The sequence below is a fragment of the Macrobrachium rosenbergii genome, chromosome 5 (assembly GCF_040412425.1).
Source record: "Macrobrachium rosenbergii isolate ZJJX-2024 chromosome 5, ASM4041242v1, whole genome shotgun sequence".
NCBI classification, from domain to species: domain Eukaryota; kingdom Metazoa; phylum Arthropoda; class Malacostraca; order Decapoda; family Palaemonidae; genus Macrobrachium; species Macrobrachium rosenbergii.
In genome coordinates, this window is record NC_089745.1 from 9930849 (window position 1) to 10002937 (window position 72089).

Genomic DNA, 72089 nt, shown 5'->3' on the forward strand with positions numbered 1-72089 from the left:
ATTGATAGAATCATAGCTTTAACTTTAAGAGGCTTTTTTGTACAAAAGAGTTGTATGTAGTATATCATAAATCTTATAAATTGCGTTAGTATCTAGTATTTTTTTCATTCCCATCCTTCTTTATACCAATTGGAATTGAGAGCCCCTTGCATTCCCCATTAGTTAAAAGGGCTGGCTGGAAAGGCTTCCAGAAATTCCCCATTTGTGAAAAGGACTGGCTGGAAAGGCTTCCATAAATTCCCCATTTGTCAAAAGGACTGGCTGGAAAGGCTTCCAGAAATTCCCCAATTATGAAAAGGACTGGCTGGAAACGCTTCCAGAAATTCTCCATTCGTCAAAAGGACTGGCTGGAAACGCTTCCAGAAATTCCTCATTTGTGTAAAGGACTGGCTGGAAAGGCTTCCAGAAATTCCCTATTTGTGAAAAGGACTGGCTGGAAAGGCTCCCAGAAATTCCCCGTTTGTGAAAAGGCCTGGCTGGAAAGTCTTCCAGAAGTTCCCCATTTGTGAAAAGGACTGGCCGGAAAGTCTTCCAGAAATTCCCCATTTGTCAAAAGGACTGGCTGGAAGGGCTTCCTGAAATTCGCCATTTGTGAAAAGAACTGGCTGGAAAGGCTTTCAGAAATTCTCCAATTGTGAAGCGGACTGGCTGGAAAGCTTTCCAGAAAATAAAACATTATACTACTGAATCCTACGACCGCTTATCACAGATCAGTAAGCTTAAAGTTATATGTAATTCTTCTACAGTTTGGTCTCCTAAAGTCTTCAAGATTATTTATAGAGAGCTCAGATAACGTGCACAGGAAATTATCTAAATTATGTGCGTCTTTTCTCTCTCTCTCTCTCTCTCTCTCTCTCTCTCTCTCTCTCTTAAAAGACTGAAAGATTATAAAAGCTCTGTCATCACACTACACTCTCTGACAGGTCCCTCTATTCCAATACGATGGGGATTCTATTCAAATATTCCTCACAAACCACGGACACGGAAGTTGATCAGTGTACTAAATTTAGGCAAATGGGCATCGCATATCATAATGGCCATCGATGCCGAGGGGCTGAAATTACAAAGCCTAACCTATCAAAAGAAATATCCTACCTAGTACATCAGATTGGCAAGGATTAAATAAATCTCACTGCAATCGGTTAAAAATTATCATTATGGAGAATGCCTCTTCTCATTTTTCCACAGGACCTGGTTGACATCCAGGAATTTGCCAATACTGAATCCTGTCATTCTGACCAGTACCAAAGATACCGCATTAAAACAGCCCTCACGCTGCGAGATAATCCGACCACATATCAGTAAGGAAAATTCGTCAAAGATCAACAAAAGATAAACACCGGTACCAAAAAAAAGATGATTAAAAAAATGCGCCTAAGTTTCTTCGGCGCAATCGAGTCTTCTGTACAGCGTATAATCAAGGCCACCGAAAACAGAGCTATCTTTCGGTGGTCTCGGTATAATTCTGTATGAGCCGCGGCCCATTAAGCTTTAACCACGGCCCGGGGGTGGCATATCCTGTATCGTTGCCAGAAGCACGATTATCGCTAACTTTAACCTTAAATAAAATAAAAACTACTGAGGCTACAGGGCTGCAATTTGGCATGTTTGATGATTGGAGGGTGGATGATCAACATACCAATTTGCAGCCCTCTAGCCTCAGTAGTTTTTAAGATCTGAGGGAACAGAAAAATTGCGAATAGAATAAAGAGCGGACGGACAGACAAAGCCGCCACGTCCAGAAAACTAAAAACGCAATCCATAAGGAAGGCGGTTATTGTTAGCATCTATTTACAGGCGATAGTACCTACTTTGATATATGATACAGCATGTGTCTGCTTTTATATGCTATGATGTTACATAATTTACACCATTCTTATTATTATTATTATTATTATTATTATTATTATTATTATTATTATTATTATTATTATTATTATTATTCAGTAGATGAAACCTATTCATATGAAACAAGTCCACAGGGGCCATTGACTTGAAATTCAAGCTTCCAAAGAATATTAAGGTGTTCATCAGGAAGAAGGGGAAGTAAAAGGAAATACCACTTATTAAAAAAAATTATAGTATTAGGGCAGCAATGCATTGCATTTTCGCTTGAAACCTTCCTTACCCCGTAGGCCCCACAGTTGTTGCAAACAAACAGCCAAACATTCATACCATTGCCAGACACCCACTCACTGTGTCAGAAGTAAAGCTTTCCAAGTTCTAGTAAGACCTGCATTCATGAGGTACTTCGAGGGTTGCCAGATCCACTGGCCTTGCGTCAAGTAAGCTGGTTCCAGTATTTTCAAAGTCCCAAGGTATAAATGCACGAACTACGTCTACCATGTCACGGCAGTCATCGCTAGTCACTCCCACAGAAAAAATGCATAGTCAGTCCAAGTTTGGAGGAAGAAGAGTCACTGTACTTACGATGAACCCCCTGATACTGAAAGCTCTCAACCACCACATTTCAGTCCCACATCCTACAAACTGTATGGATAATGCACATTTCACTATAATAAGCAATAATTATCAGTGCACATCTGAGGATTTCTTGAACTAATAACATGAATCCTCCGCCCTCTGTATCTCTCTTCCTCTGAAATATTACAAGGTACAGTGGCAAAGCGATCAAAGGAACAACCTGCAGGCCACAGTGAGTCAAGAGCAAAAATGTACCTATAGAGCACAGGCTTGCACTATGATGAAAAACCATATTCCTGAAGAGTAGCAACCACATCTATACAGCTATATAGCAAAGTTACGTATCAGCAGCACAGCCTTAGGAAAAGTAGCAACCTCGTAAAACTATTACAGCAGCAAATGTAACATTTAGAAACAAAGCAGAAAAGTAGCAACCTCGTAAAACTATTACAGCAGCAAATGTAACATTTAGAAACAAAGCAGAAAAGTAGCAACCTCGTAAAACTATTACAGCAGCAAATGTAACATTTAGAAACAAAGTAGAAATGAATGGAAGCAGAGTTCCGACAAATGAAGAGAAAAGAACATGAATAAATGTAGACAGACAACTACAGGAACTCCATATTTCACATTAACCGCCACATCCATCAGATAGTCCACCCACTGCTGCATCATCATGAACCAGTCCAATCTTTGCAAGATTTTAAAACACTCGAAGAAGCTAACTCTATTCCAGAGGAGAAAGGAGTTCAAGTATACTTAAGCAATCAATCAGGGATGACATATTCACCCCTGACTAATCTGAACAAGCAGTGACCACCACTCACAAATAAAAACAATCACCAAGCAAATCATCGATTCCAAGACAGATAAGTGTTAGCCCACATGCCTCGCAGTACAAGAATTTCTTTAAATTCTGGTTAAACAATGAACTGAGGAACTAAAGAAACAATTTAAGAATTAGTACCAAGAATTCCCCATAACACAGCAAATGATTTTTTTAGCTCAGCCAATAATGAAGTGATAAGCCTTCTCAAAAACTTTAAGGTTACAGTTGGCAAATTTGGCTTCAGCTAATTGGCTCTGGTAGTGAAAGAAGTAGGACACACGGCCTGTGTTGCCAGAGATAATGCTCTGTGGAAAATTCGATTTCACACAACGTTATTTGTCTACACAAGAACTTTATGATGACCATAGCTAGACACTGCTAGCTATCATCTAGACAGCACCCAGATATCAGACAAGTGGCAAAGAAAATAGGACTGCACCCAGTGACTAACATAATATAAGCTCACTCAGTACAGGTTATTGACCAGTGATTCTCAACCTTTTTTGGCCCATGCACCCTTTCACCATATGTTTCAGAATGTCATTCCCCCACGCCCCTTTCCAAAATTGTCTACTTCAGAAGGTGCATTCCAGTAATATGCAACAAAATACTAACAAAAACACACAAGCTGGCAGTTTGTACTGTACTGTATTGTGTGTAGATTTAGACCAAAGACCAAGCACTGGGGCCTATGAGGTCATTCAGCACAGAAACGTAAATAGACAGTAAAAGGTTTGAAAGTTGTAACAGGAGGAAAACCTCGCAGTTGCACTATGAACCAATTCCTAGGAGAGGGTTGAGGAAAGTAAGATGTAAAATAGAGAATATGAAAGGAGGTACAGTAAAAGAAATGAAAGGGCTCGCAGGTAAGAGAGAGGAGCGAGTAATGAATAGAAGCAAGTGGGCCTTAGAAATACGAGATGCACCAGCACTCTGAACCGATGACCGAAAAACAGTTGAGGTCAGAGCCAAAGAGCTACAATAAGAGTGCTCCAGCGGAAACAACGATTTGTTTTTCAATAGCTTAGAATATGACTTGACAAAACGAGATGCAAAATAGTGCAGTAAGTCCTCCCCTCAAGGATATAATCCATTAGTGTGTATATAGCTCTTCCTTGGGCGAGTCGGTAGAGTTGTGGCCTTGCACTCGTTAGGCCCGAGTTCAACTCCCCGGCCGGGTAATGAAGAGTTAGAGGAATTTATTTCTGGTGATAGAAATTCATTTCTCTCTATAATGTGGTTCGGATTCACAATAGCTGTAGGTCCCGTTGCTAAGTAAACCAACTGGTTCTTAGCCACGTTAAATAAATCTAATCCTTCGGGCCAGCCCTAGGAGAGCTGTTAATCAGCTCAGTGGTCTGGTAAAACTAAGGTATACTTAACTTAGTGTATATATATATACATATATATATATATATACAATTTATATTTATATGTATATATTTAAATGTGTGTATATACATACATATATATACATATATATATATATATATATATATATATATATATATATATTTATATATATATATATATATATATATATATATATATATGTATATATATATACTATATATACTATATACATAATTAACCGACATTTGCGGCTTAACCAGGAGGGTGGTATTTTAGCCTAACCAGGAGGCAAATACCAAAGTTTTTACCGTCGTATAAATCAACTTGGATATCAAATATCAGATGAAAGTATATTTGCAAATTGCGAAAACTTCCAGTGCACAATCACAACACTACATTACAACAGTAGTGTTGTAGTAATCTACAACATCATATCAAAGACCAGTGAATAGGAATGAAACGCGACCTTCAGTTAGGAATAAAATAAATTATAAATGATTTTTTTTTTATCTTTATAGTGTAATTTCCATAGTGCTGAGAGAGAGAGAGAGAGAGAGAGAGAGAGAGCGCATTCTTGAATTTTAAGAGAAACAGTTTAATGCAATTCCCAACCTGATTATGCGAGAGATTCTGAATAGTACAAGTAATTTTACACCAATAACCCCTTACCTCACACAAGTGGGTGCACGAAAGCAAGAACGCAATAGGAACAGAGAGAGAGAGAGAGAGAGAGAGAGAGAGAGAGAGAGAGAGAGAGAGAGAGAGAGAGAGAGAGAGAGAGAGAAATTCTTTAATTTTAATGCTATTCCCAATTTAATGATACCAGAGATTCTATTCTGAATAGTACAACTGTACACCAAAAACTCCTTACCTCATACGTGTGGGTGTCAGAAAGCAAGAATGCAACAGAAACCAAAAGAGAGAGAGAGAGAGAGAGAGAGAGAGAGAGAGAGAGACCAAGAGAAAGCTCATTCTTGAATTTTAAGAAAAACATTTCAGTGCCATTCCCAATTTAATTATTTAAATGCTATTCCCAATTTAATTATTGCAATGCTATTCCCAATGTAATTATTTCAATGCTATTCCCAATTTAATTATTTAAATGCTATTCCCAATTTAACGATGCCAGAGATCCTGAATGGAACAAGCAATTGTACGCCAATAACTCCTTACCTCATACACGTGGGCGTCAGAAAGCAAGCATGCAATAGAAACCGAGAGAGAGAGAGAGAGAGAGAGAGCGAGAAAAAATATCCGGTACCGGTTACCGCTGAATAAAACGATGAGGCAAACGCGGTTTAACATTACACTGCGGCGTCTTAAAGGCAAGCTTCACTATCTCCTTTACATGCAGTGCACAATATAGTGACTTCATACAAAAACAATGGCACCCTATAACCTTACGTGCGAGCCCACGCGAGCGAGGAGGAGCGGCTAGACTTGGCAAAAACAAAAACAACAAAAAAACATAATTTTATGCTCGACAGTTGAGTAACCGGAGGATGGACAAGTAGTAAAAGGTGGGGAGATAAGGTTTAAATGAACACCTTTATTTTTATTCTTATTTCTTCTTTGTCTCCAGCCATAACATCGCCGAGACAGGGCTGCTGAATACAGATGAGATGGGATCTTTTTTTTTTTTTACGCGAGTTATCCCTTCGACCAGTTAACGGAGGTTACGTCGGAGAACTCCAGAGGAGGTCCTAGGATCCTTAGGCAGTGTCCCTAGGCGGAAATCCTGTTGGGAAAGGAATCCCGTAGACCAAGAATGTTGCCCTCATTCCGTGGCCGCCCTAAGGAATCTAAGGATGGGAAGCCCTTGGCTACTGACGTCATCTTATTGCGTGTGTGTGGGCGTCCTCGTAGACAAAACTCAGACTAGTTCCGGATAGAAAACGGGACGTGGCTCGTAGACCAAAGGTTATCATCTTATTCCCTCGTCAACATCAGGTTCGAAAGTGAGAGAAAATGTACGCTACTGGATATTTTACATGATCAGAAATCTAGCTGATATCACACACCGTTATATGAAAATATGCGAATATACACTATTATATATATATATATATATATATATATATATATATATATATATATATATATATATATATATATATATATATATATATGTGTGTGTGTGTGTGTGTGTGTGTGTGTGTAGAATCTACTGGTCACTTTTTACCAGACACATATGTAATTCTAATAGCCACAATTCGAGAAGTTAAGAGGGCATTGTGGCTATTAGAATTACATATATATATATATATATATATATATATATATATATATATATATATATATATATATATATATATATATATATATATATATATATATATATATATATATATATATATATATATATATATATATATATATATATATATATATGTACATAGTGTGTGTGTTGTGTGCCTTAATGGACGTTATACAAACCCATTCCATTAGCTTTAAAATGTTATCTGAGAGAACAACGCCTATATTAAAAAATCTAGCCTTTCCTCATAAAACACTGCCATAATTACCGGAGGCATTACGTAAACACCGATGTCCACATCTACTGAGTTACAACTAAAAATACATCAAATATTAGTCGTTAGCCGTTTATAAAGTAAGTCGTATGATAAAACAAGTGCTACAGATTGCTCATTTTCTAATTTGTGCCTCCCAGCAATTAGAAAATAATCAACGAAACAATAAACAAAGACCATATTTAATACTGTTGCCTCTACACTGTCATATTTTCATTACTTCTGTTGTTAATCAAACTTTGACCTTGCACAACTTGTACAGCTTCGAAGACGGAGTTCCCGAATTAAAACACAGGAGGACCACGACTGGGTAACGAAAGATACGAATTGCCAAGTGGTCCAGGAAAAGCCGTTGAGTAGATTGTTTTGTTTTTTGCATGTGTCAATATATCTCATGTTGAGTTCTTCAGTATTTCAGCAAAGAAATTTCCTTGTCTCGGTTTAATTTGTAATTAGTAATATTTCAGGGAAAACATTAATATTCTACAATTTTCATGAGTATTTTCCTCTTTAAAACCACTCCCTTGACGGGATAGCCTTCTAGTTTTCGAAAGGTGCTTTCCCAAGTGACTGGAAACCACCACATTCAGCTAACAGCCATACAAATAATGCACTACTGGGCTCCAAAAGACACAATGAATTGTCTATGAAACAGACATAAACAAATATCTCAAACCAGAGACTAAAAACATAAGTAAACAAGACGAAGAAAAAATCGGCAAGCGAACAAGCAGCAACCAACCGAGAACCAAAAACGAGAAGGATCAAAGCAAAGCAGCGGACAAAAACGTACATTTACACGGGTGAAACCCAGCCGAGAAACAAGTGTATGTCTATCGAGAGGGTCGCCTTTTATTATTCTGGCGGCTCGCGGGTTATCTATCGCAGCGTGTCAACACTATCTTCTTCTCGGCACTGACTCGGCAGAATTCAGGGCTCCGCTTAACGACTCGATTTTCGAATGTGACCCGAACGGTTTCACCGACTCACGGTGTCGGGTTCGGCCGGCATGAAATTGCGCGGGGGAAGAGGCCGAGGCGATAATGACGCCTATAAACTGAGCATGAGACGTCTGTCTCGCTGTTTTATAAAGGTGCTAATTAAAATGGATGGACTGCGCCATAAATTCTAGAGCTGTTAATTGTTGGCGATGAGTATACTGTGGAAAATGCCATGAAAATTGAGACAAGTAATACACACACACATAATATATATATATATATATATATATATATATATATATATATATATATATATATATATATATATATATATATATATATATATATATATATATATATATATATATATATATATACATAGCCTGTGTGTGTGTATTATGTGCCTTAATGGACGTTGTACAAACGCATTCCATTAGCTTTAAAATGTTATCTGAGAAAACAACGACTGTATTAAGGGATCTAACCTTTTCTCATAAAACACTGCATTAATTAATGGAGGCATTGCATAACACAACGATGTCGACATTTTGTGATTTATAACAACTAAAAATAACAACAAATAATAGCAAATCGAAAAAGCCTGATGTTACAAGAACAACTTCCGTTTTGAGGAACACGTACTCAATTTCATTAACGTTACCTCCAGAGAAAAGTTCTAAAATATTTGCTAATTTATGAGCAATCAAGGGCTGAATAATAATTAGTCCGGAATCCTTAATAAAGACATGAATAAATTTATTTTGGAACAAAGCAAAGCATTAGAGGTGTACACCTGAGGGCTACTGTAGGTTGTTCATTCAGAAACTGCAACAAGCCTATATTTAATTTCTCACATTTCTTTTTTAAATAGATTACAGTTGCAGCATTACCTGACATGACGCCCATTATGTGGACATAATATGACCACATAAAGGGCATCATGCCAGGTAATGCTCATTTCCCAGAAGAGTGACACAACTCAAAAAATGTGTTTTTTGAGTCACTGATACCAGCAGATGGCCCATTCTTTGTTCCATATTGTGGTAAAAACGTCTTATTTGTATTTGTAATACTAACCGCTAGAGGGCATGACATGTCACTATTACAATAGAGAGAGTACAGAGAGTTTTAAACTTTAATAAATTGCTTCTCCTGAAAAACAGCAGTTTTTGAGTTATGTCTCTCTTCTGGCAAGTGAGCGAGATTATATTTCATTCTGGAATGCTGTCAAAGTTAAGTATATCTTAGTTTAACCAGACCACTGAGCTGATTAACAGCTCTCCTAGGGCTGGCCCGAAGGATTAGATTTATTTTACGTGGCTAAGAACCAACTGGTTACCTAGCAACGGGACCTACAGCTTATTGTGGAATCCGAACCACATTATGAAGAGAAATGAATTTCTATCACCAGAAATAAATTCCTCTAATTCTTCATTGGCCGGTCGGAGATTCGAACTCGCGGCCAGCAGAGTGCTAGCCGAGAACGGAACCCACTCTCCCAACGAGGAACTCTGGAATGCTGTCGGTCACAAATACTGCACTTATACAATATGCTTGTAAGCCAATAATCTCAGGCTGTCCAGGATTGACTGATTGATTTATAGGAATGGAATATAGAGTTTAGGACAAAGGGCAAGCGCTGGGATCTATGAGGTCATTCAACGCTGGTAAGGACATTGAAAGCAGGTAGGTCTGAAAGGTGTAACAGCAGATAAGTTGTTAGGAGAGGGTGGTTAGCAAGATGGAGAAGAGAGTGGTCAGCAAGAAGGAAGAAAGCGGATATGAATGAAGGTACAGCGAAAGGAATGAAAGGGGTTGCAGCTAGGGGCCGAAGGGACACTGCAAAGAAGATTTTTGGCAAATATGCCAAGCACTGGGGCAACTAAGGCCATTCAGCGCTTAGAATCTAATATCATCAGTCAAGCCAAAATTCACCAAAACTATAATTTAAGATGAAAATTTTTTTAAAATATAGTCTTTAAGTCCTGACTAGAAACCGAGTTTCTTAACCACTTGATGAGGGGTTGCTCATAGGTCCAAAAGAAGTTCTGGGGCTCTATCAACCAAAGGGATTGATCTGTTGCTCCCAAATGCGCTATTATCAACGATGACTTCAAGGGGCAATATATGGCCTACAAAATTGGTGAATGAACTTCAGACTGAAAACTTCAAATGGATATTTTAACTGGAATGCTGGGTTTTGGTGCCAAACCTATTTTGGCGACAGCCATTTAACAACGGTCGTTTAGGGGTCAAGACCATTTTTAGTTTTCTGCAAAGAAAACTTTTTTTTGTGCCGGCTTTGCCTGTCCGTCCGCACTTTATTCTGTCGGCAGTTTTTCTGTCCGCCCTCAAATCTTAAAAACTATTGAGGCTAGTGGGCTGCAAACTGGTATGTCGATCATCCACCCTCCAATTATCAAACATACCAAATTGCAGCCCACTCGCCTCAGCAGTTTTTATTTTATTTAAGGTTCAAGTTAGCCATAATCGTACTTCTGGCACTGCTACAGGTACCAACAACACGGGCCACCACCGGACCGTGGTTGAGTTTCATGGGCGTGGCTGAGGCCACCATCGGACTGTGGCCGAGTTTCATGGGCCGTGTCTGAGAGTTTCATACAACATTATACGCTGTACAGAAAATTCGATTGCGCCGAAGAAACTTGGGGCATTTTTACTTGTTTAAAGTTATATACAATGTACCGCATTAAAAATCCCCATGACAGCAGGCAGTCTGCTGCCACTGCTTGTCAGCTGCTATTTGGAGAAGCATAAAGGTTTCTTCAACGCATAACTTAAAAACACAAAATGCAAATTCGTCAAATTAAATAACCATGCAAATGAAGAGACAGTGAGGGCTTGAAAAGAAAAACAATATTTAATAACAAAAAAACAAGTAAAAAATGTGCCGAAGTTTCTTTGGCGCAATCGAGTTTTCTGTACAGCCGCTACAATCAAAGCCACCGAAAAAGATCTATCTTTTGGTGGTCTCGGTAAAATGCTGTATGAGCTGCGTCCCATGAGACTTTAACCACGGCCCGGTGGTGACCTATCCTGTATCGTTGCCAGAAGCATGATTATGGCTAACTTTTTCCTTAAATCAAGTAAAAACTACTAAGGCTAGAGGGCTGCAATTTGGTATGTTTGATGATTGGAGGGTGGATGATCAACATACTAATTTGCAGCTCTCTAGCCTGAGTAGTTTTTAAGATCTGAGGGCGGCCAGTAAAAGTTCGGACGGACAGGCAAAGCCGGCACAATAATTTAGTTTTCTGTTACAGAAAACTAAAAATTAAATATCTATACGAACGTTATTGGCATGTACGAGTATTATTTTTCAAATAAATACCAAATCATTCTTCCCTGACATTTTATTTTAGCAGATGAAGGGATCTAAGTAAAGTGGTAAATACTGAATAAGTACTGTATAATATACGCACTAAAAACCTTTCATGTATTATAAATTTTAGGTACAAAATATTCCTTGAATACTGTAGAACGTACCTATTCCTCCCGAGCCATCGGAATGTAAAGTGATAGTAGAAATAGCTGAGTCAACCAATAAATTCTAGAAATATTCAATGTTTCTTTCATTGCAAAAATTATTTTCAATTCCCTTTTGGACTACTCTGTTCATTCTTCCCCCTAACCCCCTAGGCAGCCCCCTCTCACCCACCCCCTTCCTCTGTTTATGAAGAACTTCACGGAGAGAGATTTAGTGAGGACTTTAAGACTCTTCTGACTTTCATTGAAATTTCAAGCGACCTCCATTTAAGAGAGAGAGAGAGAGAGAGAGAGAGAGAGAGAGAGAGAGAGAGAGAGAGAGAGAGAGAGAGAGGAATGTAATTTTTTCTGATGTGAAAAAAAATTGCGTCTCGTATCAACAGAGAAAAATTTTCAAATAAAAATTTTTTTTAGACATTTGACCTGAAGGTATGTGAAAAATATCCGTGATTAACACTGAATGATGCAACTTGCTGTGTGTGTGTGTGTGTGTGTGTGTGTGTGTGTGTGTGTGTGTGTGTGTGTGTGTCCACTTATGCCTCCATTTACGAGAAATGAAGCTGCCCTCAGCCTCAATCGGGACTTGGACTGGATCAGTGAATGGTGTAGTCGATGGGGTATGAGGCTAAACTACAGTAAAATGAAAGCACTAATAATTAACAGATCTCGTGCAGATTTTCCACCCCATCCTCCCCTTCAGGAGAATGGAACTTCGCTGAAAGAGTCTGAAGCTTTCCATTTTAGGTGTAACTTTTGACTCACATCTTACTTTTGAGAAACACCTGATGAAAGTTTCAGCACATGCAGTACGAAAGTTAGGCATTGTTCGTAAGGCTTCATATATTTATTATATAACAGTGATAAAATCAATGCAACCTGTTTTAGGTCACCTGTCTTCCTTTACTGGAATACTGTTCTGCGGTGTAGATGTCTGCTTCTGCCAGAGATTTATCTCTTTTATAGATAGAGTGGTTCGTGGTGTAGGTTCCTGTTTCCTGCTACTAGCAGTTGTGACTTGACCATCGACGGATAGTCTACTGTTTGTCACTTTTTCAAAAGTTGTATTTTAATTGAGATATTTCACATTCACAATTGATCCCTGGCCCCTTTTCCTGCCGAGAGCAAACCAGATTCACCGAACAGCAGCACCAAAATGCAGTAAATGTGCCTAGCTGTCGAACTTCTCAGTTCCAGAGAGCCTTTATTCCTCACATTGTTGGACCGTGGAACAGTTTCCCTGAGGATGCCGTGCAATTGGAACTTCAAAAGTTCAAGCGAAGATGCAATGCATGACTACCTTAATGCTGTTCTCCTTGCATTTTCATATATTTTATCTGTTTATTAATTTATTTCTCTTTTTTAATATGTGAGATCTCTTCTTTCTCTATTTCCCTTTACCTTCTCTTACTTCCAATGGGCATCATATTCTTTGGAAGCTTGAATTTCAAGTCAGTGGCCCAGCTGGGCTTGTTCCATATGAATAGGATTCATCTTCTGAATAATAATAATTTCTGTTCGGAAGAATTCTACCTAAACGGAAATATCATTATCAACTTATTACGTTTAACTGTGAACGTTACAAGCAGATGAATGAATGAGCCTAGGGCTCGACTTGAAAAAAACTATATTATAAAAAAGCATTTGTGCTATTGGCCTAACTCGTGACACTTCTCTATGCATTCGAAGGCCATGGCTTACCTATATGCTTAAGATATAATAACATTAAAAAACGAAAGAATGTGACCTACCAAGAGCTGCAAACTAAAAACAATTAAAGAGCCGAGGTAAAATAAGTGAACTGAACATAGGCCTAACTCAAAGCTAACCTAAGGGTTGGTCTTGACTCTTGGGCTTAAACCGTCACACTTGAATGATAACGACGACCTTTCAAAAAGTAATTGAGATTCCTATTGTTCCCTGTAAAGTCATCAAGCTTACATCAATATGAACACTTTAGAACAATGCTGACCTTTTACCAAAAATAACCTTTCATTTGAAATATGAAAAGTGACAGAAAAATTAAAACATAAATGAATGACTACAACTTACAGATGAATCCTGCATGAGGTAGGCTATGCCGTGCGCCACGCACAAAATTTACAGAACACAAATATAATTATCACCATCTACACAATGTCAAGTAAACTATAAACGACGAAAGTTTATGTATGTTGGCTAAAATTCCCGCTGAAAAAAAGAAAGTAAATTTAATTGTTTACACAGGTACTTGTCGCAGTTAGCGCTCTGACTTCAATTGTCATTCTGGTTTATACTTTCTTCTTCTTTACGATGAGGATGTCAAGGCGGAAGCAGTGTTATCTTATTCAACCACTCAAAACAAGAAAAATAAAAATATAATGGCGTTATTTCAAAGATGTTCTATATTCATCGTCAATTTTTCTTTATTACTCCTATTCAGTATTCATTACGTGTCTACCCAGTTATGGACATTCTTTCCCCCATGCACTCTCGAGGTGCAGACTCCCTTGCTCCATACCAGTACCACTAACCTTAATAAGTATTATTTCGGTGTAAAATTTGGATAGAATAAATAACGACATGTATTTTCCATTAATTTGAGTTGGTTATGAATGGTCTGAGTACTGGCAGTAGAGCAGCTAGGTTATTCATTATTCATTAGCCTAACGTGAGTGTTGGTTTGTGGTTGGGGGAGGTGCCTGCACTGTCACGCCAATTTTTGCTCTGAAGCGTTCACATGATCATTCTTGAATGTCATTCACAGGAATGACAGTTTTTGAAGATTTCAATTCCTGAGAACACGATCATTGTGGAATGTCATTCCTCATCCTTCAACTGTAGTTGTGGCAGCGAACGGTTTTCTTGCATGAAATGTATTTCTACCCTAAATTCTAGACCTAGCTAGCCCATCAATGAGATGGTTGGTTGTGCACGAAACTCTCATTTGCGGATCACCGGTTTGACCACGGGCAATGCTGTTAAGCTGGTGAAATAAATTTAATCTTGGGCAGTAGTTGTAGAGCGTTGGATAACTGAAAATTCAAAGTGCTTGTACTGATGGTCTTAATTCCATAAAAAGAAAAAAAATCTAGACCTAGTAAATTGCTTGAGTGACAATGCAAAGGCTGTGTGTGATCCAACCTCCATAGAATAAATATCTAAACACAGTAAATCACTTACAGAGGTAAGTGATAAAGGTAAAGTTTCATACAAATTAATGACCTGGGCTTTTGTTTTCCTACAATTTTGCCTCTTAAGAGTGACGACTGTTGTCGTCCGGTATGGACCGTAAGGTGGAAATGTCTCTGATACTTCTAGGTGCTAGGCCCTTGAATGAATTATGAAATTTAGACTATTAAGCCAAGCACCGGAGTATTTTCAGCCATTCAGTGCTTAACACAGTGAAAAGTAGGAGTTAGTAATTGGACAGTAAGTGAAAGAGATCCAGAAAATAAATGAGAGAAGTACAAGACTAAGGGTGAAACTGGAAGAAAACTCCACAACTAGAGCAATGAAGAAGTTACACAGCAAGATGAAAGAAAGGAAGCGGGAATGGGGGTTAAGTGTTAGGTGCCCTGGCAGCTCTATCCCCTAATGGGGATTTTTTACTTTTAACCTCAAGTTCAATGCTTAACGATAAACATTCACAATCTATCATCTGCCTATTCAGTTACCTAATACAGTATGATGTAACTGAATAGGATTCTCAAAACCTGTGAAGTTTTTTGCATCATTAAAAGCGCCAGTATATTGTGTTTAGCTCTCAGGAGTCTCTTACTATCATTTGCTCAGCATCTCCTCATGGGTTATTGCCTGCAGAATATCCTCTGGCACAGAGTAGACAGTACTCAAGTCCTTTGCAGCACTCCTTCAGCAAGTTACACCGCTTGCATATTTTACTCTTCACCCATTCACTTTGGTCTATTACCACATAGCTGCATATTTCCTGTAAATTTGCCTTTCTCCAGTTTTCATAATCATATTTAAAGAAAAAAGCCTTTGGGAGTGCTCTAAGAATCTAATACAGACCCAGTGGTCTCATCACATTATTCTACAACATTAACATGCCAAAAAAGTCTTCCTGGTATCCTCTGCCTTCATAATACTTTGGTTATTACTTGTCACCACATTTTGCTAAATGCCTTCTCAGATTTATCATACTTTTTGCATGGTACTTTTCCTGTGCTTTTCTTGGCATGGATATGTGATAAGAAGCAGCAAAGAACACTTGGTCATAAAAGTATAGTAGATATGGAATTAAAAGAGCAAAAGACTTGTATGAATTCAGGTCCAGGAAATCATGGAAAAGCAGATAGACAAATACCTAGACATGACGAGAGTTCAGGCAGAGAGGCAAGCAGAGAGAACTCTTATCACAGAAGGAATGGAAGACATAAAAAGGTTGATGGTAGTGGCCTCTCCTCTAGCTGCCTAGCCATAAAGACTGCTTCTGTCTCACTACTAAACAGACTGAATACTGTCTCCAAAAACTTCCTCCAAATGACACAAGGGATCTTCGTACATGAAAATACTGTAACTTACATGCAGTTTACACAACTTGCCCAATTTTATTAAAGTGAAATATGGGGAAAAAAATTTGCATTATAAAATTAATTACAGTTTTTGGTGGTAAATAAAAATCAGATACACTGTCCCTTTTTATTCTAGCTTTACACTAAGTTCAATCAGCACTAAGATGATTTGCAGATATCAAGTTACATGAAACAGATCATAAAATATTTTCTTGTAGAATTTAAGCTTCTGGACCCTAACAAATCATGCAGCCAAAACTAACCCTACTAAAAGTATATACAATGGGATGAAAAAATAACCAGAATAAGTTTTTCTTAATATATTAAAAATAAAATAAATTCCATAATATTCCAACCACTTGAGAATCATACTTATGAGCCTGAATACACAAGTAATTCATGTTGGTTCAACAACACAATTCAAATCTTCATTCCCAATTATCAAGTTAGAGCAAAATAAACTTGTCTGGATGAAAATATACGAAATGGCTTCAGGAGAAGCTTGCGACTAATTTATCCTAGCTGGAAGAAAAAAGCTCATCACATCCATAAAGGTTCTTAGAGTGGAGCTGAGAATCTATGGATGAAACTACATTTAGCATATACAATGTATGTTTCCCACCTTATACAATACTTTCAAACTACCCTGTACACTGTTGGCAAATGAATCTACCAGGGCCCACAACCACTGAAGTAACTAATACTGCACTTGTAGCTCCCCCATGACAACCTTCTGAAACTACAAGTTTACTAATCTTCAAACACCTTGAGAATATAACTGATGTTCCCTCCTGACAACACACTAGTCTTCAAGCATCTTGGGAAGAAACAACAAAATACTACTGAAACCTACATCATCAAGCAATCTAATTATCACCCGTTACCAGGCTGTATATATTTATGGAAAGAATGTTTGTGTAATAACTGTACTAAAGTTTCAAGGTTTGGGATTGGTTTTATTTCATGGTGAAAAAATCTGTTCCTTTCTTGACAAAGAACAGTAATTGTGAATTAACATGGAAGCATTAGTAATCCTACATGTGTAACAGTTAATTTTGTGGCAAAGCTTCAATCCCTCTCATCAGAGAACACTTCAAACTGCTATAATGTCAATGCTTTTAAGACTTAATGAACAATCTGCCTTTGCCAAGGAATCTGAAATTGGGTACTAAACTAATTCAAAATTCAAAACTAATAGATCCAGTCGAACTGGCTCTGGGTAAATCTGAGAACCTGTAGAGCATACGTATAAATGACTGCTAATTAGGAAGAAAAAAAAAGTGACCACTAAAGAATAAATAAGCAATAAAGATAAATATAACTGTGCCATAACTAGTGCAGCATTCCAAACTCAGCAGTAACTATACATTTCACCCCTTGGCACGAAGCTATATATACAGCACATCTGACCAATTACAGCACAGACTGTCATTTCCTGAAAAGGAACATCTATCCTAGTTCAGTGGAATGGAGGCCCTCTGAAGCCTTCTGTAAAGCAGTCTCCCCAGTCTGACTTCCCATTTCTCTATAACCATAAGAACTGCAGTTAATAATTCACATAGACTTCTGTTTATAAAGTCTAGAAGACAAAAAATACATATACTGAAAATAATAAGACTATCACGAGACATAAATAACAGTGCATAATATCACTAAATATCAGCAGGAGTTATAATGTAGCACACGAGCACGCATAAGAAAAGAGGCCTACAAAATTTTAAGCCTATTTTCTTATTAAGTTATATGACCAACTACAAAGAGCAATTGTGCCCTATTATAACTTCCACAACAGATGGCATTGACAGTTGGATGTTTTCTTTTTTGCATAAGAAGGGAGGCTATGTCAAGTTTGTACATCCTTTGCTTTCCTAATTTGACTTCAAAGAAAATTTTTGCCAACACCTGACAAAACCTCCATTCTACAAATACTGTATACTGCAGTATGGTAAATATTCAGGATATCAGCCACCAATAAAGTGGCAAAATCAGCTTGCTTCCCACCAGTGTTACTCACATGCCAATGAAATTTATACCAAATTGCTCACCAAATATACACGGTTTGCTGACATCACCCTTTCTTGGTAATCATTCTTCTAGTGAAGTACCAGGTGGCTCCCAATAACATACCATACCTTAAGGTATGTTCTTTACTCACAAAAATTTTCGTTCCTATACATTACACCAGATTATTGGTACATTTTACACAATATGGTATACACAACACACAGAATTCCCTAAGATGAATTATGATTTTTATGAAGCACTCTCTGGCACTAAAATTACACGAAAACTGATGTTATGGTAAGCTTATATACAGCCCCAGAAGATTAACAAGTCATACGACTCAATGCCACTCAAGTTACACGAGTTGAGAAGTGACATCATGCCTCACAGTCCATTCCAACCTGAGTCATTCAAAAAGAAAAGTGACATCAAGCAATGAATGAAGGTAACTTACCTGGAATGACAAGCACGTTTACTAGTTATTGAACAGTGTGTGAAATACTTTCTCATCGTATCTGTTCAAAAATATCACACTATTTTCAGTGACCAATATGCAAGTTACTAAGATATACTGTATATATGGTTTAAGACTGAAGCTTGAGAAGCTGTGCTCTTCGCTGACCAACTATGTAATGAAAAATGAGCTATCAAACAGAACATGGAGTTTCACATAAGCCTTGTAATAATTGTACAACACATAAATCTTTACTATCTAAATATGTTCACAATAAATAAGAGTTGAAAATGTAGTGAAACATTATCTTGGGTACATTCAGTTGATTTGACAGAGGAGGGCCTTACAACCAGCATCTACCTGATTTGCAAACTCAAATTCCTGACACTTTGTTGTTACTTAATAATAATAATAATAATAATAATAATAATAATAATAATAATAATAATAATAATAATATATAATAATAATAATCTTCTGCCCTCACTTAAAAATTACGATGGCTACAAACATAAAGAGCATAATTTTTCACTAGGGCTCAAGTGAATGAATACCATACCTTGCAAGCAAGTGCAACCATATAGTTGTAATGGCCCAGGATTATTTTTGCTGGAATCACTGCAGTAATACAGTGGCAACTTGAAAATCATAGGTCATCAGGTGGGGAAGATTCTAAAAGAATGGTAGCGAAGGCAAGCAGTTGGAAGGTGTATCTCACTGTTAATAACTGATATACTTTAACTCAAAACTGACTTCTTTAGATTTCATTCTTTCAGAGCCTCATACTCCATTCAACTTGTCTGACACAAATGAAAACTGACTCTGCAGTACATTTACAGTTTCATGATCAAGTCAGCTCATAATCTGAAATTCTCACAGTGTAAAATATGTCAGATTTAAATACCTCAATAAACAGAATGAGACCGAACCCAAACTGAGAAAGCCAAGATAAAAAGTCATACTATCATAAAAAGCTATTGTACCTGACATCATATAATTTCCTTTGTCCTATCATTGATGATGCAGTGAACCAAAACCTACATTCACTCCATGATCAGATTTCACTATGACAGCTTCTCAAAAAACAATTAAGAGTAACTGCAAAACAAAATCCTCTCATGCAAAACCATGAAGAAATCTGTTAAAGTCACAAAAACTCAGCCCTTGGGCAACAGCTCCATGTAAATAAAGCTAATGTAATGACTTGTGTTAAAGCTGAGGATTAGAAAGGGTTCCTATACATAGGGAAACGTTGAACCCGAAGCTGTTCAACACGCCCAAGGTATTTTATTCATCTGGATCCTGAAATCCTACTTATATATCATCACACATTTAAAGAGCATACATATTTTACCAGCAATCAACACTATGTACAGCACAGATCCACTTAATCTGTAATTCACAGCAGAAAAGATATCTCAAGATAATCTCACTTAAAAAATATTCTTCCTTTTCTTAAAATCTAATTAAACCTTAAAAACATTACAAAGTGAAGACCATATTATGTCAGAATTTGCCCTCAATCAAAATCATGCGATGACTCTTTTGTGTTCAGGAGATTCACTTCTTCATCATCTTCATAGATCTCAACTTCAAGACTTTCCTTGGTTGGTTCCCTGCCCTTCTGGTTGACGCGAGTGACGCTCTCAGTGAGGCCAGTTGTTGTCAGCCTGAAAATCAAGTAGAAAAGACAATATCAAGCATGGAAATGATTGAGATAGAGGGACAGAAAAATTGTTTCCAAGAATCAAATACAATATAAAAAAAATAGTACAAAATTTATTTAAGAAGCAATACACATTAACTCATGCTGCCTCCAGTACATTCTACGGGCTAAAGGGAAATGCAAGATATCGAAACTTTAAAGCAGTAGATGAAAAGGTAAACACAACCACAAACAAATTAGTGTTCCTTAAAAAAACCACAGCAGAAAAATGCAAAAATTACACTTAAATACACTGTCAGCCCTCAACTTACAAGTGACTGACTTCAAAAATTTGAAAAAATGGTTGAAATTATTAAATAACAAAAACCCCAGGAAGTTCAGGATGCAAAATCAGAATTTGCTGCATATGGCAAAAACACCGAAAGTGTAAAAAATATGCAAAAAAACTACCACCTCATATATGCAGTTATACTTGCAAAACTTGAAACCAGAATTAAGACACATCTTTACATCTACTGTAGTTATATCATCTCATAGTATAATGAAAGCAAATGTCAGGCTTGTTTAGTTGGAATCGCTATTAAATAATTGATAATACAGTCTTCCCAATTTACAACCAATTTGAGCTTACTCAGGTCAAATGTCAGACGATGACATTTAAGCTAGGCTGCATTAACATCATGGCCAATTACCATCAGAACATTACATTGGGCAACAATTCCCAAATAAAAGTACAGATGATGTTAAGTATCAGGTTTCAACATATGAAATACAATGATAACATACTGCATATGCAACTGAATATCATTAACAAAAGATAAAACAAATTATGAATAATAAACTTAAGAAATTGTGTACCTTCTTATCAACACATGAACCTCATTATAATATTAGGCTACGAGTCAGAAGCTCTTCAAAGCGATGGTAAAAAAGAGAGAATTTATATTTCCTCTGTCCTTTATAGTATGCTCTCAATTTAATTCTTTCTTTCTTTCAAGTCATTAACTTACTTAAATGAAAGCAATTTTCAAGTCCAAACAAAAGAATGTACGGACTTTTTTTTCATTAGCACTTAACATTTGTATTTTTATAGCATTTACAATGATTTATGTACTAAATGTAAAAGTACTCTATAAATTATTTGCAGTACATACTGTACACAGCAGGATATGTGTATGCAAACAGCCTATAGTAGTAAATGACCCCGTTCTATATGAGGTATTTGACAACACAAGTTTTGATTTTCGTGACAAATCTTGGAAACAAAGCCTATTGTAAGCTGAGGGCATACTGTACCATTAACCTACTGGAAACTTAGAGTAACTATGAAAATTAGCTATGAAAGAGAGTAAGGTTTTCTTGGTGACTTTCCTCGGAAAACTTATGCACAGAAATAATAACAAACTTACACTTCTTCCATTTCCTCCTCCTCTTCAGAAACCCTGAAGTATGGATTGTTGGTGGCTGGACGGAACTTGTAGCCAGTCATGACAAAGAAGACGTACGTAGCCATTTCACGAAACATTACATTCAGCCACTCGTACTGGAATGGCACTGTGATCTAAATCAAATAAAAGATTTTGTAAATTTACAAGAAATTGCTATATACACTGCATGATGTACTCTACGTTTACTACCTTAATTATCATCATCATCACTGATATTTTTAAGTTACATGGACCCACGAAGCACTGGGCCCTTTAGCTGGTCTTAGTCAAATATTTGAATATCTATTACTTTCCTGACTAACTGCTACTCTCGCCTTTTCAAAACATGTTTGGTCCACCTCATCCCTAAGATGTCAATCTGTTTTCCAGGACCCCACATCTCTTAACTTCATCATAGGCAACGTACTTCTGTCCATTTCATCCTGGTTGTTGCTACCTTACTGACCCATCAATCGTAACCTCATAACCCAGTAAGTCAAAAAGGCAACAAAAATATTTTCCCTCCTACAATATCTACCCTTCCACAACATGATCTTACTTCTACCTTTCTTCATTATTTGCTCTTCTTACACATTTCAGTAACTGAAAATCCCTACTCTAGATATATACATTTAGCAATCTTGATTATTTCCTGTGACACCAACAGTTTCACTGGATGCATAACAATGCAATCACCCTTAACATCTGTAATATCTCCAAGGTAATATGTAATAGGACTTTGATAAATGGCAATAAGGTGTGGCCCTGTATTCTTTGAATTACAAGGGTATACCTTGCAACATCAATGTCAAAACTGTAAAACAACTTTGAACAGATTTATGCGTATATCCATTCAAACCATCTGCAGAAGACACATAAAAGATAACTCAATGACAAAACTACAACACAAAGAAGAGAAATATCAATATAAATTACAATACAGTACATGAATGAGAATAACTCACATTGAAAAATATACGACAAAACTTAAAATATCTAGAGTTGAAGGTTAAAAGATGCTGAAAAAGATCAAATGAAGGTATATCAGAGAGAGACTACAGTACATACATGTAAGTACCTTGGGTAGCCAGCAATGAAAAAACAAAACCTTCATACTGCAACAGCAAAAATATTAAGAATATTAATTTTCCTAACATTCATATATTATTTTTTGTTATCTCAGGCAAGATATTGGACCAGGTCTTCCTTAACTGCTATTTTTGTTATGCAGTATCTGCTTACATAATCAACCATATCAAAGCCAGTACATTACCTTCAGCAGATAAACAATGATTCGTGTGAAGTAAATATAGCAGACAACCATGATGTAGAAGTGGCGGAAAAGTTTCAACTTCCTTAGGTTAACTGCAGCTTTCCCATCAGTTTGTGAAGCTTCTTGCAAATGACGAATGGACCTGCAATGAAACACAGAAAGTTATACAATCCATATATTAAGGACAATATGCTACATGGAATAAGTGGAGGAATGGTCACACAAACCCCATGTGCTAAGATAAAAAATGTAATCAAAAGTTGGCCAAATGATTATATGTATGTATCTACAAGAACAACAGAAAATTGAGAAAGTCGCTTATTCAATAAGAAAGGAATTTCTGGTTCTAACTTTTGATCCTATTATGCCTTAAAAAACAGGAGTGCTGCATCAGCAAAATTGCACATTTGTTTGATGGAAACTCAATGGTAAACAGTAATATCCAAAATCCCAACAATCTCACATGAGCTTTCAAAAATTTTATATGCAATTATTAACACCAAGAAAAGTAGATCAAATCCATGCAGTCAAAGAAAAACAAACTAAAAATCAAACTTACCCTTTATCCAATTACAGTAATTATGTCAAAGAAAACTTTCAAAACAGTACAGCAAATCAAATTTTGCAAACAAGTCTTTATATATGACAAAACTTTGTAAACCAAACTCACTGATAACTGAAATCTGCTAACATTCAAAGGTCTGCTTTCCTTCTGGGTAAATCACAAAGAGCATTACAATAGAGAAAGTATCAAAGTGAATAACTCTTGAAAATTCCTCACAATGAAAGAGATTTCTTCCATAGAGATGAAGGGTCATTTGTGGTTAAGAACTTACAATTATGAAAAGGACAAAATGCCAAGAGAGTAAACTCTGAGGAGAAAACTAGTACACCAGTCATTCTAAATCAAACCCTACAAAAATTATCCCTTGCAGCCACAGCAAATAAACTCTCTGTAAAAAGTAAATAAGAAATGCAATAAAAAGTGAAAACATTATATGAGGATGTGCTAATTAATATCATGCTTAATATTGTACCAGCTTAAGATACCCAGTGATTTCCTCGCTGTGAAATGATTATTGATGCAAAATTAAATACTGAATTCAGTAAACCCTACAAATATCCATCTCTACCTAGACTATTCTGGAACTGGCCAGTGGTGGTACTATTTATAACTTCAACTGGTAGTCTCTTCCAGGAAGTTATGCTACAGGTAATTGTGAGAAAACTCCCATATTGCCTGGTAGTGAACCTAAAGCTCAAGTGCATGGCTAGACACAAGGATGTGAGGGAAGAATACTACAGTAAGAAATTTGGATGGCCAAGAGGAAAGAAACCACAATGGATGGGGTGACAAGTGAAAAACAGAAGGCAGTACAGCAAAGGATGAAGGGATATAACAGAAAACATTTGGTACTACTCGCAGTGGGCCACACATAACACACAATAGGCAGTACATCAATGGGAGATACCTATGTTTGTTAACAAAATGTCAGTATGAAACACCAGTTTGTGGATTTATTTGAACATACTATACCAAATATCAATTCTTGGTTTTGATACCAGTCATGGAAATAATTTAACCACAGAAACTACTTTTTTAAGTCTTTATAGCCTTAGAAAAGCATGCATGAAAAAGACAAATCATCCCTTTCCATAATAGTGAACATACTACAGGTACATTCTGATGTGAATTAAAATTCTTGTAGAAGGGAAAAGACCAAGATTCTAACTTACCACACAACAGGTAACAGAATAGCTGCACAACACAGGAAGTCAAGCAATACAAGAAGATCCACAGACATGGCATGCTCCTGGCTTGCTTCTTCAGTTTCTTCAACAATGATGGTAGCAACATTAGCAATAATCTGAAATTAAACAGCAAAATATTTTCCATTTCAGTACACAAACAAAGAACAGGAATTTATACCATAATATCAAGTAAACCCTTACTGGATTGTCCAAAGTATGTTCAGTTTCTATCTGGCTGGTTTTCAAGTTGTAGCTGCATGTGATATGTGAAGTTTTTGAGTGGTAACTATTCTTCTTTAGTTCTCAATAGCAAATTTTATTGCAGAGTATTAATGCATATTGCTGAGCTTTTTTGTATATTTCATTACATCTTTTGTCATGCATTTTTAACCCTTTGAGATTACAATGATGTCAAGTGATGTCAAGCAAATTTCACCACTTAAAATTCTGATGTTATCTACCAATAATAAAAAATACCCATAAATATTGTGTCAAAAACTTTACAAGATAGTTGACCTCTACCTCTTGCCCAAGTAGAGGTTACTTATTCAAACAACATCAGCCTTTTACCTGAAGAGGGATGATAATCATGAAGATCTTTCTTTCTTTACTGGAGAGGACATGCTTTATGAATGCCCATCCAGAACCGATCAAAGCAAGGATGGTGAAAAGCAGGGCTCCTTTCAACCTGAGGAAGAAAAAAGTTATTAATTCAGTATTACCGTATATTTTTCATGGATCACTGAAAATGAATAGAATTAGAGGATATTTTGTATTCATATATCAGAAGCATAAATTCTGCATACTGTATTCTGTATTCATATGTAAGAAGCATAAATTCTGCAAAGTACTTGGTAACAGTCTCAAATACTTTTGTCTCAGGATAAAAAATAGCAGTAACTCTGTCTCAGAATAGAAATTATTTCACTGACTGTAAGCACTTTCAGGTCCTAAGTACTTGTACATAACTGTACTACTATTCTACACTCAATGGTCACAGAAAGTCATTTTCTGCAGGATGATACATTTTTCACAGTTGTCAAATAAATTAGACTAAATTATATCAAGTAAAAATTAACCAAAGTTAATGACCAGCAGCGTAAAAACAATTAAAATGAGTACTGCACACTGAAAAAGACTGCAAGTATTACAATACTGTATGAGTATATATGGTTTGGTCTAAATAACCTTCCCATGCCTAGAAAATCAACAAATTATAATACCAACATTATTCTGGAATGCTAGCATGACTGAGGGACCAACAGAGAAAGTAACATCTCAGAAGGTCAGTCAAGAGGGCCTTTGGGAAGAGAAAATGTGGAAATGCTCAAGGATCATCAGAAATACAACAGCTAGTAATTTGCTAGATGATGCTGGAGAGTGGTCATCGATAGCTTGCCAGAATACAGCATATGAAAACCCAATACCAGAAAGGATAGGACCAAGAGAGGAGGAAAGTTACAACAATAATAATATACAGAAAATCAGGAAATTATATAAATAAAACTACCTGAGAATGCAATAAAAATACTGAAGGGTCCAGAAGAAATGGAAGAAAAAATTAAAATCAGTTTGCCTTGACATCAGAAAAATCAACAAAAGGAACAGACTTTATAATTAAGGAGAAATTATATACGATATTTCTGGATCTTAAGAAAAAATTCAACTGGTAACCAGTCAAGAAATTACAAGGGAATTACAAGAGCAGCTTTTGTATTATGTTATAGTAACTTCACAAGCTCAGTGAGTTAAAGTTACTAGACCACAATACAAAATCTAGAGTGAAGACAGTCACAGGTGTATCAGAAAATTTGAGATAAATGTTGGTGTCCATCAAGGATCACCCTAGAGTACTTTGCTCTTTATCATAGTAAAGGAAGAAACAACAAAGGAGTGCAGAAAGGGAGACCCTTGGAAGTCGTTATATACAGGTGACCCAATAATAACAGCAGTAGGTATGTTTAAAAAATATGAATGAAACAGGAGATAGGCTGTAAAATTACCATACACAAGAAAAAACTTCTGGTGACTGGAAAGGAAGCAAAGCAATTGCACAGAAAAAAACTGGCAATGTGGATGCTGTATGGTATATTGTAACAACAAATGGTCAAGACTGCAAAATATTGGAATAGGAGGTCAAACAAGCATTTCAAAAGTCATATTCATTTTTTCTTACATGACGCAAAAATTATTACTAGTGATTTACAAAAAATACACATGAAAGATCAAACTTTTTCTCTGTACATTTGCAAAAATCAATGAATCTTCTTAACAAAACAAACACATCTTCCATACTTACAAATGCATGATGTAATACATGACAGCCCAAGCTTCCATGTGGACGCCATTGGTCTGGATGAAGTGGTAATTTACACCGTGGAAAAACAAGCTGAATGACTTGATCACTACCAACACACCCATCAAGTAATGAATCTTGAAAACCGGGTCCCTGGAAAATTTGGATACAGGTCGTAAAGCAGATAAATAGAATGAAGTATGAATTTAATTAATAGATTACTATACTATACTAGTATACTGTATTTTTGGTTCTAGAAAGCCAAATTTATTGTCTAATATTTATAGTACTGTAATTGCATTCAAGGCTTCAGAAATAAAAAATGCCATAGATTTTTCTATACTTTTTCCAAAATAATTTGCTTACACTAGCCTAACCCAAGCTTGGGCAAATCTATAAAACTACCCTAGGACCAGCTTACCCACCGATCATAGTGTTACAAAAAGCTTTACATTAAGTAAGTTAAAAATACTTTAGGAATAAAAATGAGAATGTATTTTTGTTCTTTATACTAACCAGAGAAATATTTCAAAATTCTGACTAACCTTTTTTTTTACCTTTTTATTCGATCAGACTACATGCAATGAAGTACTGTGATTACTTCAACACAAATTTTGTTTTAAAACATATCTGAGTTTCTATTCTCAGTAACACTACAAGTACATATTGCAATTGGTTCTTTTTCCCAAAATTTTGTAGTTATTATGTAAATATTTCTATTTTTACAAAATGGTTTCAAAAGACCACTGAGTCACATTTCTACACTCTCATACGGCTCCCAGTGAAGGATCTGTTCTGAACTGAAAAGTGAAGCAATATAAAGTTAAAGATGCTGAACATCCAGGTGGGAACATACTAATGTGAACAGATGGAAAGAGGAATGCAAACTATTAATGCAGCTGGGACCTAAGAAGGGACACCCCATTGAACTTTTACTGCTGTGGTAACACCTTTCGAACTGTCTCTGCATATTCAAATTCTGTACAAATTACCTGTGATTCCAGATTAACATCTTGATTGACAAGGTTTTATCATATCGGAAAAAGGATTTTTTCACTTAATTTAACCCCTTTGAAGCTAAAAGATGACACCCTACAAATCTTGAATGTCCAGTTTCCCAATATTATTTATCAGATGGTTTCACGTTGTAAATTTATATACACTCAAAGTAACTTTAAATTCTAAAACAGAAACAACAAAATTATTGCATTTTCTTTTATAACTCTGGCCTACAGAATACCTTAGCTTTTCATCAAACCAGTACAGAAATCTACTATTACAATGACATAAAAATTAACCAGAACAGTAATTCAGAATCTATTCATCAGTGAGAAATATACAGTAGAAAAGCCACAAAAATAATGTGTGTTTGGTTTTGCAAACTTACTTGCTCTTTTTCAAGAGGAAGAACCAAAAGCAAGCAGACAAGAAGAACAACAGAGCCATCATAAAGTGAAGAGCAGGCAAAGGCATCTGTCCAGCTGATAGGTAGTTTTCACCAGAATTCATCTCTTCAATCTAGGAAGATATTAGGGAATAAATCACATAAAATTAGCTGTTATGTAACAGACAATAGATTACTGTACCATCATTATAATGATGTTTAAACAGGCATCTGGATTATGACATTTAAACAAAAAACTGGATTTCATCTATATATAAAATGGGGAGAAAAGTCAATTCCCACTAAAAAAATTACCATTCTTACCTGAAGTGTCATATCAATGGTCGACTCAGTGCCTTCTAGGTGGTAATTCATGCAATTGTGGAAGTTCAGAGTGTAAAGACCCTCCTCCTCTTCTCGCATTACATCAACTTGAAACTGAACAAAATTGATGAAAAAATAACATTGTAATCCTTCTGTACATATACTGTAATTAAAATCTTGAATTAATGTTACTATAAAAGAAGTTTTAATTTGCATAGCTTACACTACAATAGTCAAATAAATTCATGTTAAATTGCAAACACCAATATAAATACTGCTGGTACATGAGACACTGTAATTACTGGATACATGATCCATCATTATGCAACCATTCAACCCTCATGCTGTAAGACTGTGCATGTCACTTTCTTTAAATGTTTTATTCAGAAAACAAACTGACTTTACATGCATCCCTGATATGTAAACTGAACTGCTTTCTCGTAAAAAAAAAAAAAAAAGTACTTCTGTTATTCAAAGGTTAGAAAGCTTTAGGAATATAACCTTCTCCATGAGTGATTGTAAAAACATTAATACTTTTCTCATTTAATGATTTCATTTGAATTTCAAAAACATTTACAAACTAATTGTTATAATTACCCAAGTGCACAAATTCCCAAACTTATAACAGTTCTGTAATATTCTGAAATGGTAAAACCAATAGAGTAAGCTGAACAAATTGGGAAGCAGCATCTTGTAAAAGTTTTTTCACAGTGCCCAAGCAGTAGTGACATCTTGTAGTTTTAACAGTTTAACAATGAAACCAGTTACAGGATAAGAATGCTACTACTACTACTATTAGTAGTAACAGTATAACGATATCTACAATAATTTGACAACTGTTCAAAATTTACTACACAGCGATTTAAAACACTTCCTAAATAACAGAAGATTTTAACACTAATACATTGTACTATACCTTGAAACTATAGAAGCCATTGTGAAAGGTCATGTTGATTTTAACATCATTGCACTTTGGGTAGGACACATCTCCAAACAATGATGTTTTAGATGAGCTTGTAGATATATTTCCGCCGCCTACAAATAACAAAAGAAAATAGGCACCTTAATAATACAAATTCATTATCATCTTACCCAGAACCATTCACTGAAAAATTATTAGATCAGAATTGACTTATCTATTTACTAAAAAATGTTTAACAAGACCATTGCATCACATTTATAATTCACAGGCTGCTCTGGCAACGGTGAAATAATATTCATATTATTTACAATCATCCAACCTTGGCTCTAAATTTGACAATCAGTTAAACAACAATGAATAGTTAGGAATACTATTTGTAATAGGTGAATCATTCCATGTTCCACAGTACCGCAGTTGGTTCATGTCAGCTGGTGAACATACAACCAAGCTGTTGAATCCTTGGTTAAGCCGAAGCCAGAGCCTCAGCTTTCCATAGTCTCTAATAATAATAACAATCATAATATAGTAACAGCTAGAAAATTATATACAATCAGCAGTAAGGGTCATAATAATTGTGCAGTGTGACATGTTTCTGTTTGCTTTATCTTCTTGCCCAAAGTAATAACCACTCATTTACATGGCCCGTTTCTTACTGATTTGGCAGTAAACTAGAATAAAAGTAGTATACTCTCGATTATCTGGATTTGGACATCTCGCTCATTATAGTTCCATAATGCTACTGCAGGAGGAATTTTATTGAACTGTATTTAAGGAGTCTATACAATGTTTGCCTCTTTGTTTACAAGTGACATTGACTCACAGCATACAAAAGACTAGGCACGGACAGGGAAAGGGCATGGTTCCATGGTAGACTAGCTTAGGCTATTGGTTGACATACTGAATGCTTATGATATTGCTTGTAGCTGACTATGAAGAATTTAAGTATCTTACTGGTATATTTTAGATTATAAGTGTTTATTCGATTGTATATGCATATTAGTACTATGTTGTATCAGTTCTTACTTCTAAGGATTTATTAGTTTTATAGACAAAGTGCATATTTACAAAGGGTATATCAAGAGGCTATGCGTAGGTATGAAGTAGAACAGCATGGGGTTTGGGTGGGAATGTAAAAGTACACATTTTTTTCCAATGTTCAACATAAACTGACTATATATAATAGATGGGATAAGCACAGTCAAACCATATTGGCAAAAACAATAATCTTCATCATTTGGAATACAGTACTGTATAGTGGTAATTAATAATACATACTTCCTTGAGCTGCCAAAATACTTAAAACTACATATTAACCCTATAAAATAAATTAAAAGGTTAAGTTCACCAGATGGGAAAATTTAACCAACTAATCTGACTGAAGTGGTCAACTATCCAACCACTTTTAGCAACACTATTTAACTGAAGAGTTAAAAAATCCAACAAATTCAAATGAATAATTAACCAAAAAGTTCAAACATCCAACAAATTCAACTCAAGAGTTTAAATGTATTACAAATAGAGCAAAACATCTAGAGAGCAAATATCCTACAAGCATAAGAAACAAATTGACTGAAGAGCTCAAATATTTTTAAAACTTAAGCTACAAAATCTTCCTGAGAAGTTCCAACATCTTAAAAGCTTTCAAGAACCGAATACTACATTCAATCTAAAATCATCCACTATACACTGCAGTGGAAAAACTTACCTTCATAACCTCCAGCAGTCTGCCGCTTGCTTCTGACCACACTCCTCTGAAAATAAAAAGTATGGTACCTCAGTAACAATTAAATGTTTTCCTTTTTCCTTTCAGATCTAATATATCCCTGACTAATTGCACTACATAACCTCTCATTACATGTCCACCTCATCTAACTCTTTCAGATCTCAAGTCAAATTTCAAGCCTCTGGACACCTCTTATCTCCACCATTTCCTCATTTATAATATAAACTTCTTACTGTACTATGTTCATGAATTTTAGAATTTCAAGTAAAACCATTCTTAATCTCCTTGATTTTCTTTAGTCAGTGCCCATGTCTCTGTTGCATAGAGTTATGCAGATCTTAAGCATGCATCGTAAGTCTTTGTTCTGTCTACTAGTGGGATATTCTGATTTACCAATAAGTCTAACAATCTCTTTTTGCATCCCTCAGACTGATGCAATTCTTTTTCTTACTACCTTCTCAAAAACTGCTTTCAGTCCTAAAACCACTACCTAATCCCAAGTCCAAGTTTGCCTGTGGTAATCTATTTCCAGTAACTGAGATAATACATTTTTTTTCTTAATTTTTCAAGTCGAAGAAATTTCTCAATACCTTCAAGTCTGCTACACTTGTATGTGAATTTGAGCACTCCTTCTTTATCCAATGCTTACTAATTTACTACCATAACCTGTAACTTCTGGTGGCCTTTAGTTTTATTTCTTTGGTAGTCTGTATTTATCTTACACACCCACAGCAATTAAAAAAGGAAGCACTTCATTACATAAAAATTACCATACTTTTGGAAAAACTACAGCCAAAGTCTTAATAAATTTACTGGGGTTACACTATACTCTCCAAGAACAAACCGTCTTTCTACGAGCGAAGAGGTTACTGTCTTTATATTTCCCATGTTCAGATTGCTCTAATTTTGTAGCTTCTTCAGGGTCTCCTTCAACAACATGAAGATTCTTCATGTCTTCACTGCAGTTGAGATTAATTCTGAAAGGAATAAGTTTGTGAGAAAACTAATACAAATAAATGTGGAATGCAATGCTTATAACATCTTTTCTCAGTGGTCAAAAATATCTAAAACCTAAAAAATCCCTGCAACAGTTCTACAACTAATAAAAATGGTGATTTTCTGTTACATCTATAACATTACAGTATATCTAAGAACACTTCATTATATAACCTCAAAAATGCAATTATTAAAAAAACAATCACTCTACAAAAAACAACAGCACGTAAACAACATATAAATGTTACAATAAATGCTAGTTATATGCATTATTACCCTGATATGAAAGCAAGTAGATTATTTTATGTTTCATGCTTCCAGCTACCAATCAAATGGGACTTTCAACCCCGTTACATTTGTTAACTAGTCGGAATTTTGCTACCTTTACTGACATGAGGTATTTTCATGAACATTCAAGTGTTAGGAAATTTGACTGACCGGAATCACTTTGAAAATAGACTTGCTATCTTACAGTGCACGCGTGAGGAGCATGAACTGGGATAGATAAGGGGACCGTAGATTAGTCCATTCTGTCCAGAGTTTGGGTCGGTCTTCACTACAAAGCCACCTTTGAAAAGAGACCCACTGAATCCAAATTCAGAGACAAGAGAGAGTGTGGGATTCTCTGTCTCACCTTGAAGAAGAAAAAGGCAAAAGAAAGATCATCTTTGGCATTAGGACAGAGAACAACACTTGACCATCAAAGGAACCTATGTTAACTCCATAGTGCTTGATTATTTGAGCAAGAAAACACAGAATTTTGTTAGATGTATGTACAGATGCATGACAAGAAAATACATGACGAAACTAGCAGAACTCAAAGAAGCTAACTAGGTAACAGCTGACAGCTTAGAATAAGGACACCACAAGACAATGAAATAACCAACACTGTAACTTAAAGTATAAATTAGTGCCAATTAAACAGGTAATTTTGCAGACAAAAAATAAATGGCAGTGCAGTACTACTACCACTGTCCTGTTAGCTGTTAGCTACCTCCGTTAAAGAGCCAGAAATCCCTTGCTGGCATGAATAACAAACCCGCTATGGTCTGTCAAATGACTACTGCAAAAGTAAGAAGGAATACTGAAGAATACAATAATGAAAAAGGATGATTCAGTGTAAAAGGAATGGAAATATAAGTAAATGAGACATCCTTTCAAAATATTTCAAAAGTCACACCAAAAGTGAGACAGCTAGCCAACAAGTACCTGGATATCTTTATGCGCTATACTGCATTATAAATAACAGGTTTGTGGTGAAACTAACACTAGATTATGTAACAAGTGATGGAAAAAATGCTAGAGATCAATATAGTTCCCAACCAATTGAAGCCTCTTGAAGGAAGGGGGAAATTTCATATACTCACAATTTTATTCCTTTCATTCCTGAAAATACAGCTATGATTACTATGGTCTCACCTTTTATGTGCAAAGTCAAAGATAAAGAACACATGTTGCACAAGAGTATCATTAGGCTGAAACTTGTTGAGGAGACACACATCAGGACGCTTATCTGTATAAGGGTTGGTGGTCTTCTCCAGGCTGAATCCGATCTGGTTAAAAAATGAAAGTCAATAACAAATTCAAATTGTTAAACAGGCAAGTAATAAACAAATATAAAAGTACAGTATAAAGTATGACAGAAACTTTGCATTAAAATTAAATAATAAAAATTAATCTTAAAAACTGTCATGGGCAAAGCAGGAAAACAGTAAGAAAAATGAATAGACCAAACATATGATAATGTAGCTGTGTTGACACCCTATTGAGAAAAGATACCAAGCATTCAACAAAACACATATATGACTCTTAATACTAATTGTTGTAATGCATGATCAAAAGAAATAATTATAGAATACATGTATAACATTTTATCAACAATACTTGAGGTCATACAAAGTATATGACAAATTTCAATTATACTGTACTGTAATACTGTATCTACAACTTACTATACAGGCACAGCAATACAAAAAAAATATCCCATGTTCATATTCAAAGAACATCAACAAAATAGGAAATCTAACTTCCAAATAGAACTTACCTTTTTATTAGGATTATCAGGCGTTATCTTCAGCTTATCCGCAGTAACAACAAGTCGTCCATATCTATAAAATCCAAAAGTACTGATCGAAAAGTATCGTCGAGGGTCATTCTGAAATGTAGGCAATCGGATACTGTCAGGCAATGGAAGCTACATGATTATCCGAAACAAAAACAATACAGAAACCTGTTTCCAACAAAGAAAATAGAAAAAAGTTCAGCCCTTCAAAAGTTCACAAACTATAGTTTTCCATGTGCCTTTATTGTGATGCTTACTAGGAATGAAAAATAAACTACTATACAGTAATAGTTATGCTTTCAGCTGTTACACTGACTAAACATTAAGTTGCAAGGAGCAGAGAGGGTATGCAAGAGCACAGGTAAAGTATATTGTTAATTATCCCAAAAGTAACAAGCACTTAACCTAAAGGATAACAGGGATTCCAAAGTAAAATAATGATTTTTACTGTATATTGTAAAGTATTACTTTTATTTCATATACTCTATGTTCCATTTCAATATCAAACAACAGTTTTACAAATGCCAAAAAAAGACTACAATCAACCAAAAAAATATGTTAGCTGATATCTATATTCATCACAGCATTACAGTACCAGATACTTCCGAAAGCCTGAATACCTAAATATTTCACCTTTCACTCAACTTCACCAAGTTAAGAATAGCAATAACACACTTATTTCATATCATTCCAAATTCATATGTAACAGGGAGATGTCACTACCGTTTAAAAGTCCTAACTTCTTCAGGTTGAAAACAGCGAAAGAAAAAAAAAATTCTACATTGCTGAGTTTTAACTGTTGTCGAAATTTCCATCAAATTCACAAAAAAAGCACATGAAAAATTGGCTTGTATTTCCGTAATTTAAAAAGTTGAATGTATCATGAGTGTATTCTTTTCTAACAAAACTGACATCATTAAATAATACTACAAGAAAGATGAAGTACATAAACAAAGGTAAACTGAAGCAAATTAAATGGCAGAACTTGAAACTTTTAAACAATTTACTTGCACAGCCTATACCTCAAATTCAACCTGCAAGTTGTATATACCTCTTAAAAACCACAACTGTTCTAGTAGTGTAACCATCTGGTACCATGTGACAGCACGTATAAAATTACTGAACCAACCAATAGGTAAGGACTAGTATATGCTTCCCTTCTACTATGCCAAAGGAAATGGGAGATGGAATTAGAAGTGAAACAATACCAAACTTTTAAGATAATTTGTATTTTTCTTCGATACATAAACCAAATTCTTTTATACAAAATTATTCCTGGCACCAGTTGGAAATAGTGACAGAAACTTGGTAATAAGATGGTTAACCCCATCAGGACAACAAGTAGGTTAGCTTTTTCATTACAGTGTCACACAAATGTACAAATACCTTCCCAAGGTCACAGTTTTTCATGTAAATTGAACTTCTTTCTTTCTATGTGGTTTTTAGATATAACAGCAACAACAACAAACAATAACAATGATATACAGTACCCCACTGGCACCAGAAAAGGAGTTTTCTGCCCCGAAAATTCATCAAAACAAACCTTAGAGTTAGGCCTATGGCCTTGAAAACAATCAGGCACTACTGCCCAACCACTCTGTCTTCCAATTCTTCATCACTTCTCACTAAATTTTTTGTCAAATGATACATCCACTTTTTAATCATCTGCCCTGGGCAAATTTTCATTACTTGAAGGCCCATCACCATTCATGGGGCAGTCTATAAAAAAAAAAAAAATTAAAAATGAGGGAAAATAAAACAAAAACATTCAGGTTTACATGCTCACTTTATGAAAGATGTGTAAAATGGATTCAAAACAAAAAACACTACAAATGGGCTCCAAAAGTACTGTGGTAAGCCACATTCCCTTTTCTGAAAACACTGACTGGGTATCCTTGCTTTTAACCAACTCCGTGAGTTTTAACTAGAACGTGATGTTTGAGAAATGTAACCAGATAGCTTTTCAAAAACATCACATTCACAGAGAGGTTAATTGGTGGTGGGTAGGTAAGTGGCAGGGTACTACTGTTTACTCAGCTGCCAGAAACCCAAACATTTTCCTTTGGTACCTGGGACTAAGCAGGGATGTTTGAGGTGGATTATGATACAAATTCTGGTTTGTATACCTAAGAAGTTTTAAGTATGAAGTCTTGAATGAGAATGTATCACATCCCTTACATATAACGAATTAATTGTATATGGAGACTTATGTGGGCATAATTCAGTAGTGTAGGCTGTACTGTAACTGAAGGAGACTCTTACAAGGAACAAAGAAGCTGAAACACCAAGAAAATCACAGAGGGACTAAAAAGCAATGTTATAAACTGAATGAAGAAAAGAATACTTTGAATGAACCAAAAAACTGAAAGAATACAAGCACCATAATCTGTCCTTTTTTTGGAACTGGGCTTCCTTGTAATGTATCACCTCACCCAAACAATTTGATATTTCCACCATCTCAAAAATAGCTGACCCTGACTGCAAATAGCCTTGGATCTAGTACCAGTCTGGTTTCTCAGTCATCCCAGTAGTAATCCATATCACTGGAAATTGTGAAATAAATGTGATAAGCTCACAGAAATGCATTATTTTCAATGCAACTGAAAGCTCTTTAATGAATACAAAGTCATCTTGGAGGGTACATATAAATACACCGCAATGTTGATCCTCTGTACTTGATGCCTCCTTAACCTAAACAAGCTGGTTCAAAGGATCAAAGTCACATCTTGAAAAGATAACTGAATCAGTTTTCAGTTTAAAGCTTTTGACCCCCAGACAGGTGCTGATACTCATTTACAGCCAGATCAAAGATGAATGGTACCTCACAAATGCCAGCTTTATGTCTGTATCAAAACCACAGGAAAACAAAGACGAATCTGTACTGCAGTGATACTACCTTTAATGAAAAAGCTAACAGAATTATGAAAATTGTCCCAAGACACAGAATGGATTATGGGCATACAACCAGAGTAAGAACTTTAACCAGAGTACCTATGGTTGGATGATCACACCTGACAAAAGATGGTTACATCATTAACAGAGCAATTGTAATTCTTCTTAAGTAGCCTGTTCAACTTGCAGTCAGAAGTTTAAGATATGCATCTGTGCAGAAAACATAACAGTATGATAATCTTTCCATACACAACCATAAATATAATGCAAAAATCCAGTAACAGGAACAAAATACCACAAAACAATAGCACTAAAAAGGACAATAATCTTCTATAACTAAATAACTTTGAATTTTGTATATAATGTTGTCAACTCTCAAGCTTCAATCATGCATAAAATTTCAACAGTAAATTGATTTAAGCACTTTAAAACTATAATTACATGCAATTTTTTTATAGAACAAAGAGATAAACTACGGAAATTTAGAGCAAAACCTGTTCCCCAAAATCCATTTTTTTAAATATTTGTGTCTGACAAATTACTAATAGCTTAAATGATGACCCAGCATACTGCTCTTTCAAAAACTGTACAGTACCACATATTGCTTATTAAACACATAGCTTTATGTGCAATTTTATTGCTGTTCATTACTGTTCAACATTGTGTTCCTCTTAAAATTGTCATTTATTTTGATCAGCTATTTATATCCAAGCACATTATGAATCAAATATTATCATGGACCAGGGCTTTTCACCTGGAATGAAAAAGATGAAAATTGACTTTCACCAATTCCTAAAATTTCCCTGCTTCCTGGTCTGTCTTCTGACAAGGAGAGCAGGAACTATGTAAATCACTATTACCATACACTTGTATTGTATACATCTCTTTACCTCCCTTCCCAGAAAAACATAGCAATTACCACATGAATAAGAAGCTTCTGTTTCCTCACCAGTCTCAATGCTTGAGTTCCTGAGATGCATACATCAAGGTACTAAACACTTATGACAACGTAGGTCATAGGTTAACTGAGAGGAGAACTGACTCAGATATAGTAAACAGATGAATTTCAAGATGAGGAACAACAAAAGAAAATGTTTAATTCTTTATTTTGATACCATTTTGACATTTCCAAAGTCTACCCCAGTTATGACAACTCAGATTTAAGTTCATGGGTGATCGGCCACCTAATTATCAACTAGATCCTACACTAAATTATTCTAAGATTTGATGAGACAACTCAGATTTAAGTTCATAGTTGATCAACCACCCAATTATCAACCAGATCCTATATTAAATTATTATAAGATTTGATGAGAAGCAAGATACTCTACATTGAACATGTATTAGCAATGCTGGTAGTGCAAGTTATACCTTCTGTTGGAAAAATGTTACTACTGATTCTATGTTGTCTCTAGTCAAGAGCCAGAATGTCATCAGAGAACTGGCTCTCACCTCCATCACTTCAATGGCATTCCCACTGTTCTAAGCACAAGCAGATCCAGTGAGTTTAAGCTTGTCTCTTTTCTGCTAGTATCCTCCTGCACCTTGAAACATCCTTTAAAATCTAAAACTAGTCAAATGACAATCACCGACTAATTAATGAGAGCAATTCAATGGATATGCTATTTAAGTCATTCTCAAGTGCCAGTTACCATGTCGTTTGCTCAAAGTCCTTATTTATACCATTATCACTTGACAGGTCAATGCCAAACATCATCACACCTCCCTGATCATCGGCATTGTCAGTTCAAGTGATGCTGGTAGCAATGATACTTGCCATAACCTTCAAGGGTTCCTCTGAGTAATATAGCACATCTCTTGTATAGAGCACACTTGCAGTAGTAAGATGTTTTAACTGTTTTAACTGCCATGTGCAATAACAAACAGCAATAAAATCCCCCATAAAACTACAGTATGTGTTGCATCTAAATTTAACAACAATGATTTTCACAAATGTTTCATATATAGGCTATATATATAAAAGATCACAAACATATTTTCTAGATGGTTGACTGAAACTCTAAGGTCGAATACTGTAAAACCAATAAGCTTCTTAAAATGAATAAAAATATTCTTTCATCCACTTCAATAATGTAAAATCTAATAAGTTCCAGGATAATTTCTGACTAAGCATTAAATCATTTACCTGAAGAATCTAAGACAAGAACATTTTGCAAAGGAAATTTACAAAAATACTGTCAGAGAATGGGACATAATAAATATAAAAATAACATGACAATGCCATGCAGGTACACAAAAAAGAAGTAATTTTGTAACAAAGAGATGGAATTCTAAAGAAAGGGTAAAGATCTGGCCAAATATTTTCAATCTAATGCTGCTGTAGTTATTATCAACATGTACATGTTCTGTACTGTACTGTTCAGCTGACAGCCCTTTCCCTACATCTAACCATAAGCTATTATCATTACGATGACAAAGAAGCCTCCACAGTATATACGTCTCTTATCTGGACAAAAAAAATACACCCGAGCATATAATGAACAGAAAACTTCACTATGAAACATACAAAATCATAAAGTTACACATAAATGAAGGGGGCAGTAATTAAGAAGCACAGAACTTTAAAGTCTTCCTCATGTGATATCTATTTAAACATCGACACCCATCAAACTACAGTATTTCGTCCACCTTTTACAGTAAAGGAAATGAGGGACTGCTGGTGCAGAGCAGTATGATGCTGTGGCATCTCAACAGAAGTGGATGCAAAAGGCTGACGAACCTTGATTTATTGAGGGCTATCTGGCATGTCTCAAAAAAATAAGGCTTATGGAAGAGGGCTAAAGATGGTCTAAATCCTAGTTATAATACTGTAGTGTATTACTTTTTCTTCAGAAAAAGCAAACTATCACTCTGAATAATTTTGCCTAAAAGATAAAGGTCCACGTACCAAGGGACATCCACACAAGAAAATAGTGTTCCAACAATAGTAACACATATGATCTGATATAAGTACAGTACTGTGGTACTGTACTGCACCCGTTCTCACTCTAGAATTAGCAGCAGAACAAAATATATGTACAATATATCAGTAATTAATATACAGTCGAGTGTTTTACAAGGTATAGCCAATTTAGACAATCCAAATGATACACAAGAATGAATTTGAACATCTTCATATTATCTTGCCTGACACTCTAATGACCAAGAAAAAATGCTGTACCTTACAATTAACATCTTTCTCCTAAATTATCATAAGTCATGATAGTCTTATACTGTATCCTGAAAAGGCTGCCAGCTTTGTTCGTGTATCTGCATGTCACTGTAAACCTGTTGCTGGGTAAAATGACAACATGTATTTACCATTCGCTAACACTGCACAATACAGGTAAATGGTCAACATTCCCTACACCAGTAATTGTCCTAAATGTCCTAATGTAAATTTTAATTTTTTCTATCATAAACTCATCCAGCTTCTGTGGTTAATAATAATAATGTAAAACTTCTCAACAATTACAGTTCTGTGTGATGCTTTTACCATGATACCTTCGTATGATTACTCATAATTAAGAAAAGTCAACTGCCATTCTCTTAAAATCCCTACACACCATCATCATTGACATTTTTACTTCAGACTTTCCCTTTGTGGGATGTCAAGTTCATTCTTTTTCCTAAATTGTTCCTCCAAATCAAATTTGACATTGGCCATATCTTGGTAAGTGTTGACAAGCATGCAAGGTATACTTGGCTTTGGAATGGTATACCATAACATTTCATCCCCTTTTATTATAGACTCTCTTTACATGAAAGTCATAACCATCTTACCACACTTAGGCTTTCGTGTTTCAGTGGTTACCATTCATTCCCATAATTTTATAATCAAATAAATAAATTAAATTATAACTAACTACTATTCCCCTAAACACCCATGAAAGCTTAAAATATAAAATTTGGTCAGACTGCAGTAAACTAAGAAAATAACCCTGTTTATACTACACTGTAATAGTGTTCTTCCCCCAATTAAGTTAGCTTAAACACCATTATTTAAGCCTGCCAAAGCATTCTAGATGCCATACCCTTCTTTATACTACAGACTATGGCTTAAAACATATTAAATCTATTTTGCTTCTGCTACCCAGGACTTCATACTTGACAGACATTTTCTTGCCATTAGTTGCCAAAAAAATTTAGTTTTAAAACAATCTTCAAATTTCATACTATAAGCTCATATTTCACTTCTGTATGTCATGCACTGGGCATTATGCATGAATACTGCTCCAGAACCAGGCTACTGAGGTGCAGTCTTATACAGACTGTCATGCAATTACGGTACACTGTGTTATACATGCCTGTAGTGTATTTACTAAGGAATGCACAAAGTCAGGCCCAAAAGCTTTTTCATACAATTTACCTGGCATGTATTAAGTTACATCTTTGTATTATGTAGGGTCAATGACCATATTTTCACTGAGGTTGTAGCTTAATATGTCTAAAGATACAACAGGGTCTATAAGCTGTATCCTAGCACGAGCATACCATAAAGAATTGATATTTACCAGTAATGTGTCTAAAATTAGCATTACATTAATCAATGGTTTCATATCCTCAAGCATATTCTCAAGCTGAAGCCTACCCCAGATCAACCTTTAATCTACTAGGACCACTTACTTTCCATTTGGGTTTAGCCTTTACCAAAGTCAGCCTAACTGGTAAAAGTGACTAATTAATTTCGTGCCCACACCAAATCAAATAACACCAATGGTTGAATAATATCAGCAGCATTTTTTCCTTATAGGGTGGGAAAGGCAATCTGACCCAGTAATACAGTAACAACAATACTTAATAATTTGCTCATGTACGAAGGCATTTTTAAATCTTATTCAAGTTCCAAGCTTATGCTTTAAATGGCTTAACTTCATCGTGGTCCTTAAGCAAATATGGTGCAGGCACAAGAAAACAGCCCTTGAATAACATTTTCATCTCTGATGCTTTAGTTTAGTAACTTTTTAGCCAATGAAATTTCAGAAGTTCTCATGGTTACATTTCCAGATATTTTCAGTCCTCCAACATTTCAGAAACTTAAAATTCACTTCCAATTATGTTTCAGTTGTGCAGACTGTCTTGAATATTATCAACATATTCAAGAACAATGATGCACAACCCAAGCAATTAATCCCTTTATTAAAAATGTCTGACAAGCCAAAAGCCATGTGTCTAGAGACATATGGGGATTTCACTGTTTGCATATTCCTAAGACACTTAAGTGTCTTGCATGAGGTTGTTCTGTGACTGTATTTAATAAAGTATTTTGGAAAAGACTTATTTTTATCATGACAATCATGTGACTGTTATATTCACCAATATCAAACAATAACATCCACACCCAAACTATTCCAAGGACAGCAGACCCTCCAGCTACTGAGGAATAACTCTTTTAAACTTTCAAGCTTAAGTTCAGCAATAAACTAAATGTAGGGTAAAATGTGGTAAATACAGCAAGAAGTTACAAAATGTTATCCTAATCTAACCTCCTGTAACCTAGGGTACTGGTCCCTTACCTGGACAGGGGCTTCAATCCCCTAAAACCACCCACCACTTACCCCCGCCCTATACAATCATCCAGATCATAGAATACAATACAGGACTGCATCCTAACCTATCTTAATCTAACCTAAGGTGCCTGGTCCTTGCATGACTAGGTCCCAATGCGACCCCAAGTACCATAGGCTAAACCATACGATGACTCATTCTCATTCCTAGTAGGCTAACTGACTCTCTCAGTCAAGCTCTCTTTTGAATAGATGCTTTTATCAGTGGAAATAATTCTTATTACTTTCCAGAGGACAAAGTCATTTACATCTTCAATACGGCTGTCCACATTAAGATCTCAGTCAACATTTCTTACACATAAAACACTGTGAAAAATGTCTCATTAAAAAGAAGGTAAATTAATGCCCATTACCTCACAATGTTCAAGAACTAGGAATGGAACTCCTTGTATAACAAAAACACTGAACTTCATAGATAATGCAAGCCTTCACATCTTTATTAGAAAATACAAAACCTAAGCCTACTATCTACCTGCAACCTATATTCCCAATGGAAAAAAATGCAAAAAGACCATCATTCAACCATATTTGACAACTGGGCTAAACATATCACATTATTACCAATTAATTTTTCAGCATATTTAAAGGAGACAGCCACCTCAAGATACAATATGTTAATATAATTTTCTGACTAAAGAATATAAAAAACTGTATACATAATTCAGTACAGGTGTAATGATGAGATAATTTTGAGTAATTACCATGACACAGAAATTTACTGCCTTTTGTTTTTGATTTTCTTTCATCCCAATGGGGTTGGTACCAAAGAACTGTGCCTTGCCATGATTAGTACCTAACCCTTGGGGATGAACATAGAAACATAAACAAAAATGATGGGAAAGCTCTCACTGCCTCAGTAGATTTCTCAGATTATCTCACCTGTATTGCATAATATAGGCTACACCTGTTTCTACATTTAGACAAAAAATTATATGGTAAATCTAAGCAAAAGCTCTGCACGGACTATTACCTTGAAAATTTTATTTTTCCCATACTTTTAGTGTTGCTGATGAAGGTGGTGGAGTTGTTTATTGTCGGTCAATTATTATTAACCTCATATCTACCCAACCTGGTTGGGACCCTTTGCAATCACGGGGTTTGACTGGGAAAACTATGTTGTTGTTATGGAATGGTTATACGGCCCCCGGTGAAGAAAACTCCACTTTCTTTACCAAAAGCTCCCCTATAGCACTAAGCATGCGCAATAGCATTCCACGATGGCCTACATACAACTTCTGAGGTTAATTACAGGTTAATTAGAGTCAATCAACAAAAAAAATGGGCAATTCTTGATAAGCAACCAAGATACCATATGAAAAATCAATTTCCAAAGTAATAACCCATTTGGATCTACTGCTCTGTTCTACCGATCATTAACAAATAAAGATATCTTTGCGCAGCTATCTCCGATACATTTACTAATATTTCTTCCCACCCAAAAAATCTTGCCCTAAACAAGTGGTCAACTTATCATCTCGCGATAGGTTAACCTACGATAGCCTAGGCTACGCAGCTAAATATTTATATGGTTTGTGTACTTGACAAGCATAAAAATTTGCCATACCATCACCATCTAGCCCACTGTAGCCTAAAGCAAAGAAACCCAAATTCGCGGAAAAACCTGGGTAGGGTCAGGCTACTGGATATTGTACGGTGGGCCAGGTCAAGCCTAGATCTTAAAGGAAAAAAAAAAAAAACATTCCGAGTACTTGAAAGAAGCCTACTAGCCCTAAGACAGGCCACTGAAAACTACATTTAGAAAAGCCAGCAAGTCTAAGGGACGACCTAACGTAGCTTTTTTACACGGATGAATCATTGCATCACAACAACGACCAATAAACAACATCAATGACTTGATAGGGCTGACCTGTCAAGCTCGTCATCACATGTCATATTTTGAGCTTTACCAACTTCGGCTCAAAACTAATTACCGAAATATACATTACCGTGATAGTCAGCTTGTGTTTTCTCGCGAGAACACCCTGCCCTAATATAACTGTCAGGGCAACGAGCAGCTTTAAATAAAACATATGCCTTCCCATAGCTCCCGATTATCAGCCAAATTGTAAACTTTACGGCGCTGAAGGACCGGCGTTTCGCGACCAGCTGTCACCCAAACACGGCTGTTGTTGGGCTATGCGAGGGGCGTTGGCGTAACGATCAGTATTACCTCTCAGTTTTATTCTAAATAATATAATATTTTCTTCAAGTAAAAACATTTTTTATATTATTCATGAAATTTAATGCAATAATATATAAAATTTGTATAAATAATTTAATAAATTTTAAATTTTTATCATTATTTCAGACCAAAATTCATAAACTTATTAGAACCATTATGGCAATCTAAAAATTAGCCACAAGGCGCAGTCATTGGAACGTGAAAAGGAAACGAAAGTCAGGAACTTTAGGGACTGCTTTGCTTTTCTGAAGCTGCTTCTTCTAGCTTTGGACTAGGAATCTTGCACCAACAGCCAAATGCGTCATACGACAAACTCCTTTCTGGAAGATCCAAATAAAAAATTGGTTTGTTTTAGACAGAACGATGAAACGCAGAATTAATTAGTTTCTTGCTGAAGTCGTAACGTTTCTTTTTTCTTATTTTAATGATACAGTCTTCACTTTTGCACAATTATCATAGAAATGCACAATTCAGAGATGCCCTTCCTTTTAATAAACCTTAAGCTGCGTTAGATTAGAAGTTTAAAACAGGTTACATCTAGTTAAAGCAAATAGCTCCTAAACGGATTTGTGTGGAAGCGAGTTTGCAATACCTCAAAAGAATAAGTAACCCTGACATTCATACACACTATATAAATGTAATATTAGTGAATTTCCATGGGCAAGCTTTGCTTGCATTGGATCATCTGGATTTTGGATAATAACGCTTCAGGTTACGGGAACAATTGTTTTTACAAAACAATAATTTTTAATAATATTTTCAAAGCATGAAATCTGGACCATCCAGAAGTCTCACTTGTCATTTTGGTAAATATACGATATAGTACAGTAAACACACACACACACACAAGCACACACACACTCACACACATTTGGGTCAAGGCCTAGCATTCACATCTGTGTTACGCATTTTGAGAGAGAGAAGACAGAGAGTTAGCTGCTATAACAGTCAGCTGTTTGCTTTTTGTCATGATTTCCTATTCAATAGCGTTATCAACTGTGGTTGAATTTACAGCTAAAATTGTAGTTAATATTGCTTTTCTACGTTAGCACAAAACAAGATCAGAAGACCAATATCTGAAGTGAGCAGTTCTTAAAATCCAAAATACATCACAGATGAGGACTGTTGCTTTCTTACAATTAGGAAGGGGCTTTGCTTTGGCAGCCTCTCTCGTAAAGGCTGGAGAAAGAACAAGAATATTGGCAAATTTATTTATTACAGTCAGAAATATTTGCCCTTGGTACAATGACTAATAAACTTCCGGTACTTATTTTGGGAGGGAGCCGAGGAGCGAGCTTGATTTTGGAAATCATACTTATAGTGGCATCTTCTTCATGACGAAAAAGAACTTTACTTTTACCAAAGCTTAATGACATTGTAAATCACAACGAAGAACGCCTCATGGGTACCATGCACGCCTCTACCATACAGTGTAGTCCATATTCAGCTCAGTCAACATTAACAATACATTAAAAAACAAGTAAAAAATGCGCCACATTAAAAACAAGTAAAAGCGTATAATCAACCACTTAAATTGATCTATCTTTCGGTGGTATAATGCTGTATGAGCCGAGGCCCATGAAACTTCAACCCCGGCCCGGTGGTGGCGTAACCTATATCGTTGCCAGAAGCACGATTATGGCTAACTAAACCTTAAATAATAAAAACTACTCAGGCTAAAGGGTTGAAATTTGGCATGTTTAATGATTGGAGGGTGGATGATCAGCATACCAATTTGCAGCCCTCTAGCCTCAGTAGTTACAAGATCTGAGGCAGACAGAAAAAAGTGCGAACAGAAAAAGTGCGGACAGACAGACAAAGCCGGCACAAAAGTTTTCTTTCACTGAACACTAAAAGTGAAAAAGTTTTATTTGACATTAATTAGACTAACTGAGAGGCAAGAGAAGTTGTACGTTTAAACTTTTGTCTGAGCTGAATCGAAGACAGTTTACAATGAGCTAAACAAAAATAAATAAATTAATAAATATATCTAATAAATTATTCATTGAATAAATCTATTAAACTCTTTCTTGAACCTCAATCAACATCTAACAAAATTTCATTGAAAACGTAAAGAAACGAAGACGGGTGGCTGCACCTTCGATTTACATACATAAATTTATGTATGCTCGTATAGATTAACATGTAGAACTGCTTGCAATAAAGAAAACCCGTTCTTGGTAACTTTTTTTTTTACGTGAGGTAGATATTCGATGCTTCATGTTAAGCGTGAACAAAATAACTGTAAATGGAAATTTGTCTCACTCTGTGGTTGAAACTCCTTAACGAAATAGACCATTAGCTACGTTCTCATTGTGTTTGTGCTTGAGTGTAAGTGTGTACACGTGTGTAAGGGTGTATAAGAGGACGTTGTAAAAGAGGTATCAGAGATGTTATAAGTGATAAATCAAAAGGAACCACGATAGCATGTGTTGGACAAAGATCCACAAGTGTGTAGTCGCAAGGCTATTGACACTCCTATTTAGGTGTATGAAAAAGGAGATGCCACGAAAGTTTAATGCACGTAGTGTTCATCCTTACTTTAGCAGTTAAATGATCTTGGAAGAGAATTGTCTTTTTTTTCTGAAGACATCTTCAGCTAGTCTCATTGCGTGTGTGTGTGTGTGTGTGTGTGTGTGTGTGTGTGTTATTGTGTGCCTGCTGTTGCTATACAGAAGGTAAGAAAAACTCGTTGTGGCGTTTTAGTTGAAGCATATCGACCTGTTATCAAGTCTCGTGCGTTTGTGTACCCGCCAATCTTACACCTGGTCACGCACTGGCTCATAGGTTAAGAATTAAGAAAATTTATGCGATTCTAATTTATGCATTTATACGACAAGGGCTGCTCGACGTCGTAATCCTGAAGGCAATCAAAATTCAACACTTAAATGCGATTGAAGACGTTGTGTCGTGACGGACGACCAGTTGCTATGTGTATAAACAGTCGGGAAACCGATGCGTTGGGAGTCAGTTAGAAAGCCCAGAAACAGGTGTAAAGGGAGTCTTGTCGAACAGCAATCGCAGGTGTAGGAGTCAACCTGATATTGCACGTGTGATCGTTAATACCTTGTAAAAGGACTGTTGATTTAATGTTCAAAGTATGCAACCACTGCCATAGTTGTACGTGATAGTAATTTATCATTATAATTAGTATTGTCATTAGGAGTAAATTTAACTGTAGAAACAGTTTTAGCATTGGCAGATTTGTTACTTATTGTCTTTCTTGTTAATTCAGTCTTGGAAGTCAAACACCTGATTATCACAACAGGTAACCTAGTATCTCCCACCAGGTTACCTCATCCACATCAATTCCAAACTCTCCTCCTGCTTCTGTGTTTCCTCTTCTAACCTGGCATTTCTTAAGGGTCGTACCGGTCACTTACTTGTTTGTCTGCTTATCTGTCCACAAGATAGCTATAAAAGATTTAAAGATTTCAAAAGTGGTCCAAGGTAGAAGGGCTTAGATTTTGAGGGAGGTGTGTGCTTACTGACTGCTTGCTAGTGGATTTGCTTTTGCCTTGTAATTTCCTTTCATTCTTGATAGTCTCAGTCACATACTGCTTCAGTTGTTATTTTTAATTGGTCTTTGTTTATATGAAATAATGTGCTATCTATGTTGTAATTTTTGATGTTTGTTTTTATTTGATTTTTAACATTATTCTGCTAGTGGTAGTGTTTCTCTAATTACATGAGCAAATTGGTTGTTGCTTGTAAGCTGGTATTGTTTCTGATGAAACCAGAGGAGCACAGAGGTCTTTGCTAAAATAAAATGATGTGTTATATCTCAATGTTGATACTATTATCAAGTTCCTCATTATTATCTTGAACATCATAATTGTGCCACTTTGAATTACTGCAGAAACCAGGGCTGGTCTCACTGAGTCTAATTAACTAACTTTGTCAACGCATCAGACCCCTGCAGAAGCTCAGGCTCTAAAGGGCATAGCATCTTTCGGAAGTGACAGAAGCCAGAATCTTTTCAAGGTAGAGCATCTTTCGAAAGTAACAAAAGCCAGAATCTTTTTAAGATACAGCATATTTCGAAAGTGACAAAAGCCAGAATCTTTTTAAAGGAAAGCATCTTTCGAAAGTGACGCAAAACAGAATCCTTTCAAGACCTAGCATCCTTCGAAAGCGACCAAAGCCCAGAATCTTTTTAAAGTACACCGTCTCTCGAAAGTGACAAAGGCCAGAATCCTTTCAAGATATAACATCTTTCGAAAGCAACCAAAACCCAGAATCTTTCTAAGGTCAGGGTCTTCCGAAAACGACAAACCCCCAGAATCTTTCTAAGGTACAGAATCTTTCGAAAGTGACAAAAGCCAGAATCCTTCGAAAGAAACAAAGGTCAGAATCTTTGTAAAGTACAGCATCTCTCGAAAGTGACAGAAGCCAGGTTCATTTTAAAGTACAGCATTTTTCGAAAGTGACAAAGGCCAGAATCCTTTCAAGATACAACATCTTTCGAAAGTGACAAACCCCAGAATCTTCCTAAGGTGTAGCATCTTTCGAAAGCGACCACAGCCTAGAATCTTTCCAAGGTTAGGATCTTCCGAAAGTGACAAACCCCCAGAATCTGTTGAAGGTATAGAATCTTTTGAAAGTGACAAAAGCCAGAATCTCTCGAAAGTGACAAAGGCCAGAGTCTAATTAAAGTACAGCATCTTTAGAAAGTGACAGTCACCTGAACTTTCACTCTGGACGCTTTTCCGAACTCACTGTTAAGGTAAGTTGTAAGTCCCCAACCACTGACATATTTGGCATGAGGTTGCATGCCACTTGCCCAAGGCTCCATGGATAGCCACAGGAAATTGTCAACTTTCTCTGTTCTCAGTTAGTGGTTGCTTGTTCAAGCGGTGGCCAGACCTCATGTTAACCACAAAATAATAAAAAAAAAATTTTACATAGGAAACTTTCTTTTACAGACGTAAAAGAATAAGAAAAAAAAAGCGAAGCTTAAAAGAAGAAGAGTTGTAGGTGAAAATATAAAGATTTTTCATTACAGCACAGGACGTAAGAAAATAAGAGAAAGAGAAAAACGAATGTGTGAGCATGCACAAAGAAAATAAGAAACAAAAAAGAAACTAGAATAAGAGATATGTTAAAAACTCCGTCCTCGTTGCAAGCAACAAACCAGACCACAAAGTAGAATTTGAGACAGAAGTTAGTTTGGATTCCGGGCAGCGTGGAAAAATGATTTCCGTAATGTTTTGGAAGTCATGGGAAAAAAAAAAAAACAAACTGGTCAAAGCTTGTTTTCTTTTCTAGATGTTAGCCAGGATTTACTGGCTCGAGCCAGGTCCAAAGTTCAGCTAAAGGTGGGGAGGTTGAGAGGCCGGCAAGCGCTGCGGCAGCCGGAAAGCTATTCTTTGTTCAGACCGGTGTACCTGTAGGTAAGTGCTAACAATGTTAGAGATAACTTAACTAATTAATTATTAAGTACCTATAGTTGCTATGAAATCTAGTGCTAAGGCCTGGACCTTACAATAAAGCGGCATATTTAGAAATAGAGTCAAAACTAGGAAAACAAATTTGACAAATTTATATACATACATGTATATATATACACACAAACACACACACATATGTATATATATATACATACATATAGATAATATATATACATATATATAAATACATACTGTATATATAGAGAGAGATTTGTAAAATTGTTTCTTTTCAATCACCTGTTGAGCTGTTCATTATCTGATGTACTGATTTTAACCGGATCTTGGAGATTTGTTTTTTCCATTTTTTCAGCTATTATGTTTACTTCGTTAGATATTCTCGGTGTTTTTAGCATTGTACCTCGAAAATGTGTTGAAATAACACGAAAGCGTTTGGTACTCCTTCTTTTATTTTTCCTGTGGCCTTGGCTGAATAGACATATACATATACATACACATATAAATAGACATATACGTATACATGACCACACAATTTAAATGAGGACAGACATTCCTGTAGCAAGCTTCCACCGCCGGGGCCGACTGACTGACAGGCCGTCACCAAAGCCTCTTCGCTTCTTGCTGACACCGGCTGACGCGGGGACTGACGGCGACTGAAGTAAGGGGAAATACGGACCGGGACGTCAGTCAGTCAGTCAGTCACCAGATTATGCTGAAGATGAATATTTGAAATCGATTCTGCGTCCATTAAGCGCTGACGTTTTCCGATTTCTTTCGTTTTTTATTATTTTTTTTTTTTGAAGGGAGGTTTTTTTTAAAGCACTGAGTGGCAGAGAATAAATGTGAAGTGTTCTGAGATATTATTGCGTGATGTGGAAGCGTCGTGATTGATGTGCTCTTGTATAATTTATAAGCACAGAGTCTCTCTGTTTCTCTCACTCACCCACACACACAATATATATATATATATATATATATATATATATATATATATATATATATATATATATATATATATATATATATATATATATATATATATATATATATATATTATATTTTATATCAATTATATATATATATATATATATATATATATATATTGCATTTAACAAACATCATTTGAAAAACACAGACACCAGTGCACCAATATATAAAAAAACTCCAACTCCAGGAAAGAAGAAACGAACTCTAGTGAAATAACAAATAAGTAGTTTAACTTGAGCATAAATCAATCGGTTTCGCGTAGCCTTCACAGTGTGGTGGTCTCTAGTTCGAAGTCGGCATAATTATGGCTTGATAGATTCCACTAGCAACACTAACTTGTGTCCTTGTGAGCTAGAGAAGGGTGTTTGTAACCCATGGGAGCATCCTCTGAGTCATCAGAAGCCACTGCCTGGTTCTCCCTGGTCCTATCGTGGGTGCAGGCGTTGATGATATATTTTCATGCTTGGGCTCTAGGAATATTTTTGCACCTGCTCAACGACAAGTCTCTTGCCTCTGACATTCAAGACCCACCTTTAAACAATAAAACAGAGTTCCATAAGAGTAAGGACCTGATACGGCATAAGGCCACCTTATACTGAGTGTGCAAAACTGCCCAGGAATCCGCAAATAACATTCAGAATTAAAGTGGATAAATTCTAGATCAATACGCAAGCAAACTCGAAACTGATCAGTTCCTTCTTGGTCCTCCGTTCCACCGAGCATAAAATTTCATTAGACTTTACCAATAGCTCTTTGAGATATTACGCCGTGAGAAGGCAAGCAGGCAAGCAGGAAGACAGACAGACAGACAGTCAAACAAACGGAAGCGGGTCAATGCATAGCCCAATCAAGGTAGCAAGGGGTGACTAAAGGTGCCCTTTCCACTGGGCCGGCTGAAACGACTACAGCCGCCCGCTACAGCCGGCCGGCTGCGAGAAACAGACTCCTCAGTGCTATTATAATGTACCCCTTTCCAATGACCCGTCTACAGCCGGTCTGTCGGCCAGGCTGCCCACCTCCCGACTCGACCGGCTGGGCAGCACTCCTCTCCCAACCAGCCGGCAGGTCGGACCACCATGGGGCCGATTTTTCTCCGTTTCTAACTCAGTAGTGCTGTTTTTCCAGCTCTGATTTTTGGATGTGTTTGAGCTTATATTTACCGGAAGAATTTCTTCTAAATATATATTCTCCCTCAATCAATATCCTCTCTCCTTGTTCTCTGAAAAAGTTCATGTGAGATGACCTTTCTCTCTGTTTCAACACTAAACAACATTCTTCTCTTTCTTCTCCTCTCCGCCTCTACGTCCTCATCTGCCATTTTGAAACTGACTCCTACACTCTCTCTGTATCTAGCCCATCCGGTTATAAATCGACTTTAGCCGGGCGGCTCTGGTCTCGGCTCTCTCTCTCTGTCTATCACTGACCCCTCCTTTCTCCCTCTCTCTCTCTCTCTCTCTCTCTCTCTCTCTCTCTCTCTCTCTCTCTCTGTGGCAGAAGCATTATCGTTCAGCAGTGAGAAGGAAGGAAGAGGAGTGGAGTTCAACATGTCATGGTCATTTCCTTTGACATGTGGAGTGTCAGGTTTAGTGAGAACAGAATATATATATATGCATATATATGTATATATATATATATATATATAATATATATATGTATATATATATAATATATATATATATATATATATATATATATATATATGTTTATATTAACATATATATGTAAGTATTTACATACAGTATGTATCTAGGTATATACATATATATGTATAATGTATATATACACATACATACAGGTGTGTCTGTTAATGTGTAAATTTGCTTTCACTCGATAGTAATCAGTTAATTGTAACGAATTTCAGTGCATAAAGGTGACTTTGCCAAATTTGGCATTTCCTGCAATAACCCTGAACAAAGTGAGTCTGTGGAGAAAGAGAGAGAGAGAGACTCGGGGGCGGAGGAAATCCTGTTAGATAAAGATTAAACTTGACTCGGTCAAAACTGCTTCGTGAAGACCATCATCTATACAATTTTCTATAAACTCACACACGAAGCAGGAACGCAAACCACGGGATTCCCAGCATGGAAAACAAAATACGATTGGGATGAAACGATCCTATTAAACATCAAATCTTTTTTTTTTTTTTTTTTTGTGCGCATGAAAAATTGATGACTTTCATGAGAGGCCGCGGAAGCTTGCTGTGTGCTTTTTCAAGAGGATGGAGCACCAATCAACCTCTGCTTTTAGAAGATCGTGTTTTGCGACGGCGAATATAGACAAAGAATCATGGAATGTCACATTTTTGGAACCGTCGAATGAAGTATTGAAGATGTTGATTATCTAGGCATTTTCTTTCCCTGTCAGTGACAGAAGTCGTCTATGACGTTGTATATTTACGCTGTATACTGCTTCATTAATTCACAAGGCGAAGCCAAGGTCTACACCACAAGGACTACGAATGAGAAAGCGAAAATCGTACGATTGTGAATTCGCATTGAAATCTCAAGGCGAGCCAAGATGCGGGTGACTCTTAATACGCATGCGCCGTGAAATGACAAGGTGCAGATTGCAGAATTATCGTCACCGGATATACAGCTCAATGCTCATTAACCCCCATAAATAGACACGAAAACTCATGTGACTGGCATTCAATTCATGGTCACTCGTCCAAATACGGACAAGATCCAACGTTACCTATAAAAGAACTTATCGGAATCTAGCGAAGGTGATAAGGCGTTACTCTACGACATTCACTGATCACCTGTGCAAATACTGACCAGAGTATTAGCCTAGCGTGAAGCTTCCTTAAACGACATACCACACCATAGTCATCCATCCCTAGCTCCCCACCCCCATCCTCCGTCAGATCACAAAAATAACAACAACAAATATATATTAATAAGAATGGACGAAGAAAGGAAGGAGATTTGGTTGGTGTAACCGTCGCTGGCAAAATGTCAGCGGAAACAGGAAAGGAAAATAATCTCTCTCTCTCTCCACAACACACATCCGTCATCTCTCTCCACTATATTATCACATGAATCTCATTTCAAAACATAATCATGAATCTTTCTTTAATAAGCTTTTTAATACTTTCTCTTTCTATTACATTATTAATATACAACTGAGTACATTTCCATATCAGTGATGCTTCTATAAGCAGCATTAGTTTTACTCTATCACTCTCTCCCTTTTTCTAAACAAATAAATAACTTACTCTGACACTGAAAACTTCTTTATACGAAGAGCCTTTCTAATGTTGCATTCTCTCTCTCTCTCTCTCTCTCTCTCTCTCTCTCTCTCTCTCTCTCTCTCTCTCTCTCTCTTGGCAAAGCCATTAATTAACCTCCAGAGCTAAGTGAAGCTGTCCCTGTGGCTTAGACGAAAATCTCCTGTTGAGAAGTCAGGGATTTAGAGCGCAGCCAGGATTTAACGATTCGAAGAAGTTCAAATGAAAACGAAAACAAATTTAGAATCCTGTTTCTCTTGTTGGTGTTACTTCGGCTTGTTATCTAATTGTCACCTACTCCAGGTGCTAGTACTAAACATGGCGGAAGCTCCTTGGGAAGCCGTATTTAGTACTAGCCCCTCGAGGATCAAAGTATTATATAAACCCATTTCTACATTGTGTGGTCGGCAAATTATATTAATAAACGATACCTTCGTGTGGCCGTCTACTTTAGATCTACCATACCGGGTTTAGTACTAACACCTCGGAGTACGTGACGCGTAGATAACAAGCCAGAGTAGTACCCTCTCATTGGCGAATGTCGGGCCTGATTTGGACCCATTGCCCTCTGCACCAAACAGCAAAGGTTTCTTACGAGGAGTGTACGAACTCACGCGGTTTTATTAGACTCAAGTCAGGAAAACTGACCTCATCGAGGTGTTCAAAGCAAGTGACCATTGCTCTTGCAACGCCATTTTGCAATAAATTCATCAATTAACCATGAGATTATTTTAATTATAATATTTTATAGCCGAGGTAAAAAATGAGGGTTATGCGTAGGGTTAACTCCTACATCTTGTCAGGAGAATCAAGCGTCACCATAGCATAGGACTCTCCAGGATTTGTTTTGATTTAAAAAGAAAATCTGTTGTCTTTCAAAGCAACTCTCAAAATAATAATATAGCATTTGCTCCCATAAACTTCACCTAAGTATCCATCTCATCATAAACCCGTAACGTCGAAAGATCTTCAATTCTGGGCCAATATTGGGGCCCAACCACTGAGCTGATAAATCAGTAGATGTCCCTGACATCACCATCTGACAGCAGTAGCGGAAGCCATATTGGATTTATTACTGAGAACGTCCAAGCTCATCTTCTTTCGGCTTTTCGTTTTATTACCTATATTCTTATATTTCATTCAACGTGTGCCCTTCCATTCTCGTTTACTTGATTACGCTAATTATTCCTATTTATTGAGTGTTTACTAACTTTTGTGAAAAGGGAAGAATAAAAAATTAGATATTACTGACTGATAGGAAACTGTATTGGACGACAATGATTAATAAACTACCATCCCTATCATTAATACCTCTGACAAGATTGTGTTTGGTACGGTTTCTTCAGTTAGTTGGTCACGATTACACCAACAAATTATGGGTGGATTCTTACGAAAATTTGACCGTAGGTGGTTATTAAGGATAAGCAACAATTTATTCAACTTTTGTGGGAGAAATGAACTTAACTTTTGAGGAGATTGGATTATTTACAATTGCTTTAGATCATGGGTTCTCAACCTTTTTGTTATCTGTGGTGCATCACTATATTGTGATTGGAAATAATGAGTAAAAAGCCACAATAACGTAAACGATAGACTGTATTTTTCCAAAATACAAAAAAAGGTTAAAACAGGGGAGCTTTCGACCGTTTGCACAACGGTCCTCTTGAGCCAACTGAATAAAAATACTTGTTCATCTTAAAAAGACAAATTGAAGAGAATTTTTGTGGCAGTCCAGGAAAACATCGAACAATCTTTTTGTTCTTCTGTACCTCTTGGGCATTTTTATAGATTCCTGTGTACTCCCTAAAAACTGAGGATGAAAAAGAAAAACAATGAAAATTATATTGTTATATGTTTGTGTAGACTTCATCTTTTCAGGCCCGGTATGGGTAGGCCTACAGATTACAGACGCGGGAAGTTCCGTAATGGTTAAAAACAAATGGTATTCACCCTACTCTTGATATAACTCAAGTAAAAGCTTTGCTTACTAAAATGAGGGTTTTAAAAAACAAAAAAAGACTTGACGTCGTGCAATCTCAATGCAGACTACATCATGTATTGGGCAGTCCTGGCTATTCTCTCAGATCCAATGTACCCCCTGCAGAGTACAAATGTACCCTGGGGTTACATGTACCCCAGGTTGGGTACCCCTGCTTTAGATAAAGCTGGTGTATGAGACAGAAATCCTGCACTACCGTAGATTTAACCAACCAAAGTTAATAATTTCTTTTGCAAATAAATTCTGACCTGAGGTTAGGTTTTATCTGGATCTCAATAATTTCCCGTTTCTGGTAGACAGAAATATAACCTCAGAGGGGTTAGACGTTGGTTGGGGGGTGTTTGTAAAGAAATTTTTATTAAATTTCCTCACTAATTAATATCATTATTAGTCCATATACAACCGTCCACAGTCCGGAAGTTAGGGGAGCAGGTTACCCTTAATCCTAATTGGCTGAGAACGTGCAAGTATCTTGTACATTAATTAATTCTGGTACTCGCCCGAGGAAGTTCAAAGATACTATAGTTACTGTAATAATAATAATAATATAATACACACACACAATAATATTATTAATTAATAATGATATTATTATTATTATTATTATTAATAATATCGTTTTAGTTTTCTGTAGAAGAAAACTGCTGTGCCGGCTTTGTTTGTCCGTCAGCACTTTATTCTGTCCGCACATTTTTCTGTCCGCACTTTTTCTCCGTTCACATCTTAAAACTACCGAGGCTAGAGGGCTGCGAATTGCTGTTGATCATCCACCCTCCAATCATCAAACATACCAAATTGCAGTCCTCTAGCCTCAGTATTTTTTATTTTAAGGTTAAACTAGCCATAATCGTGCGCCTGGCAACGATATAGGGCGAGCCACCGACCGCCCGTGGTTAAGTTCCATGGGCCGCGGTTCATACAGCATTATACCGAGACCACAGAAAGATAGATCTGTTTTCGGTGGACTTGACTATACGTTGTCGCGGCCGTATAGAAAGCTCGATTGCGCCGAAGAAACTTCGGCGCATTTTTTATTTGTTTGTTGTTGTTTTTGTTACGAAAGCCTGTAAACCAAATAGGCTTAGTGGTGGGAAGTAAGTAAATAAGATAAATATAGGAGATGTTAAGTATACCATAGTTTAACCAGACCACTGAGTTGATTAACAGCTCCCCTAGGGCTGGCCCGAAGGATTAGACTTATTTTACGTGGCTAAGAACCAGTTGGTTACCTAGCAACGGGGCCCTACAGCTTATTGTGGAATCCGAACCACATTATAGCGAGAAATGAATTTCTATCACCAGAAATAAATTCCTCTGATTCTTCATTGGCGGGTAGAGACTCGAACTCGGGCCTAGCAGAGTGCTAGCCGAGAACTCTACCGACTCTTCCAACGAGGAACTATAAATGGTAGTATATAGTAAATAAAATAAAAAGAAAAGTACCCTAATGCTCTGTTGAAAAGAATTGCAGGATCAGTTGAACAGATTTTAACCAAAGCCTGCAATTCTTTTGATTACTCTCTCTTATTCAGTGAAAATATCTGCTAACTGTTAGTCGATGTTCTGTAGTTCCGGATTCGGTCACCTTTGAATTCGACTGTATACGAATTAAAACGTGACAGACTCCAGAATAACTCCTTTCATCTTCTCCATAATATGAATTAAATAAAGAATTTAGGCCAAAGGCCAAGCACTGGGACCAATGAGGTCATTCAGCGCTGAAACGGAAATTGGCAGTAAAAGGTTTGAAAGGTGCAACAGGAGGAAAACCTCGCAGTTGCACTAAGAATCAATTGTAAGGAGAGGGTGGAAAGTAAGATGGAAGGGAGATAATATGAAAGGAGGTCCAGTAAAAGAAACGAAAGGGGTTGCAGCTAGGGGCCTAAGGAAGGCACGTTGCAAGGAGCCTTAAGTAATGCCTACAGCGCACCGCATGAGGTGCACTGATGGCAGTACCCCACTGAAGAAAAGAGAGTGACAAAAACAGTGGAAAAGACCTTGCATAAAATGAATTCAGATGACGAAGCCATTCTTTTCAATTGTTTAAAGGAGCGTCTGCCCCCTCCATAAATGTACCCAATTGTTCAAATCCCAGTAGAGATGGAGTGAACAAAACTTTGATATAATAGAAAAAAAATATGACTAAAAGAAAAACCTACGCCTTGTGATGAGGAGTAATGAGTAAAAATCAATCAATCAACCAATAAATAAATAAATAAAAAATATGACTAAAATGTGACTAAAAGAAAAACTTACCAGCAAGATGAAAAGTAACGAGTAAAAATCAACCAATCAATCAGTAAATAAATATATGAAAAATAAATAAAATAAATAAACAGATAAATAAATAAGTAAATAAATAAAACCGGTACCTGTTGCATCACATAAATGAAAAACCTGCCGGCACAGCAGCCAGGAATCTAACTTGATTTGTAAGCCATGATTTTTCCGGTCCCCTCTCTCTCTCTCTCTCCCTCTCTTTCTCTCTCTCTCTCTCTCTCTCTCTCTCTCTCTCTCTCTCTCTCTCTCTCTCTCTCAACATTTCATATGAGCATCAGCTGCGGGTATTCTTAACCCGTCGTCATAAAGAAACAAGTCTTAGAATGGTCAAATAAATTTAGGAAAAGAGGAAGGGAACAAAAAATGGAGTTAAATGGTCTCGTAAATCAGTAAAATTCTCTTACACGAAATTTCGATGAAGTTCAGTTTAGACTTAGACGGCCTTATGCCGGCATGGGTTCTTGCGCCGAGAATGGTGAGGTGATACGGTCAACAAGAGACCTGATGTGGACCTCAAGACTCGGCCCAGCCAACCGATGGGGGGTTCTATTATACATATTTGGCAAGAAAAAATAAGTATGGAGTCTCCATTGTCTCTCAATGTCGTTACTCAGTTGCTTTCAGAATATATTACTCTTTTTGACTTGTGGAGTGAATAAGGTACGAGGTCATTAGTCAAATATGGTGGGTCGCAGCCAAGGTAAATAATGACGTGGGACCAATAACCTCATTCTAAAAGACTTGGTGAATTTATATATATATATACATATATATATATATATATTGTATATATATACATATATACTGTATATATATGTATATGTATATGTATATATGTATATGTATATGTATATGGTATATATATATATATATATATATATATATATATATATATACATATATATATATATACTGTATATATTACATATATACTGTATATAAATATGTATATGTATATGTATATGTATATGTATATGTATATGTATATATATATATATATATATATATATATATATATATATATATATTATTTGATAATGTGGACTGTTTGTCCAAGAAAGCTTGTAACTTTTCTGAATAAAAACTCCGTTAGATACCATCCAGTTTGAATGAGGTCCTTTTATAATTCTACTAATGCACAGAAAATTGCGTATGTGATAAAAGTTAATATATATATATATATATATATAATATATATTATACATATATATATATATATATATATATATATATATATATATATATATATATATATATAATTTACGTTAGTTTCCTAAAATATTCATCACGCCCCTGCAGATCAAATAAGTGAATTAGGTACCTTGTGGTCAGTCAACTGCAATGGGTTGCAGCTACTGTGTAGACGGGCATATGGCTATAGCCACCTTATCCCAAAATACCAAGAACAAGAATCTTGGCTGATTTTGGACAAGATTCTTCTTGTCAGTATTTTGGGATATGGTGGCTATAGCCATATGCAACCCATCACAGTTGACTGACCACAAGGTACCTAAATCACTTATCTGATCCGCAGAGGCGCAATGAACATTGCAGGAAACTAACGTTACTTGGAAATTACCTGAACCATAAAAAAATATTTTCCGTATCAGATTTTGCCGACTCATCGACCCTCGCGTAACCCCTAAGCTAAGGGGTCGGTTGCCTTGATACGTCTTCTCCAACTATTTCTACCTAAAGCACCTTCCGTCACCAGACCCTTCTTCTCTAAACTCTCCTTTACTCTATTACCCTTTCTAATCCTTGCCCTCTCTTGACCTTCATTTTACCGCTCCATTTAATCCTTTGCCTCCCTCTTGACCCTCTACCCCTAACAGCTTCCACCCAAGCCTTCTTCTTGCAATCCTCTTCGTTCATTCTTACCACATGCCCAAACCATCTCAGTATCGACTCTTTTTATACGAGTAATCTATAACACCTCTGACTACTGTTAGAATAGAATAGAATATAGAATTTAGACCAAAGGCCAAGCGCTGGGACCTATGAGGTCGTTCACTGCTGCAAGGGAAACTGAGCAAGAAAGATTTGACGGGTGTAACAGGAGGAAAACCTCGCAGTTGCACTGTGAAACAATTTGTTAGGAGAGGGTGGATACCAAGATGGAAGAAAAAAAATATGAATGGAAGTACAGTAAAAGGAATGAAAGGGGTTGCAGCTAGGGGCCGAAGGACACTGCAAAGGACCTAAAGTAACGCCTACAGTGCACCGCGTGAGGTGCACCGACGCACTAAACCCCTATACTGGGCTGACTACTGTTAATTCCACCCATTCTTTAGCCCTAGAAATGGCTCACATAAGAAACGTGAAAGAACGGAGAAAGGAAAGAAGTTCAGGAATAGGCAGCTGGAAGTAGGGCGCTATTGATATTCTGACGTGGTCGAAAAATGATCCCTAGGCGTGACCCGTCTGCGGTCCCTCCGAAATAAATTTGGGAGGGGCGGAGACCCCGGGTTTTTACGGAAATTATTTTTTCCTTAAAGGTGCATAGACCTCATCGTCTGCTTGTTTGTTTACCTTTGGTCTTTTGTTTATTATAAATTTATGACTCGCTATGAGTGAATGCTCTTTCATTCTGATTTATCTTTGTTATTCCTTCTCCACATTCTCTGCTATTTATCTCCTCCCATTCACAAAATAAAGGTCGATTACATTTACTGGATATGAAGTGTTTATATAGCTTTCGATGAGCGCATGCCCTTACATTCTGATTTGACTTTGTTATTCATTTTTATGCTCTTCTCCAATATCTCTTTTCTCACATTCACAAAATAAAGGTCGAGTATTCTATCGGGATATAAATGATTGCATAACGTGAATGATGACAGGATTAATATGACAGTGAAAAAAGTAACTTCATTTTTCCTCAGTATAACTTCCAGTCTTATTTGAATGTGGTTCGGATTCCACAATAAGCCGTAGGTCCCGTTGCTAGGTAACCAATTGGTGCTTAGCCACGTAAAATAAGTCTAATCCTTCGGGCCAGCCCTAGGAAAGCTGTTAACCAGCTCAGTGGTCTGGTTAAACTAAGGCATACTTTTTTCATGTAAATTGATCGTTTAATAAAAAGAATTATGCTGAGTTAAAACCTTTTTAGTTTTCTGTAAAAGGAAACTATTGTGGCGGCTTTGTTCTGTCCGTCTGCACTTTTTCTGTCCGCCCTCAGATCTTAAAAACTACTGAGGCTAGAGGGCTGCAAATTGGTATGTTGATCATCCACCCTCCATTCATCAAACATACCAAATTGCAGCCATCTAGACTCAGTAGTTTTTATTTTATTTAAGGTCAAAGTTAGCCATAATCGTGCTTCTGGCAACGATATTGGATAAGCCACCACCAGGCCATGGTTAAAGTTTCATGGGCCGCGGCTCATACAGCATTATACCGAGACCACCGACGTATAGATCTATTTTCGGTGGCCTTGATTATAGGCTGTAGCGGCTGTACAGAAAACTCGGTTGCGACGAAAAAACTTCGGAGCATTTTTCACTTGTCTGCGGTATCCAGTAAATACTAAAGAAATGCCATTATTTCTCTTCAAATTCTGAACAGAATTGAAAATGAAAGCGTACCTTTTTTTATGTAAATGATTATAATGTTGATAAACCTTATAATCATTTACGAACATTTATCATTTTCTCCGTCAAGATGAATCAGACTGTTTTTTTAGAGAGAGAGAGAGAGAACTGAACTGAATATAGAATTTGGGCCAAAGGCCAAGCACTGGGACCTATGAGGTCATTCAGTGCTGGAAAGGAAATTGAAAGTAGGTAAGTCTGGAAGGAAAACCTCGCAGTTGTACTGTGAAACAATTGTTAGGAGAAGGTGGATAGCAAGACGGAAGAAAGATAATATGAAAGGATTTACAGTAAAAGAAACGAAAGGGGTTGCAGCTAGGGGCCGAAAGCACGCTGCAAAGAACCTTAAGTAATGCCTACAGTGCACCGCATGAGGTGCACTGACGGCACTAAACCCGCCCCTACCTGAGAGACCTAGAGAGAGCGAGAGAGAGAGAGAGAGAGAGAGAGGTTTCTCACACATAAATAACCATACTTTCTTTTCTACCCTGAACAGCCACCTTAATCCTTTAATTTGCAGAATTCTCCATAATCCCTAGTTAATGAAATTCCTTGTTTTCGCATTTCTCTTCACATATATATATTTCATGAGTGGGGAGAAATCCCCTCCGCCCCCCTTCCCCCAACCCAACCCTCCCCCACCCAGCTAGATGGAACTGACCTACAGGTAAATCTACAGGTAAGCCCTGGATCAGTTCATTTTGTAACCAGTGAAAAATGCGCCGAAGTTTCTTCGGCGCAATCGAGTCTTCTGTACAGCGTATAATACTGTATAAAACTTTCACCCACGGCCCATGAAACTCAGCCACAGTGTTACTGGTACCTATAGCGGTGCCAGAAGCACGATTATGGCTAACTTTAACCTAAAATAAAATAAAAACTACTGAGGCTAGAGGGCTGCAGTTTGGAATGTTTGATGATTGGAGGGTGGATGATTAACATACCAATTTGCAGCCCTCTAGCCTCAGTAGTTTTTAAGATCTGAGGGCGGACAGGAAAAGTGCGGACGGACAGACAAAGCCGGCACAATAGCTTTCTTTTACAGAAAACTAAAATGTTAATTTTCTCAGACCATTATAAGTCATTCTTCAATACGGAATTCAAGTCGTTTTATTTCATTTAAACAGCAATAAATTTGTTTTTATTCTTTAATCAGTGGATGATATATTTATAGATGAAGTTCATTCGTTCTTTTTATTAATTGTTCACTCTTTTATCATTCTCAGTTATTAAAATATCTTCTTGCTTGTTCTGCCTTCTTGCGATATGCAAAACTCTCCAAAACTTACTTGTTCAAAAACGATATTCATCTCTCCAGTGCAGTGGATATAATCGAATGTGACTAAAACTATACATAAAAACTTAGTGTGTTCTAAATTCTTAGCTCATTGATAATCACGAACTTATATATTCTTTAGAGTGGGAATCTTTATTCATACTAGTAACTGTACAAATATATATATATATATATATATATATATATATATATATATATATATATATATAAACATATGTATATATATACATATAAATATATACATATATTATATTTATTTATATAAACACCTATAAACAAATTATGTATATATACATTTGTTCTACTATTTTTAGTAACTCTGCTCCTCTTTTCTTCTACTACTAGTCCCACTTCTACTACCATCGTACGTACTACTACTACTACTACTACTACTACTACTACTACTACTGCTATACATACTATGATTAGTGACCCATACCTTCATCGTGCCTTGCGAAATACTATTACGTTGCCTTTGGCTTTCCAATAGCGTGCATTATTACAGGCGTAATCTCCTTATTGCCCTTATTATTATCATGAGTCTCTCTCTCTCTCTCTCTCTCTGGTCATGAGTGCTAATCCCTTATCGTTAATGCAGTACAACTTAATGCCGGTGTCCGTGCAATAGAATATATGTATATGTATAAATACATATATTGTGTATATATGTGTATATATATTTATTTATTCATATATGTGTGTATATATATATATATATATACATTTATAAATAAATATTTATATATACATATATTTACATATATATAAATATATATATATTTATATATTCATGTATATGTATATACATCGATATATGAATACATATACATATTATATATATAAACATATATATAAATTTATAAATAAATATTTATATATACATATATTTACTTATATATAAATATATATATATTTATATATTCATGTATACGTATATACATCGATATATGAATACATATACATATTATATATGAAACATATGAAATCTAATTATATACATATATAAATATAATATATATATATAATATATATATATATATATAATATATATATATATATATATATATATATATATATATATATATATAAACACACTTTACACACACACACATATATAGAGTATGTATGTATGTATATATATATAAATGCACACATATACATATTCCAGAATGCAAGATGCATATATTCAACCTAGGGTTCTCTGAACATCACTCATATCGACGTCCACGAGAGAGAGAGAGAGAGAGAGAGAGAGAGAGAGAGAGAGAGAGAGAGAGAGAGAGAGAGAGAGAGAGAGAGAGAGGGAGGTTCCTGATCGATACTATTTGGGGAATGTCAGAGGGGTAAGGATTTAGAAAGGAGAGAGAGAGAGAGAGAGAGAGAGAGAGAGAGAGAGAGAGATCATGACGTACATGAAGAAGAAGAAGAAGAAGAAGAAGAAGAAGAAGGAAAGGGGGAAAAAGAAAATAAGAGATATTTAAAACGGATGGGTGTAACCTTCGAAGCAGAGGAAGAGGGAAAAATCACGAGGAAGAGAGGAAGGAGAAAAAATGGGGAAGGATAAATACAGAGGAAGAAGAAGAAGAAAGAGAAAAATTCTCTGTCAAAATCTTTTTTCTTGGCGCTTGTTCGCCTTTTCTCTCTCTCTCTCTCTTCTCTCTCTCTCTCTCTCTCTCTCTCTCTCTCTCTCTCTCTCTCTCTCTCTCTCTCTCTCTCTGTCAAGACCTAATAAATTTATGAACTTTAACAGAGAGAGAGAGAGAGAGAGAGAGAGAGAGAGAGAGAGAGAGCGATTCTCTCTCAAGATTCAGTTTTTGAGAGAGAGAGAGAGAGAGAGAGAGATTCTCTCCCCAGAATCAATTCTTGAGAGAGAGAGAGAGAGAGAGAGAGACTCTCTCTATCTCTGTCAAGAGTTACTTCTTAATAAAGATTAACCGAGAGAGAGAGAGAGAAGAGAAGAGAGAGAGAGAAATACACACCAATAAAGATATAAAAAAAAGAAAGAACAAATAAATAAAGGGAACAATCCCGAAACAACCCTGTGGCTTCTTCAATAATAATGAAAAGAGAAAAAAAAACGCTTAATCGGAGTAAATGAGTCTGAGAATTGGGGAAAGAGAGCGGGAAATGACAAGGGAAATTAAAAAAAAGGGAGATTAAAGAAATAAAGGGAAATTAAAAAAAATGGAAATTTAAAAAAAGGGGAAATCAGAAAACGAAATGAAAAGTCAAAAAATAGATCAGAAACTTGAAATGGTAAAAAGTGAAAACGTAAAAAAAAATTGCGCCGAAGTTTCTTCGGCACAATCGAGTTTTCTGTACAGCCGCTACAACGTATAATCAAGGCCACCGAAAATAGATCTATCTTTCGGTAGTCTCTGTATAATGCTGTATAAGCCGCGGCCCATGAAACGTTAACCATGGCTCCGTGGTGGCCTATCCTATATCGTTGCCGGAAGCACAGTTATGGCTAAATTTAACTTTAAGTAAAATAAAAACTACTGAGGCTAGAGGGCTGCAATTTGGTATGTTTTTGAGATCTGAGGTCGGACAGAAAAAGTGCGGACAGAAAAGTGCGGACAGACAGACAGAGCCGTCACAATAGTTTTCTTTTACAGAAAACTAAAAAGCTAATTTAAACTTCTTATACAGTTTTTTGTTTGTAGTTATTTCACGTATTATGTAATTTTTTTTTTGAAATGTGCGTTTAATTATTTTGAGCGTATGTTTATCACTTCTATAAAAATACTAAAAAAAAAATTATTTATTTGTATACGTATCATATGTACTGTGTGTATATATATATATATATATATATATATATATATATATATATATATATATATATATGCATATGTATATATGTATGTATATACAGTATATTTAATTGTATACGTGCATACATATATGTATATAATATATATATATATATATATATATATATATATATATATATATATTTATTATATACATATATAGATATAGGCCTATGTATGTATGTATATATTTATATATACATCCATACATATCTACATACAATACGTATACATATACATATATGTATATAAATAATTTTTAGTATTTTAACATATATATACGTTTATGCATATACAATATATATACATATACATATATATATGTCATGAAAAAGTTGGCATCAATGGGCATCACCCAGCAACAACCTCCATAACAAAGACATCTGAATTTTCCTATCTCCCCATGTTTTTTTCCCTCTGGGCATATTTTCATCACCTGAGTAACTGCCAATTTTATCAGCTGAGTAACTCCAGGAACGTTTTGATAAAAATCTTTCCGAAAGTCGTGTAAATCATTTTCTGTTTGTAAATCATTTTCTGTTTGTAAATCATTTTCTCTTTGTAAATCATTTTCCTTTCATTAATCATTAGAGCCCTAGAGGTCTATGCCGGGGGTGGGGGGGTTGGGGAGAGGGGAAGGGAAAATGCATCAATCGGAAGCAATGAAGGAGAGATAAGGAGAGAGAATAGAAGGGAGCCATTAAAACAATTACACAAATAATGGGTTTCAATTAAACACACACACACACACACATACACACACACATATATATATATATATATATATATATATATATATATATATATATATATATATATATATATATATATATATATGTATATATATAGATATATAATATATATATAGATACTATATTTATATATATGTACAAATGAGTTTTATATATATCTATATATATATATTATATATATATATATATATATATATATATATATATATATATACTATATATATAAATATTTATATATATACTATATATATAAACTCATTTATATATATATATAAATATATATATATATATATATATATATATATCCATATACATACATATACATATATGTATACACATATATAACATATATTTATATTTATATGTACAGTATATATGTGTCTATGTACATAAAATCTACTGATCACTTTTTACCAGATATGTATGTAATTGTACTAGCCACAATACCCTCTTAATTTCTCGAATTCTTCACACTCTTGTCACTACAGAGCCTTAGATCCAAACGCAATAGCATGAAGTAATTCTGATGCCCGTAGCAGGCAGGGTTCGAACCCGCAGCCAGAGTATCAGAACGATGTCACGTTGTCAACCTGACCACGAAAGGATATAAAGTCTACGCAGCTAATACATACATATACTTAATGCAATTCATATCTTGCTTCACGATTTATGAATTTTAGGCTGTCCAGCCAAGCACTGGGATATTTTCGGCCATTAAGACAGCAAAAAGAAGGGTGTTGGAGTGGCTGGACAGCAAGACAGAGAGATTTGGAACATAAAGGAGATGAAATACATGGATCTAAAAGTGGAATTGGAAGAAAACCTCACAGCACTAAAATGTAATAATTAGAGAGGTTGGACAGCGGAAATGGGGGTAGAGCAAAAAAGATAAACCGTGGTTCCAGCTACAAGCCGAAGGGACGCTGCAAGCACCCTTAAGCTAATGCCTACAGTGCATCAGGGGAGGTGCACTGACAGCACCAACCCCACTGGTGGAATCTTTCACGAGCAGAATGGAACCATAAGCACAGTTACAAAAATGCACAGCGACTTATATGTTTTCTTTCACAAACATAAGCGACCAATTAACATAGTTATGGATCCCTTCTGTCCCTGAGGGAAAACATAAATGACAGTGAAGAACAGATGGAATATACAATTTAGGCCAAAGGCCAAGCACTGGGACCTATGAGGTTATTCGGTGCTGAAAGGGAAATTGGGAGTAGAAAGGTTTGAAAGGTGTAACAGGAGGAAAACCTCTCAGTTGCACTATGAAACAACTATTAGGAGAGGGTGGATAGTAAGATGGAAGATAATATAAATGGAGCACAGTAAGAGGAACGAAAGGGGTTGCAGCTAGGGGCCGAAGGGACGCTGAAAAGAACCTTAAGTAATGCCTACAGTGCACCGCACGAAGTGCACTGACAGCACAAACCCCCCTACGGAGAGGAACAGATGGACTCAGAAATCTATGATTAAGCAAAGACGAGAAACTCTGCCAAGCGGAGGGGAATAATGTTATACTTTTTCAGTTCCTTTTCGTTCAGCAATTTGGAGTTCATGGGACAAACGATTCAAATTAGAGGGGAGGCTACGTGAACACTAGCTAACAGCATTTTCAAGAATAAGCAAGTAAGAAATACGCCGAAGTTTCATCGGCGCAATCGAGTTTTCTGTACAGCGTATAATCAAAGCCACCGAAAATAGATCTATCTTTCTGTGGTCTCGGTATAATGCTGTGTGAGCCGCCGCCAATGAATCTTTAACCACTGCCTGGTGGTTGCCAGACCCACGTCTATGGGTACCTTTAACCTTAAATAAGATAAAAACTACTGAGACTAGAAGGCTGCAATTTGGCACGTTTGATGATCGGAGGGTGAACGGTTAACATGCCAATTTGCAGCCCTCTAGCCACGGTAGTTTTTAAGATCTGAGGGCGGACAGAAAAAGTGCGAACAGGAAAGTGCGGACGGACAGACAAAGCCGGCACAATAGTTTTCTTTCACTAAAAACTAAAACAACCCAAAAATCTGAGGGGTTCAAGATCAAATCACACCAGCTCTCTCAGAAATCAAGGACTTACCAGACAATGTCAAAACGCCTGGAACATGGCAAATATTTTGGAAAATGTTCTGGAAAAATCAGTACATAAATTTATACGTGATTCCTGGCAGCGGACAGACTGATACACTTAAAGATAAATCATCCTTTGCTGAGAAATTCACAGAGCAGTAGAAAGCGCACACCTCTACCTTCTGGAGAGAAATTTGTTCCATTTAAATCAAACTTCTGTTCTTGAGTCGATGACATACCATCGCAATAATATTATGTTGAAGAAATTTGCAAACCACGAAAAGAAGTCACAGTGATTTCTTTTTTGTGCCTAACAGTATAAACTTTTAGAAACCCTTATCCGATTTTTCACAAAAATCTAATGAGTTCTTCCTTGGTCCAGACCCTACCGTTCCTCAAAATTTCGTTCGAATCCATCGACAGCTTTTTGAGATATCCTAGCGGAAAGTCAGAACAGCTCGACAGCTTTACGAAAAGACATTTTGATAACATAGCGTATAATTTTATTGGCTGCGGCGGCGAGTTACAAACACTGATTGAATTCGGCGTCTATCTGGCGTCGGAGGTCACTGACAGGAAGAAACATGGAATCAATACTGAAGATTGTCCGTCATTCCGGCAAGAGAGAGAGAGTCAAGAAGTTACGCTACAGACCAAAGAAAGTATTATCCAAGGTCTAGACCTTGGTATTACCAACATCTAAATTTATATAACAAGATATTTCTGAAATAAAAAAAAAAAAACACACACACACACACAATGCAGACAGAACTAAAGGAGGTTGGTGTCAGTTTTCGATATCAGGTTCTTCGAGAAAAATAAAAAATGAAATTCGCTCAACTTACTTTAAATCTCCAGGGATTAACGAGGTTCTTGAGACCCCTTCACTCTCTCTCTCTCTCTCTCTCTCTCTCTCTCTCTCTCTCTCTCTCTCTCTCTCTCTCATCATACAATTCTTGTTTCCTTCCCTCCCTTCCTCCCTTCGGGCCTTCTTATGTCATGCATTCAGACTAAAGTGAAACTTCTTAAGGTCACCCAATCAATAACATATTCACATTAATCAAGTGTCCAACAGCCAGTTAATCGTGATTTAACGCGTATGTTTTATGATCACATACATTACACTAAATTCTTTATTATATCAGTAACGCTCTAACTTTAAATTTGACAGTTCTCATACCCAAGCGATGAGGCGAGTTCTTGACGAGCCTCTGGAAATTCAGTTTACAATCGAACGCAACTGTTAAACATGGGAGTTCACCCCGTTCCCGCGAGCTGATTGGTCACCCACAGCGCAATGCCAACGACAACGGCCAATGAGCACGCGGGTAGATCCTGACGTCACGAGTTTATCATCATTACGTCGCAAATCCAGGGCCCCCTCGCTCGGACGCAACAGTTACTTCCAAATCACAGCCGAAAGAAGAAGAACCGAAGGAGGCCTACGAAAGTCCTATCAGGAAACGCGATGGATGAACTCGTGAGTTACGACAGCAAGAAGGAAGAGAATTACTACCAGATTCTCGGCTGCGATCCGTCGTCCACGGTGAGTATTTCAAAAGTCTTCTTGAGTTGTTGCTCGCGGCTGCAGGAGGATGTGGAGAGAGAGAGAGAGAGAGACAGACCCGGACCTGTTGCGCTCTGTGGATGCCTCATTGATTTTCGGTCTGGGCAGATTTAAAGGGTAGTTGCTAGGATAGGCGGGTTAGTTCTTGAGTAGTAAATCCCTGTGCGATTGTTGTTTGGTGAATGGATTGCGACTGGGTAGATGTATTGTGGAATTTTAGTTGTTAACTTGGTCTTGGGTTAGTTGAGGAAAATATTTCATAACTGCACATGATAATTAGTCGTTAACGATTCACTGTTTTTAATTAAAATTGTAGGCAGTTTGCAGAAGCCAGTACTTTAACATTCCTCCCATATTTGACACATCCATCTTAATTTCTTCGAGACTCTTCTGAAATCTCATTAACGCATTCCCCGAACGATCGAATTCAACATTAATTCAGTGGATGGTAAACGCGCGCACACCAAAGTTAAGATGTTATGACCAAAACCACTGTATTCTGAGCGATGATTCGTAATTTACAACGTAACCCGAACTTCCTGATTTATATAAACAGGCACCAGGTTCGCGAATATGCAGTAGGTTTGAATATTTAAACGAGATTAATCATTAAACAGGGGCGTCCGAAAGATGACGAAACTCGGCGAAGTTTAGTGGAAAGTCCTGGATTTCGGAAACGCCGCCTGATGAAGTCTTACACATTTGATCTTTGATGAATGACATATTTTAACCGTATTTGAGCGTCTTTGTCGTCCCGTTGACATTGTCCCAACAAAATTTTGTAAAAAGAATCTTCACGCAATCACGATCATGGAAAATCCGACCAGAAAACAAGATTAACTAGATTCATCTTTAAATGTCAAATGGCAACTCTGCACCGAGGCACGGGCCAAAGGTGAAGCTCATGCACCCCCACCTTCCGGGGGATGAGGGAGGGTTGGAAGGAAAGCCCGTCATGCACTTGACATTTTAATGTTATTACTTTGGCTTTACACGGTTGATGGTAGATTTGCATAGCATGAATATACTGTAGTTTGCTCTTTGTGAATCCAGTAGTAATTGCCACTT

The 72089-nt window shown here is 36.3% G+C and overlaps 2 protein-coding genes across 3 annotated transcripts in view; one reads left to right on the forward strand and one right to left on the reverse strand.

Moving 5' to 3' along the window:
* Positions 1-18990: 18990 nt before the first annotated feature.
* On the reverse strand, positions 18991-44954 carry LOC136838488 (protein GPR107). Of its 2 annotated transcripts, none has more exons than XM_067103477.1 (14): positions 44785-44954; positions 34362-34472; positions 33737-33870; positions 32166-32298; positions 31304-31349; positions 29593-29711; positions 28677-28790; positions 28356-28486; positions 26972-27121; positions 25243-25360; positions 24658-24788; positions 22921-23062; positions 21630-21781; positions 18991-20224 (listed from the first exon to the last, which is right to left on the reverse strand). In XM_067103477.1, the coding sequence occupies exons 1-14, from the start codon at positions 44878-44880 to the stop codon at positions 20074-20076; spliced, it is 1728 nt and encodes a 575-aa protein (XP_066959578.1). In that variant the 5' UTR covers positions 44881-44954; the 3' UTR covers positions 18991-20073. The 2 variants fall into 2 exon arrangements, with proteins under 2 accessions (XP_066959578.1, XP_066959577.1); XM_067103476.1 differs by having other exon boundaries at positions 20005-20224; positions 44770-44918.
* A 25848-nt stretch (positions 44955-70802) lies between these two features.
* The window catches only part of jdp (DnaJ domain-containing protein), a 64672-nt gene continuing 63385 nt past the window's right edge, over positions 70803-72089 (forward strand). The window contains exon 1 of the mRNA XM_067103479.1: positions 70803-71000. Coding sequence (XP_066959580.1) covers positions 70923-71000 — 78 coding nt within the window. The 5' untranslated portion in view covers positions 70803-70922. The remainder of the gene's footprint in view (positions 71001-72089) is intronic.

Bases quoted from the DNA above. Each gene is read 5' to 3' on its own strand.
- LOC136838488 (XM_067103476.1), bottom strand. From the start codon at position 44,880: ATGGGAAGGCATATGTTTTATTTAAAGCTGCTCGTTGCCCTGACAGTT. The intron at 33,871-34,361 runs GTAAGTTCTATT...TTTTTTAACCAG, and splicing joins CTGATAATCCTAATAAAAAG to ATCGGATTCAGCCTGGAGAA. The intron at 29,712-31,303 runs GTAAGTTTTTCC...TGTTATTTGTAG, and splicing joins GACTGCTGGAGGTTATGAAG to GCGGCGGAAATATATCTACA.